At 37.1% G+C, this 72089-nt stretch overlaps 1 protein-coding gene and 3 pseudogenes across 1 annotated transcript; 1 reads left to right on the top strand and 3 right to left on the bottom strand.

The window, feature by feature from the left end:
- The window catches only part of LOC124959300 (olfactory receptor 4A5-like), a 17598-nt pseudogene extending 2772 nt beyond the window's left edge, over window positions 1-14826 (bottom strand).
- Window positions 14827-22313: 7487 nt separating this feature from the next.
- On the bottom strand, window positions 22314-26666 carry LOC124959298 (olfactory receptor 4A47-like). The gene is made up of 3 exons (XM_047517841.1): window positions 25750-26666; window positions 23420-23517; window positions 22314-22399 (listed from the first exon to the last, which is right to left on the bottom strand). The coding sequence occupies exons 1-3, from the start codon at window positions 26664-26666 to the stop codon at window positions 22314-22316; spliced, it is 1101 nt and encodes a 366-aa protein (XP_047373797.1).
- A 93-nt stretch (window positions 26667-26759) lies between these two features.
- LOC124959297 (leucine-rich repeat-containing protein 59-like) lies at window positions 26760-34231 on the top strand (annotated as a pseudogene).
- Window positions 34232-60844: 26613 nt separating this feature from the next.
- On the bottom strand, window positions 60845-61764 carry LOC124959296 (olfactory receptor 4A47-like; annotated as a pseudogene).
- Window positions 61765-72089: the final 10325 nt, after the last annotated feature.

Genomic DNA, 72089 nt, shown 5'->3' with positions numbered 1-72089 from the left:
AAGGGGTGCTGTATTTTATCAAATGCTTTTTCTGCATCTATTGAAATAATCATGTGATTCTTGACTTTAAGTCTATTGAAATGGTGAATGACATTTACTGATTTCCTGATGTTGAACCAACCTTGCATCCCTGGGATGAAACCCACTCGATCATGGTGCACTATCTTTTTAATATGTTTTTGTATGCGATTTGCTAAAATTTTGTTGAGAATTTTTGCGTTGATGTGCACTAAGGATATTGGTCTGAAATTTTCTTTCCTCAATGTGTCTCTGTCTGGTTTAGGTATCAGGGTAATATTGGCTTCATAGAATGAGTTTGGGAGGGTTCCCTCCTCTTCTATTTTATGGAATACTTTGAGAAGTATTGGAATGAGCTCTTCTTTAAAGGTTTTGTAGAACTCGGCTGAGAACCCATCTGGTCCTGGACTTTTCTTTGTTGGTAGGCTTTTGATGACTTCTTCTATTTCATTACTTGAAATTGGTCTATTTAAATTGTGTATGTCCTCCTCATTCAGTTTAGGCAATTCATATGTCTCTAGAAACCTGTCGATGTCTTCAAAATTTTCTATTTTGTTGGAGTATAGATTTTCAAAATAGCTTCTAATTATGTTTTGTATTTCAGTCGTGTCTGTTGTGTTATTTCTTTGTTCATTCCAAATTTTAGTGATTTGGGTTTTCTCTCGTCTTCTCTTTGTTAGTGTGGCTAAAAGTTTATCAATTTTGTTTATTCTTTCGAAGAACCAACTATTTATTTTGTCAATTTTTTGTATTGTTTCTTTTGTTTCAATTTCAGTTGATTTCAGCTCTGAGTTTAACTATTTCCTGTCTTCTACTACTTCTGGTGTTGGTCTCTTCTTCTTTTTCTAGGGCTTTGAGCTGTAGTGTTATTTGTTGAGTTTTACTTCTTTTATTAAATGCGCTCCATGAAATAAATTTTCCTCTAAGTACTGCTTTCATAGTGTCCCAGAGATTTTGATATGATGTTTCTTTGTTCTCATTTACCTCTAAGAATTTTTTAATTTCCTTCCTAATATCTTCTGTTATCCATTCATCATATAATAGCATATTGTTTCATCTCCAGGTGTTGGAGTAGTTTCTGTTTTTTACTCTTTCATTTATTTCTAACTTCAATCCATTATGATCTGATAGAATACAAGGAAGTGTCTCTATCTTCTTGTATTTGCTGACATTAGCTTTGTGGCATAATATGTGGTCTATTTTAGAGAAGGATCCATGTGCTGCTGAGAAGAAAGTGTATTCGCTCTTCGTTGGATGGTATATTCTATAAATGACTGTTAAGTCTAAATTATTGATTGTGTTATTGAGATCTATGGTTTCTTTGTTCAATTTTTGTTTGGAAGATCTATCCAGTGGTGAGAGAGGCATGTTAAAATCACCTAGTATTATTGTGTTACGGTCTATTTGGTTTCTAAAATTGAGAAGGATTGTTTGACATACATGGATGAGCCACTGTTTGGGGCATAGATGTTTATGATTGTTATATCTTGCTGATTTATGCTTCCCTTAAGCAGTATGAAATGTCCTTCTTTATCCCTTCTGACTAACTTTGGCCTTGAAGTCCACATTATCTGAAATGAGGATGGATACTCCAGCTTTTTTGCTGAGTCCATGTGCATGGTATGTTTTTCCCCATCCTTTCACCTTTAGTCTATGGGTATGTCTTTCTATGAGGTGAGTCTCTTGCAGGCATTGTATTGTTGGATCTTTCTTTTTAATCCAATCCACCAGTCTATGTCTTTTGATTGTTGAATTCAGGCCATTAACATTCAGGGTTATTATTCAGATATGATTTGTATTCCCGGTCACTTGGTTCATTTTTTAAATTTATTTATTTATTTATTTTTTTGACATACCTTGGTTCCTCTTTACCTGACAGTTCCTTTAGGATAATTCCTCCATTTGCTGATTTGCTTCTTTATTTTTTTATCTCTTCCTCATGGAATATTTTTTCTGAGAATGTTCTGTAATGCTGGCTTTCTTTTTTGTAAATTCTTTTAGCTTTTGTTTATCATGGAATGATTTTATTTCATTGTCAAATTTGAAGGTAAGTTTTGCTGAGTATAAGATTCTTGGTTGGCATCCATTTTCTTTCAGAGCTTGAAAAATATTATTCCAGGCCCTTCTAGCTTTTAGGGTCTGGATTGAAAAATCTGCTGATATCCGTATTGGTTTCCCCCTGAATGTAATTTCGATTCTTTTCTCTCACAGTCTTTAAAATTCTGTCTTTATTTTGTATGTTAGGTATTTTCATAATAATGTGCCTTGGTGTGGGTCTGTTGTAATTTTGTGTATTTGGAGTCCTATAAGCCTCTTGGACTTGATTTTCCATTTCATTCTTCAGATTTGGGAAATTTTCTGATATTATTTCATTGAATAGATTGTTCATTCCTTTGGTTTGTTTCTCTAAGCCTTCCTCAATCCCAATAATTCTCAAATTTGGCCTTTTCATGATATCCCATCATTCTTGAAGATTCTGTTCATGATATCTTACCATCTTCTCTATCGCGTCCCCTGCCCGCAGAGAAACACGAAACCGGATCAGGGCAAGTTCTTTATTTTCTGCAGTCTGCTTCTTCTGGCTGGCCAGCAGCGGCGGGACGCTCTTGCAAGCGCCTTACATTACATACAACAACCAATCAGCTTATAGATCACGAGGGGAAAGCATGGACAGTAATGGAGCACAATAGTGTGGATATAGCAATCATGCAGTGTCCACGAGGACCCATGACCAGTCACATTAACCTCCTCAAATAACGCCACTTGTTGGCAGAGAGTATTAGTCTGCTGGAGGTATCTGGTTTTGTTCTCAGCACTTCCTTGGCACCTTGCCAGGCGCCATCTTGGCCACGCCGAAGGGCTGGGGGTCCGCGGCACCCCGACAGCTCCCCCTTTTTTATTTATTAAAAGAATGCTGGCTTGGGATCGTGCCTGTCTTAGGCGGAGTGGTCAACCATCGTCCTTACCCGTCATCGGATAACTGCAGAGCATGCTACAGCTCCTGTCTTAGGTCGGTACGCGGTTATCTCCTTCCTTACCCGTCATTGACTACCGATCCAGCATGCTCAGCCAGACTTGAGGAGAGCTGCCAGCCTCTAAGGCCATCATGGCTTGATGGAAAATGATGCGATCTTGGCATGAACTTGGCGTATACGCATGATAAAGCGTGTGAGGAAGATAATTGCAATGATCATAAACACACACAATGCTCCCATTCCTGCCCATTGCTTTACAAAACTGAAGGAAGAAGATAACCAATTTTGCATTTCAGATATAGGGGCTACATTAACTCTAGTAGAATTAAGGCTAACAATTTGTGATCTAAGAATGGCAGTAAGATTATCAAATTTATAAGACCAATTGGCACGTAGCTGAGTAGATATGATTTTAGACAAATTTGCTGCATAACTAAGATTATGATAAGCTACAGGTGTAATGCACAGTCCCGGCAGATGATAAATACACCCCACACTTAACAGTTCTTGTAAAAGGTCCATTTGTTCTTGATGTAAGTCCACACGCTGGTTCACCAAAAGTAGTCCTGCTTTTAGGTGTTGATCCACTGTTTGTTGAGTAGACAGAGCAGTAGCTGTCTGCTGGACCACTTCATTAAGCTTAGTTGCTGACTGTACTGATGTCCTCAAGGCTACAGCTGCTGCGGCTGCTGCTGCTGCTGATGCAACTATGGTGGTAATGACTGCTACGGTGATTCCAAAGTCCCTCTTATTTCTGGAAAGCAATACTGGCAATTCATCATCTGTAACAGAGACTGGGACTGGTAGGAAGGTAGGAACACACATTAAGTCTGCCAGCAGGAACCTAGAAGCATTTTAACATTGAGAGATAGCACAAATCTGAAGTACAATTGAGAGAAGCAGTTGTTTTGTTACATAGTTGAACTGTTCCTCCTAAGAGACTAAAAAGAGGTTGTAAGTTAGTTTATTCCGTGGAAACACACAAACTGAGTCGCAGCTCCAGTAAAGCACCGGGTTACCCTTATTACCCACAGTTAAAAAAAAAAAACCCAAACAAAGAGACAAAGAGAAAGTTTATCTTTAGGGGACCTGAAGGTCTCCTCTATTCCCCCTTTTTGTTTATCATGGATAGAATCTTATACCCATTTGTCTATCCTGCCTCGGTTATCAGTTTGTTTAATCATTTGGTACTGTTGAGTAAGGACCATAGTTTGGATTGTTTAAAGGGAATAATACACACTTCTCCCGGCAGGGAGAAAGCTGATATTTTGAAAGTCCCGAGAAGTGAGCACACCCTACATCCCCTATAGGCAGGTAAATTTGGTAATCAATGGGCTCCGGAGATCCTTGACATTTGCAAAGGCAGATGGCTTCATGGCCTCATTTCCTCGAATTGACCCGATTCCCTATTTCTACACTAACTACCTGTCCTTAATTCTGGCTTCATTCTCCGCTTTAGCTATAGGAACTCCCAACTGCTTTAAGGAAAAGGGGGCGTCGGTCGTTCTGGCTGCTTCGAAGCTGAAAGGGGGCAGTGAGGGGCAAGCAGTTTGGAGTTCCTTTTTTAAAAATCGGGTCAATCGAGGGGTCCAAGGTAGAAGTCTGGTTGGGGAGGAGCAGGTTGTAAAGTCATCTGGGGGTGGGTGCTTCTATGATAGAAGAACAAAAAGACATGAGTACTGAAATGAAATTAGTACAAAGTAAATGTTGCAGCATCTGGAACATGCCACTGAGTATCATGAAAATGACAGAAGTCAATCTTTCACCAGGAGGTGGAAGAACTGAGAAATTGTTCCCATAACTAGACCTAGCAAAGGCTGGAAAGGACAAGGCCTTTATTTGGGAACTTTAACATTGTCCAGGTTATCAGGAATGTAAACACAACATTTAACTCTTAATGTCATAGATATCCCAAAAAATATAGTTAAGCTACTTAAGTCATCTGATTGTGTAAAATATCCCTTTATTGGTATAACCTGTGTTTAGTAGAGAGCTCTATATTTCTGTTACTTAGGGCTAGGTAATCATACGAGCAAACATAGATTAAGTCTACCTGTGTAGCATAGGAAGATCTGCAGGCCTTAAACTGACTAAAAACTTCTGACTCTGGCTGTTTCTCTTGATAGTTATCAGGCACATTTGTTGAAGAATCTTTCTTTTATTTGTAGCTTCTAATCTTCATACTAGTGGACTAACATAAGTGTACATCGTAAGTTACATTTAATTATTATTTTTCTTAAATGCCCAAGAATGGCTATATTTTGGTTTTTACTATTTTGCTGGGTGTCTAGGATCAAGCTGGTCAAATTGACCTGGTTCCTGTCTTGTAAAGGAGTCAGCTGAATTCCCACAGGGGCCACTTGTAGAGAACTGAAGAGCAGCTTCTTAGCTCCTCCAGTACCATTGGTTAGGCAGGGTCTCCTTGATGAGGTGACTTCTTTAGGAAGCATTAAGGGATGTCTCCCTTTTTTTTATGACCCTCCTCTGCAGCAGATGCACTGAGTGATTTTTCATCCTCTAGTCTCATAATTTCAATCTCTAAGTTTGATCTTAATCATCCAGCAAGCCAGTTTCACCAGTCATAAAGTGAGAGTACTGGGCTTTAACTTTAATGTTCATAACTTTACAGTTATTTACCCTTTTATCTAACTGGAGACTGTATTAGTTCTGGAAGTTACTACTATCTGTTCTATAGGTGATGGCTTATTATCATAAGTTACCTAGGTTGCGTGTTTTTGAAGCAGCTACTTCTGCAAAACATTAACAGGTAACAGTTTTACAAAATGAAATTAGCAAGAGTAAAAATATATTTTGTTTGTATAATAGCTATCTTGAATTTTGACTGAGAATCACATTATATTTCCTATTTGAGATCATAGTAATTTTACAACAAAAACCAATCTTTTGATTATAACTTTAAATAAGCTGAAGTCTTACTTATTTTGGAGTCACTCTAACATGTAGTAAGGTGGGAGGCAGAGCCTTATCTCAGGTAAGGCGTGACTCTTTATAGATCTTAAGTGTTCTAATTCTGATGTTGATCTTTGCTTCTTCCTTAAATATCATTAAGTAGTTTACATATACTGTTTCCTGAGTCTATACAAACTTTATAATTAACACAATTTAACATTGTATCTAAAACATGAATCAAAGAAAGGCTGAGAGAGCTTTTAACTTTCCTTTTGTGTGTCAAAGTGGCAAAATATTTTCATGTTTCACAAAATTAACCTTTAAACAAGTCAGGCTCTAATGTTTAGAAATACATTTACATTTGAAATTTTTTATCTCAATGTAAAGTATAACCAATTTTACATATATCCTATTGATAACAGGTCCTCTAATAGAACACTAAATGATAGAAATTAATCCCCAATGAAATTTACTCTTTATAAGCTTAAAATTACCATTACAGACAAGTTTATCTGGAGAATAGCAGCTTGATAAATTTCCTGCTTTAAAACTTGTATACCTGAAAAATATGAACACATTTAATATACAACTAGAAACCATTTCACAATTACCTTGACACCTTTTTTCTTACCAAATTTAGTTTTTAAAGAAAAATTTAGACTCTGTAACACAGTACAATACTTTAACAGTTGTTTAACCATAATTGTATATACCCCAATTTTTAAGACTAAATGTTCTAATGAATAAAACTTAAGAGACACAAAGTTAAGAGTAAATTAGTGTTTCTAAGAAATCCTTGCCATGTTACCATGTCATTTTACCATATAGATTAAACTTTGGCTTATATTAGAACATTAGTATTTTACCTTAGGAAAAACCTTAAATAGCTTTAGCTGTTTTACATACATACAACCAACTTAGTTATACACAGACTTGTTGAAACTTGCCCTTTACTTACACACAGACTTTCTTACCCAGAAACATTTTTTTTTTTATTTATTAAATACATTTTTAAACCCGGAACCTTTTATTTTTTCTTTCCTATCTGTTGACCCCTTTTTGTTCACATTCTGATACAACTCTTATGAAATTTTTGAATTTAGATAAATCACTCTATTTTAATAAGATTAAATATTTTGTTGTTTATAGTACTCTTAATTGAAACACAGGTGAAACTTTTGGGACCCTTTATATATAGAATTCCACTTGTTAGGACATAACTTCTAATAACCTTGTTTTTAGTTTAGTGATGACACAAAGCAAGTTTAAATCCTTTTTATTTACCAACCTATGAAAACACCAATAATGTTTAAGTATGATACCCCATGTAATTTAAAAAGTTAAAAATACTTGATGTTATTTAACAATTAGCATTTTAACTTTGTAAATTAACCAGACGTCTCTACAAACACATTTGAGTAATCCCATACATGTTAATCCCAATTTATTTATTTTATAAAAACCAAGATATCAGACAAGTGTCCTGAGCAGGATCCATTGCCTCTTTCCTGCTGAAGAAAAGTCCTAGAAGCAATTGATATTAGACATTGTTTAACATTAACATTTCATTAGTTTGACCACCTGGAGACTTGCAAGTTATTTTCAAAGATATTTTACTTTTATTAGTTTACCCAATTTAAATTGAACCTTTTTAAATCACGTGAATAAAAGTATTTGGATCCATTTTTAAATTTTAATTTTACGAGCGCTCAGTTTTGACAAAACATGACATTAGACAGCATGACATACAGATAACATAAAATCAAAGGCCTTGTGACTTTATAGGTAAATGTTCATTGCAATGAAACAGATGTTTAAAAACTTCAGTTGAATAAAAAATAGAACTGATCAAAAAGAAAAAAATCATTAACCTAGGTATGTAGGATCAAAATTATGAGCTCAAAAATACAGCATTAAAGAAAAACAAAACAAACAAAGAATCCTAGAAAATAAGTTAGTTAAGTTTAAAACGGACACCTTTTTTTTTTTCTTTTCTTCAGGTTACCCCTCCTCCTTCCCGCTGAGACTGCTGTAATTTATATTCCATTGTAGGCTTTGACAAGGCCAGGCAGGGGGGAGGGAGGATCACCCAGGACTTTTTAACCCTTTTTTTTACCTGGTTGAGAAATCAGATTAGGTTTGAATGCAGAAAATCATGAAACAATTATCTCCCAATACTTGTGGGGACTATGGCTACTATATTATGTTCCCACTCTTTCTGAAGTCTGAGAACATGATCGTTCCTCTTTAATTTCTTCTAAGATCTGACTTCCTTCTTCTAAAGGCCCCTTTAAATCCCTAAAAGGGTTTTTTGATTTACCTTGCTGCATCAAACAAGATTTAACAAGTGACCATATTGCCAGAGTTCCCATTGGCAAAGGCTCGCGTCTCTCCGCATCGCGCAAATCCTCTCCTAGCTGTTCCCACTGAGGAAGATTTAATAATCCCTCGTCTAAAAACCACGGAGAGACTTTCTCTACAGTATCTAGGAACTTGAAGGCCGTGTTTGCCTTCAATGGTGTTCCGTGATTTTTTAAAAGTTCTCTAAGAGGCCGCTGCATTCTAATCTTAGACAGATCCGTTCCCATGACTACGAGGTAGTTTACTAGTTTAAACACACAAACAAAAGACAGGCGCGCGCACGCACACATGCTCACTCACACACGCACACAGTTTGGTACCACTTGAATCGTCCCTCCCACGGGGAACCTTTTATGATGAATCGTCCCTCCTCTGGGGAACCTCTTATGATGAATTGTCCCTCCGCTGGGGAACCTCCTGTGATGAATTGTCCCTCTGCTGGGGAACCTCCTGTAATGAATTGTCCCTCTGCTGGGGAACCTCCTGTAATGAATTGTCCCTCTGCTGGGGAACCTCCTGTAATGAATTGTCCCTCTGCTGGGGAACCTCCTGTAATGAATTGTCCCTCTGCTGGGGAACCTCCTGTAATGAATTGTCCCTCTGCTGGGGAACCTCCTGTAATGAATTGTCCCTCTGCTGGGGAACCTCCTGTAATGAATTGTCGCTGCTCCGCGAACCTCGAGACGTCTCACCTTTTGAACTCTCAAACTAATTTTTCTTGATTTGAAAACTTATGTGAACTTACCCTTATATTTTTTCTCATTCCCGGGTGTTTCGGCACCATCTATCGCGTCCCCTGCCCGCAGAGAAACACGAAACCGGATCAGGGCAAGTTCTTTATTTTCTGCAGTCTGCTTCTTCTGGCTGGCCAGCAGCGGCGGGACGCTCTTGCAAGCGCCTTACATTACATACAACAACCAATCAGCTTATAGATCACGAGGGGAAAGCATGGACAGTAATGGAGCACAATAGTGTGGATATAGCAATCATTGTTCAACTTTGTTTTCAAGGCTAAATATTTTGTCTTCAATATCTGAGGTTCTGTCTTCCAGGTGTTCTATCCTATTGGTTATGCTTTCTATGGAGTTCTTAATTTGGTTTATTGTTTCCTTCATTTCAAGGATTTTTGTTTGGTTTTTTTTCAATATCTCTAACTCTTTATTGAAATGATCTTTTGCTTCCTGTATTTGCTCTGTTAACTGTCGATTGGTGCTATCATCCAATGCCTGCATTTGCTCTTTCATCTCATCTTTCAATGCCTGCATTTACTCTTTCATTTCATCATTTGCTTCCCTGATCGTTTTAATTATGTACATTCTGAACTCCCTTTCTGTCATTTCTTCTGCCATGCTGTCGTTGGATTTTGTTGTTGTAACATCTAGATTTGTTTGTGGCATTTTCTTCCCTTGTTTTCTCATATTGTTCAGGAATGAGTGGATCATTAAGATATTGCAGATTTCCTCTATTGACTTATAATGTCCCTGAAGATTGCTATTATATCCCCTCTTATCCTTCAGTAGCCTACAGTCTTGGAGGAAGTTGATAATGCGGTACTCCAAAAGGAAGCTGCCTCTCTAGGGTTGGTGACCCTCAGGTGGCGTATATTCCCTGCTAGTGGGCAGAGGTGCCTCCACTTGTTGACCAATGGTCATCCAATGGGGAACTAGGCTGCAGGCTGAGGCAAGGCCTGTTTGAGCCTGTGTCTCTGGCTTTACCGACCCTGTGGGAAAACCTCACCCGGCAGGGAATACTTACCCGGTGGGGATGTCTTGCTGGTCAGTTCCCCTCCTAGAGGTTCCCCTCAATCTACAACTACCACCTGGGCTGGGCTGTCTTCCTCTGCAATGTTCCTAGGGGTCCGGACCTACCTCCTGGGCCTGGGTGCCTTACCCTCTGCAGGCGAGTCTCCTTAGGCTGCCTCTCCCAGAGAATCTGCCCGTAGTCCTGGAAACTTCGCTCTGCCCCTAGGCATGTCTCTGTGTGGTGGTTCTTCCAGCCAGAAACCACCTAGCTCCTGGGACCCTGCTCTGCACCTAATCACCTGACTATGCAGCCCCTCCTCTGAGCCGCCACCTGGAGCCCCGTACAATAGCTCCGAGACCCAGAGATCCACCACACAGCTCCTCCTCCAGACAGCCTCCCAGTTTCCAACGCAGTCACTAGGAGTCCAAGCAACTCACTTTGCCTCTCCTCCTCCCGCCAACCGCCCGTAGCCCTAGGCAGTCACTCCGAGTCCAAGTGACCCGCTCCGTTCCTCCTCCTCGGGGTAGCCCCCCCAGGTGTTCAGGAGCAGTCTCTAGGAGACCAAGTGACCCACCGTCACTCCTCCAGGCAGGCCACCGGTGTTCAGGAGCGGTTGCTTTGAGTCCAAACAACTCACCACTCACCTCCTCCTCTGGCAACTGCCTGTAGCTCTGATGCAGTCACTCCTAGACCAAGCGACCCGCTGCGCTTCTCCTCTTCCTCCAGGCAACCCCACGGTGTTCAGAAGCAATCGCTTTGAGTCCAAACAGCTGGTCACGCAACAACTCCTCAGGCAGCTGCCCAGAGCCCCAGTGGTTGCTCCGAGTCCAAGCGCTGTGCTGAGCCGCCTCCTCTATGATGATCCCAGTTGTCCGTGTTTACTGCTCCAGTGGGGGGGAGGCGCATCTCGCCAGGCAACTCTACTTCACAAAGTTCCCTGCATTCTGGGGCTACCACCCCATTCGGGACGCCTCCCCAATGGGAGAGACGCACATGGCGGCTTTGAGTTGGTCCCAAGTCTCTCACTATCTCCTCTTTTGAATCTTGCATCCTGGAGCAACATGAAATTCAGCCACCCTGTAGTCCGCCATCTTGAAAACCCCTCTTCTACTCTTATTTACCCAAATGAATAAAAACTTATATTTAAGTGACAACCTATCCATCAGTATACATATTATTATATTTGAACAATTTAACTCATAATTTCAAATATGTGGAAACAATCCAAATAATTCTTTCTAATTGGGAAAAGAATATTGCCAGTATATATCTCTATATATGTATACATATGTAGGGAGATATAGATATAGATATATGAGAATGGCAAACTTAATCTGACTCAAACACATGAAAGTTTTAGAATACAATAAAACTTGGATTTCAAAACACTGAGAAAAATAATTATACACCTATAAAAATTTCCATCTAGAAAAAAATTACTGAAATTCAACACCTTAGTAAACTTCTAATATCAAAGTAAACTCCAAATGGATCCAACATTTAAATATAAAATATAAATCATAAAAATACTAAAAATATATGTCAAAAAAATGTGAAAGAATATTTTGGTAAATATAAAATAAGGAAAACCCTTCCTAACAAGATATAAGGACCAAAGAAAATATTGATCAAATTGACCATATAAGTAAACAACTGTATATTGCTACATAGTCAAATATTATGTGGCATAAAACATCAAAAGTGAATCACAACATGGAAAATAATAATTATATGTGTAATTTTAAAAAGCATAATTTTGCACATATACAATTAAATCATAAAAATTAGTCTGCAAATGAGTGTCAATTCCAGAAAATAGATAATAGTCATTAATAGGCAATTCATAGAAAAAATATGAATTATTTTAAATGTGTAAAACTATGTTCAAATTGGACTAAATTTAGCTAATTTAAATTAAAATACACAATTGAAATAATTCTTTAATCAAATTGTCATATAACTGTCTTTGAAGCACAGTTTTTTGAGAATATGGACAAACACGTATTCTCCTAGACTCTAGGCAGTAGTGTATCTCAGGTGACATTTTGGCAATAACTTTGAAGATCAACATTTTAAATATGTATGCCATCAGCAACAGTCCAACTCCTAGGAACTCACTTGATACATTAAAAAAAATTTTATTGTATAAATTTTTGGGAACAACCTGAAGAATACTGAACACGTCATTCCTTCATAAAGGAATATAACTCAGTAAAGGGAAAACTGAAAATAAAGTAGAAAAGTAAATCTGTGAACTAGATCTTCAAGAGGTTGAGAAGTAAATGAAAACTTTGTTTTTTTTTTTTTTTTTTTTTTTCTTTTGGTACATGAAATCGAACCCAGAGAGGCTGAATTGCTGAGCCACACCCCCAACGCTTTTTATTTTTTTATTTTGAGATAATGCCACAATTAATTGTTTAAGGCCTTGCTAAGTAGCTGGGGCTGGCTTTGAACTTGTGATCCTGCCTCAGTCTCCCAGGTCACTGGGATTACAGTCTGTGACACCACATCCAGTGCAACTTTCATACACAGGAAAAATATCACTCAGGTCTCTATATGCATATGCTCAAATTTGTTAAGAACAAATCCCTGAAGAATCTTAGAAACTCAGTTCAGTGTCTGTATCTGGGAGTAGAACTGGAAGGTTAGTGAGGGATGGGGAGGCTTATCCTGCAGTTTTCTCATTTCCTGTAAGTCCTGATTTTAATATTTTTAATGTTGATTGTTACCTATTGTACTTCCCTTTTATATTTTCAAAAGTAAAACTATTAATTTGAAATTTTCATATGTAATACACTTAACTCAAATAAAAAGGATAGTGTACATTACTTGTTAATTAGCATAACAAAAATAATTAAAATAAAATAATTTAAAAATAAAACAAGGAATGGCAAAGTGAGTCATGATGTGCAATCATCTATACAAGTGAATGTGTAAGTATCCTACTTAACACAATGTAATTTCTTTGAGGATGTCCATAGAAAGAGTACATGTGAAAGAAAAAGGAAGTCCAGGTATTAGAGAACCAAATGGGCTGCATCACTCACCACATGCTCACAGGGCATAACTCAGCAGGGAAATGATCAGAATAAAGCAACAAGCAGCAACAGGGTGAAATCTTAGAAAGTTACCATGGTACATGAAAAGAAAGTTGAGAAAACTGTGCTCTATATACAGCAATTTTAATAAATGAAAATTATAAGAAAATATAATTTTGTATTTTAATAAAATGTACATTTAAAGCTAAATGTTTTAATAACTGTAAAGGGATTCAAGAGGAATCAGTAGAGTTGAGGGAGGGAACTGACTGTAGGGAGTAGGGGATTGCTGGAGATTTAAATGGAGAAGGTTAGGTTCCATGCTTGTTTGATTGATTAAGTCAAGGTGTTTCTTGGTGTTGTGACATAACTAAAAAGGATAAAACACTTAAAATAATTTAAAAAATGATTAACAAAAAGTTTAGCATTTGATTTACTTCTAGGGAGAGAGGATGATATCAGGAATGTACACACAAGTAGTTTCAATGATGTCAATGATATTGGAGGTGAGAGTCTATGTGATCTACAAATAAATTGTATACATTATTGGAGCTATGTAAACTATAATATAGCATTCTAAGATGATAAACTAATATGATAGAACAAATGATTGATTAAAATGATGGAATAAAGAACAAACTTTAGATTTACCCGTACTTGTAATAGGATAAAACTTGTGTGTGTTTTCTTTTTTCAGGTTCCAGATATTCTCTATTAGTTTGACTCTAATCTGGTTTGGTAAAAATAAAGAGAAGCATATTTACAGCATCCACTGAGAGTTGACTAGATCACCCTTTACCAGAATTTACTGCCTGTTTGTTACTTTAGAATTGGTATCACATTAAGCAGGGGGCATTCTTAATCTATCTGTAATTAACTTTTTACACCACAGTTTTTTCATAGCATTTTTCATCTCTGCATTTCTTAAAGAATATATTAAAGGATTTAACATGGGAGTAATGACAGTATAAACTACAGTCATTGATTTATCAATGGGAAAGTTTGAAACAGGTCTAGCATACATGAAAATACATGGAACAAAAAAGAGGACAACCACCTGATGTGGGAGCTGCAGGTAGACAGGGCTTTGCGCCTCCCTTCCATGCTGTAGGATTTAAGGGAGTTTAGGATGAACCCATAGGAGATCAGGAGAAGGATAAAAATGACTGTACAGATTGCTCCACCATTGGCAACCACAGTGAGGCCTATAAAGTAGGTGTCAGTGCACGCAAGTTCTAGTAATGGGTACATGTCACAGATGAAGTGGTCGATGATATTAGGACCACAGAAGGGGAGATTGTACACAAAGGCAAGCTGAACCACAGAGTGTGCAAAACCACCTGTCCAGGCCACCACTAACACAAGGATGCAAACCCACCTATTCATGATGCTCAAGTAGTGCAGTGGCTTACAGATGGCCACATAGCAGTCACAGGCCATCACCACCAGGAGGAAGACCTCAGCACCCCCAAACAGGTGTTCTATGAAGAGCTGGCCCATGCATGCTGGGAAGGAAATTGTCTTTTTATCATAGAGAAAGTCTATAATCAGCTTAGGCGAGATGGTACTGGAATAAAGAGCATCCATGAGTGACAGGCAAGGAAGATGTACATGGGGGAGCCCAAGGAGGGGCTGGCAATGACAGTCACCACAATGAGCAGGTTGTCCACCATCGTCACAATGTAGATGAGTAAAAACAAGATAAATAATGCTTTTTGTCCATCAGGATCCTGGATGAGGCCCAGGAGGACGAATTCTGTGACATTGTTCTTCTGTCCCATTCACTCTCCCATGAGGCTTGTTTCAGAGGTGAGAGTTCAGAGAACAGCACCTGCCATGGAACTGAACAGGAAGTGAATCCCCTGTGTCATGGAGCACACCTTCATCTTTCTGTCTTCTGCAGTGGTGAACACACTGTGAACATTCAGTGAGCACCTGTTGAGGTCTTCTTCCAAGGAGCCCAATAGACCTTCCCTTCTCAATCGTTATTTCCTTTTGGATGATTTTATTAGACTTACAAGTAACAGGTCCTATCTTAAGATCTCAGTGGGTCTCTGTGGAGAAGGGTAGACAAAGGCACCACTGTCATTCATACATTTAATATTTATTTCAATCGTCTTCTTGGCACAGAAGTAAGCAAATAATGAACAGGAAAAGAGTATCTGCTTTTAAGATTCCTATTTGATAATGGTGGAATAAACCCTAAATATACAAAGTGATGTAAAGTCAGTCCTTTGAGTTGGTTATATTTATGGGGAATAACTTTACAAGATAATCTCTGTAGCACCAAAAATATCACCTCTTCTGGAGAATCTAGCTCAATACTCTGAGAGTGCACTACTCAACATTCACCGTGCATGTCTTAGTGACATTCAGTCTTCATACACCTCTCATTGTATTTTCACACTGGACCTGAACTGTGTCAAATAACCATAAAAATGAGAGATTACATTTCCCCCTGTACCAATTACTTCATGGGGTCCTGAATGTCAACATTTTCAGGAGCTATAATCCTCTCAATTTTATCCTTGCCTCTGAATAATTCTCAACACATTTACATACACTATCCTGATTTTCAACAAACATTTTTAATTTAACTGAACTAACTGTTCACTGTTACATCACCACCTACTGTGTCAGCTGCTAGGACATTGTTTTCAGAGCTCTCGGGGTGAGCTGGGGTAAGGAAGAAAGAAAGGGAAACTGAAAGGTAAGAGAACAGTGGGGACAAGGCTTTCTCTCTAATGTTTGAGTACAGAGAGTGCACACTGCATCATGGAGATTCCAAGAGGCAGCATACCTGAGGGAAAGTCCATACCTCGCATGAGAAGGCATGAGTTTTTATCATTTTCTAAATGCAATTACAAATATGTCTCCATTTTCACATTGGAAAATGAAGGGAATGAACTCCATGAAATCAGAATTTTTTCCTGTCCACCTACAACCTTATAAATGTTTTGAACTACCTTTCCCTATTCTTTTTACTTTTTCAACTTTAGGATTTGTATAATCAAATAAAATACCCAAGTTTATTATTGTTTAAAAGTTCTAGCTAGTGGTAAATAGATGTAATAACTACAGTGACTAAATAATGACTCTAAATTTCTCATTCAGTGGTCATCAACATAGGACCCAAGATATTCATGAATGGAAAATAGAGCACCTGGATGAATAATGTAGATTCTGGAGCAATCCCAGTTTCATCCACTTGCTATGCATGAGAGCATGGGCAACTGAATACACCTCCCTTTGCCTCTGTTTCAGCATTTTAAGCATAGTGATGCCCACAAATCTACCTCTTAGGAGTGTTTTTCTGACATGTAAGTACTCAGAATGAGTGCTGTTGAGCACCTGGTAAAATCTAAATGAATGGGAGCTATTATTAATATTCTTCAAAATTTCACTGTGACCATTTCATCAAAACAAATTAGAATCTGTATCAATCAATAAGAATTATTGATGGAGTCCAGGATTTAAAGAACAGTATTCCTATAACTTATGAACACATTTGGGGGTATAAGATAAAACTGCATGTCTAAGAATTATCTATTTCATTATATATAAGGACTAGCAATATTTACCTGTGCAGGAATATATTTAGACAGAAAGCAAGTGAGATGATGCTGTTCACATGGATTTGGTAGTGGGGAGAACATGTACAAGATGAGCTTTCTCTAGAGTCCGGCTGTGATGAAACTTCTACACATCTTGTTCACATTACTGCTTCTTTCTGATTCTGGAGTTCTGTGGATGTTAGCATTACAGACTGATAAAGGCACAGCTCTTAAAAACACAAGGGTATAAGGCAGTCCATGCCCAATTCTCTTTGTTTCACATCTTACTTCCTGAAGTGCTTAGTGTATTTACTGTCATTGATTGTCAATATAGGATTTCACCAGGATGAATATTTTATAGACCATACAGCAAAAGCAGAGTGCCCAAACTATACTATATACACTATGTAAATGTATAAAACTAAACTATATAAATTACATGAATGTATAGTTTAAGTTGTCAAAGATCTGATACTATAAACAGTGAAAAAATAATATTACTATATTTTCCACCAAAACAATGGAATTAACATTATACCATAAAAATAATTTGATATAGTTTTAAAGAAAAAGGCTCTTAAAATGATACTCTTATAATTTAAAATCACCATATATAATTCTTTATTATCATAATTTTAAAAATCCCAGTGACTATTGATGCGGTACTTCCCTGAGCATGGGTTTCTTTATGCACCTATCCCTGCCATGTTTACTGGGATAATTTCAAGACTGACACAGTAAAGACCCTGTGTGCTTCCAGGAAAGAACAGACATTCATTCCCTTACATTATCACATGCTTGGTATGATGTACAATTTTAAATTCACTAATCCAAATGTTCTAGAAGTAATTATACTTTTTGTTTACATATGTAAAATATACTATCTCATAAAGTAATAAATACATTGAATTATTTCTTGTACATGTAACATGTATCACTTGTCATTTGGCAAAATAAAAAATAAATATTAATCAGGCTGTAACATTAAATCAAATATACTTGGTACATTTTAATTAATTTCTGTATTGCCAAGTTAATTTTCCCATTTCAGATACCTCCTTTGAGAATACATGACCTTTAGGATATTTGCTGTATTTCAATAGATCACAGGACTTTTCAATGAGTCTTCAGTTGTTCCAAGAACTTACATCTTGGATCTTGTCCTTGCTCCAAAACTCAGTGCTTCATTCACTGAGGGTGCCTGCAATGCCTCATGTACCCATGATTCCTTCTAGAGAACATGATAATACATGACTAATCAGTAGATTCATGAAGAGTATCAAGTGGCTATAGCAAAAGTATTTTCAGAGATCTCCATTATCTCGATCTCTCAGAGAAGTGTAAATGTATCCAAGTGAATACCTTGAATATAAAAACATTTTAAAATGTCAGCACAAATGTGGTTGAATATTCTCACCTGCTGGGAAAATGTCTTCATAGAAAATAATATGCTATGCTTGCAAAACTATCTAAAAAACTGACCTAATTGCAATTCCAAGAAAACTAATGGAACTGGAGAGCATCAGGTTGAGTAAAATAAGCCAAATTCAAGTCAAGAGTCATATGTTCTCTCTCACATGTAGAAGCTAGAAAAAAAGACTATTTTTAAGAAAAGGGACCTCATGAAAATAAAAGGGAGACTAGTACAACTGAGGAAGATGGAGGAGGGCAGAGGGGAGGAAAAGGATGAAATGAAATGAAATTGATCAAATTATGTCATGCACATTCACAAATATGTCACAATGAATCTCACTCTTATGTAAAATCATAAAGCACAAAAATTGATCTCATTCATCAAGATTAACTTGGCTGAACCCATTATTTGATGGCACAATTAAACAAAAAGTCAAACAACTCTAAAATTACTTACATGATATTTTTGTTTGTTTTAGACAATTATTGTGAAGAAAACAAAAGTACTTGAGTTTGAGTGTTTATAAAGATTCATTGCTGATTTAATAAGCACTTTACCTACCAGAGCAAAGACTGAGATGTGACCTCATTATAAAGCTGATGATGGAGTTTTCTCATAGGGACACCCAGAACTCTTCAGTTCATTGCTGGAGATCAAAAGCTTCTTCCTAAGGCTCCTTCCTTCCTAATTCAAACAGGTCCCTATATCTGCACAATCTCATCCCAGAAAACTGAGACCTTCTGGAAACTTCTCTAAGCAGCCATGACTATAACAAGAAAATGGGACACAAAGGGCTAGATACTAACAGAAGATATATTCTAGCTTGAGGAGAATGTGAATTTTCAGAAATCTCTTGAATCATTCTAACAGAAAAATAATCCTTCCCCTTAAATGTGCAGATATCATCTATGACTTTTTTATATCATCTCTATTTCTAATAGATTAGCTTGTTAGCATATTTGGAATGAATTCAAATGAAGTAATCTCTCCTGAACAGGTTGCTTCCTTTGAACAATCCCTAGAGGAAGAGGACTTGGGTCTTGCCAAGAAAGAGTAGCTAACTGCCTAGTGTTATGAAGAAAACATCTAATTTGAAAAAAAAATGCAAATTCCAGGGTAAGGCCAATCTCATAGAATGAGTCTGAATAATTCTCTCAAAAGTTTTTGGAACATAATGTTATTCTTCTTTATGTCTGAATAGTATTCCATGGTGTATATATAACACAGAAATAAGCAAATCCCAAAAAACCAAAGGCCAAATGTTTTTCCTGATAAGTGGAAAATGATATAATTATATCATTATAATAGTTTAAGTTGGGGGTGGGGGTGTGGGGAATGAGAGAAGAACAGAGGAACTTTAGATTATGTAGAGAGAAAAGAGAGGGAGGAAGGGGCTAGGGTACAAACCATGGTGGAATGAGACAGACATCGTTACCCTATGTACATGTATGATTACACGAATGGTATAAATCTACATTGTGCACAACCACAGAAATGAAATAATGTACCCCATTTGTGTACAATGAATCAAAATACAGTCTGTAAAAAATTTTCAAAAAAAATAAATAATTTTTAAAAAGTTTTGAAACAGAGAGCAAGGGGCATTAGTTCTTCCTTAAAAGATTGGTAGAGCCAGGTGCAATGGTACATACTTATAATTCCAGTCGCTCAGGAAGCTGAGGGAGGAGGACTGCAAGTTCAAGGCCAGTCTCAGCATCTTTTAAGACTTTGTCTCAAAATTTATAAAAATATATAAAAGGCTGTGGAGGTAGTTCAGTGTTAAGTACCCCTGGGTTCAGTCCCTAGTACCTTCCCCTCCAAAAATGTTTGATAGAATTCAATCAAGTCAACCAGTCCTGGAATTTTATTTTCTTTCTTAGGTGACTTTTATTATTGATTGAGTTTTGTTACCAATATTTTTATTGGGTAACTTAGATTGTTTTACTTAGATCTGTTTTTTCACATTTCAATCTTAGTATTGTATGTGCACAGGAATTTATGTGTCTTCTATTTGTTGGCAATTTGTTGGTGTGTACTTTGTTTTTTTAAAATCACTTTGTTTTTTAAAATTTTGATATTTCAAATATCAAATAATGATCTTCCATATTTCTGTTGTGTCAGTTGCAATACATTCTTTATCATCTCAGTTATTGTTTATTTGGGTCTTTCTTGTTTTAACGTGGCTAGCTAAAATTTTGTTAATTGTTTTAACTTTTAAAGATAACTTTGATCGAACTTTTAAAAGCACTTATTATGTTTTGCATGCTGCGATTTTTATTATTCAAAATCGTTCAATTTTTTGGTGTAAACATTATTCATTCTGTTTTTATATTCAGGGCTGAGGATCTAACACATGCCAGGCAAGTGCTCTCACGCTAATCTGCCTCCCCAGCTCTCAACTTTCTTCTTAGTAATGACTTTTTTTCATCCTATAGGTTTATGAATGTTCTATGTCAATTTGAGGATTTTGAAAAGTTTTTTACTTCCCTTTTTCTATCTTCATTAATCCATTTGTTCTTTCAGAGCATTTGTTGTTTCATGCAACCAGAACATGGTTGATTAATTTCCATGTATTTGCACAACTTCCACAATTTCCTTTGGTATTGACTTCTTATTTTGTTATAGTCAGAGAAGACACAAGATGTAATTTTGATATTTCAAAAATCTGTGGAGATTTATTTTGTGGCCTAACATGTGATCTGTCCTGGAAAATGTTCTGTGTGCTAATAAAAATAACACATATTCTGCAGCTGTCGTATGAAATGTTCTGCAAATATCTGTTATGTCCATTTGGTTTACAGTGGAATTTAAGTCTGAGGTTTCTTGGTTGGTATTCTGTCTACATGATATGTCCCTTAATGATAGTGGGCAATATAAGTCCTCATTCTGTTCTTACACTAGAGTTTATCTCTACCTTCAGATCCAATATTTCTTTTGCATAGTTTAAGGTGGTCAGGTATTGGATGCATATGTCTTTACAATTGTAAATAGAAGCAGGGATACTACAACAGATCAATTTGTCTACCATCTCTCAATGTTTCCCGTAATTATTTTTTATTGTCAAATGTGTTCAAAAACCATTGTTTCTTTGTCTCTGGTTTATTAGCTTGTCATAGTAAATCTCTGTTTCTGCATGATGGTCAAAATTAACATTCCAAGGACAAGTATAATTGAATATTGGAAATTTTATTTATATTCATAAATAGGTCCAAAATAAAAATAATAAGTTAATTTTAATAGGTTCTTAAGCATAGTTAGTTAATACTATATCACTTTCTGAAAAATGCTTCCATATATATTTCTTAAAACAAAGTGAAGGAATGACTCTTAAACCCAGTCAGTACCATGCTTAATAGCAAAACTCTAAAACCACTGATTCTTTATCCAAGTCATGTTAAAAGAGAATATTCCTCCTCTTTATGTGAATCATGTCAAAACAAAAGTACATGGGACACAAATGGAATTCTAGTCATTTAGGATGCTCCTAATACCCTGAGAATAGGTGATAAGAAGATTGTGCATCCTGCACCACGTGAGTTGAGGGCACAGGACCTCATCATGTGTGTCTTCCAGCCTCCAGCTTCTCCCAATGTCACCAGCATCTCCCTCTGCAGATTTCAGTACCCACAACACACACTACCCAGAAGTTGCCCCTGCTACTGTTCCTGTTGGAGGAGACTCTTCAAAACCTTTGTGGGTAAACACCAGTAGAAACTAGATAGAATGTTAAAAATGTGGGCTTCTCAAATAGGGGTGGACTCTTATCCCTGAAAAATTCTTTATTCAGACTTTTAGAATAAACAGGGTTACATAAATTCACTATTCTCTCTTCTGTAGTGTAATATCCAAAAGCAAGAAGAAATTCTTGGTAACAAATGGAGAATCAACTGAACCAGGTAACAAATGGACACACCTGACATAATTTCCTAAAAAACAAATTACCTTTCTTTTTGGACCAAAGACTGAACTCGGGGGTGCTTAACCACTAAACCACACATCCTCAGACCTTTCTTATGTTTTTTAATTGAGACTGAGTCTTGCTATCTTGCTGAGGGCCTCACTAAGTTGCTGAGGCTAATTTTGGATTTGTGATCCCCCTGCCTCAGCCTCCTGAGCAACTGGGATTACAGATATGCAACACGGTACCTGGCTATTTCGTGGAAAACAAATTATCTATAAGTTGTTTTAAGTAAGTGCTTCCAGAGTCAACTAAAATTTGGCTCAAACTGGTTTTTCAAGAATAGGCATGCACAAAAAAAGATACACTAGCCTCATGAAATGTGGCATTGCAAGAAACCTTTCAGACAACAGTCACGGCCATAGGTATGACATCTAAGAGGAATTCAGGATCACATGCCAAACCTCCTGACAAAGACATGACCTGAACTGCAAACCAAAGAAACAGCACACAAGCCTAAACAGGAACACATAGGACTTTCCACCAGACAACTGTCAGGTACTCTGCAAGTCTCTGAAGAGTGAGAAGGGTGTTTTAGGGCTCTTTTGTGCAGGCCTGGATGGTCATCCTGCCTCTTCATAAGTACAATACTTTTCAAGGTGGGGGTTTTATCATGAGCCTTGTGAAGGATTATGAGCTTATAAACTAACACACACACACACACACACACACACACACACACAAATGTTTATAATATGGACAGGTGGTCTTCTGTTGCTTAAGTCCATTCTTGAAATGCTGGTTTCAAGGTTACCTTGAATGGACTGAAAAACAACTTAAGGACACTGGGATCCAGCAAAAAACGAAGGCTCAGGAACGTTTCACATGAAAGGAATCCATGCTTTACACATGACAGGAAAATGTAACGAGTGACCTTATATTGTCTTATGCCACAAAGAGGATATTATTGCAACAGTTGGTGAAGTGGCAATAGGCTGAGTGGATTGTATAATAGCACTATCTCAGTGACAACTCTTAGATTTTGTACTGTGCTCAATAGGTATCTTGAGTTTTGAAAGGCTTAGAGTTTTAAGACTAAAGAGGAATCATGTCTACAACTGATTCCTCAGTCTTTAAAAAATTATAAATAGGTATATACAAATAAATGACTAAGAGAAATAAAAAATAAAAATTATATTGACACATGTGTAGTGACATATATGCACATATAATGATATATACATATATATATGCACTCATATGTACTGAGAGACAAGAAAGTAACAAGCAAATGTGGAATAATTTTAATATATGGGAAGTCTGGGGAAAGGGTCTCCAGAATATCTGAACTTTTATTTGAGTTTGAAAATATGTCATATTTAAAATAACAAACAACTATGCATGATAAATATAGAACTAAAGCACCACGAAAAATAACAGAATCAATAGGTGCTTACTCAACATGTGCTGAAGGCCTTGTCATTACCAGGTAACCAAACCTGCCATACCTGTGTACAGGCAGGACTTCTTGGATTGAGTCTGGACACTCTCCAGGTCATAACCTTTCACAGGGTTTTCAACCTCCATGAGCCCTTCTTTGTGCAACCTGTAAAATGGCTCCAGTAAGAGTGCCTACCTCATGATGTTCCTTGAGGACTTAATCATTAGAATGTTACAAGAGGAAACCCACGTAACACGTGTAGAACAAGTCCTGAAAAGGATAAGCATTTTACAAATGCTGGGTACGATTGTTACTCACAAATCTTGAAAGAGACTATCAGTCCACTACTACTCAAGTTGTCTCAGGAAATAAATTATTCTTAATGATAAAGTAGTTCTATGAAGCACTCATTCAATGATGATTTACTGTGGCTATTACTATTACAGGTGCTGAGGATTGAGCAGTAGCTCATAGTTTAGAGAAAAAGAAGTAGCAAAAATTTTAAAGTAAAATATATAAAGAAGTGAGTCAACAGAGCTAATCTTAAATGTTGTAATGGAACATTAAGGGTGACAGGGATGAGAAATTTCAGAGTGGATTTTTGAAATATGATCAAAATGTTTCTCTGTAACATTTCAAAATAGTGATGCATATATGGATATCTATATACCCATATTATAAAAATCAATGCAGAAAAACTCTAAAAGGAACCATAAAAATCCTTTGATTTAAGGAAAAAATATAATGTAACCCTTCCAAAGTTTAGTTCACAAATGCCAAAATAGTTTAATACAATACAATCTCATGTAGTAGTTGATCACATTAGCATGCACAAGGGTAAAAATATTTAATTGCCTAAATAACTGCAAATGACACATTTAGAAAAAGCATATCATTTTAAATTTATCATTTCAATAAAATTGTGACATATCTCAGCTGTCATCACCATTATTTCACATTATTCTGGATGTGGTCATCAATCCAGCTCACCAAGGAAATCTATTATAGGTGTTAGAATTTGAAAAGAAAGAAATGCTTACAATTATGAAAACTACCAGAGAATATACCAGGAAAACCAAGAAATAATAAAGAGGTAACACTTAAATTTGAAAAGGATACATCAAATGAGTATAATCTTCATAAACGTGGTGACATAAAAACAAAGAGAAATGAACAATCTAATAAAGTTGAAACACAATAATTCAACTGTGAATCTTTACTAAAATAGAACTCGTAGGCAAAAAGAACTACAAAAACTAGAAAAACACATAGAGTAGCAATCATATTTTAGTAGTAATATAAGTATCATCCTGAGTTTCTTTAATTTTTCAGTTTGACTGATATCTGATTGACAATTAAGAAGCATACAGGTTTTGGGTGGACAATGTAATATTTTCATATATGTGTACATAGTGAAATGACAACTATAATTAGCATATCCATCATGTCACATGATTAGAATTTTATTTAATCATGTTGTGGTAGGGCACTTCACATCCACCCTCTTATTAGGAGCCTGGTATACAATACAGCAAAGTTAAAAATAGCTACCATGCTTTTGACTCCAGATTTAGTTACCTTCAATATGAAACTTGGTACTCCTGGACCAACATCTCCAGATTAACCACTCTCCAGCCATGACAAACATCATTCTTCTTTCTGCCTCTGTGAGTGTGAAGATTTTAGTGTTCACATATGAATCACATCATGGAGTATTTGTCTTCTGTATTCAGTTTATTTCATTTAGCATGATGCCCTCTGAGTCCACCCAAGTCACACAAATGATAAGCTTTCTTAATTTGGAGAAACTTGGAAAGACAGTGCCTACACCTGGGATTAGTACTGGGAGATGCTGGTGAGGAACTCATCATATACCTTGTACTAGATTTATCCTTTTGAAACGGTTCCATTGTAATATTCATAATTGTTATGCTTTCCAAATTTAATTCAAAAATAAAACTATTGTCCTAAAATTATAAAAGTAATGCTAGTAAAATCAAATAAAAAAGACATACATAGAACTTTACTATAATATAAATATAAACAAAAAATAAAATGAGAAATAACAACATAGTTACTAGAAATAAATATAAAAACTTAACTATATATCCTTGTAATAATATAAAAATTTTATTCATAAATAAATTGCATACTTTTATTGACTTCCTAGCATATGTGTGCCAAAAATTCCTAGGTCCCTTGATAAACCAATGAAGAATGAGCAATATACTGGGGAAATATGTTAATATCAAAACTTATAATCTATTCTTTAATTATGCTTAACAAAAATGCCTTAGCAAATTAGCATCAGTTCTAAGTCTAAAATAAATAGTCCTAAGGAGACAACTTCACAGTGAAATGGTTCTCTTCATAGTGGGAGACTCAATGATTTCCTACCTGATGTGGCTTATTGTCCAGAGTTTCTTCATAGCATTTGTCATCTCTGAGTTTCTCAGAGTGTAGATGAAGGGGTTCAGCATGGGGGTTATGACCATATAAAACACACTCAGTGACTTGTCAATGGGGAAAGTCTTAGCTGGTCTTGCATATATGAAAATACAGGGAACAAAGAAGAGAACAACCACAGTGATGTGGGAGCCACAGGTGGAGAGAGCTTTCCACCTCCCTTCCTGATTCAGGTTTTTCAGAGAGTGAAAGATGACAGCATAAGACATGAGTAAGAGTAGAAACAAAATAACGCACATCAGTCCCCCATTGGCAATCACTAAGAGGCCAATGACATAGGTGTCAGCACAGACAAGTTGCAATAAGGGGTACATGTCACAAGTAAAGTGGTCAATGACATTGGGGCCACAGAATGGGAGCCCATAAATAATGCCAATTTGAAATGCAGAGTGCACAAAACCTCCAGTCCAGGAAACTACCAGCAGCACAACACACACCCATGGCCTCATGATCACCAAATAATGCAAGGGCTTACAGATGGCCACATAGCGGTCAAAGGCCATCACCAACAGTAGAGTGACCTCTGCTCCAGCTAAAAGGTGTTCTGCAAAGAGCTGAAACATACAAAACTTGAAGGATATTAAAACTTTTCCTAAAAACAAGTTTGAAATCAAATGGGGGGAAATGACAGATGAATAAATAATGTCTATAAATGATAAATTAGCAAGAAAGAAGTACATTGGAGAGCCCAGGGTCTTACTGAAGGTTACAGTTATGACTATGAGCAGGTTTCCCAGCATGGTCAAAATGTAGAAGAGCAAGAACATAATAAAAAGTACTTTCTGCTCCTTTGGATTTTGTGTGAGGCCCAAGAGGACAAAGTAAGTTTCATTGTTCCTATATTCCATCTGTTCATTTATTGATGCTGATTTCAGACAGAAAAGCAGTTTACCTGTAAAACAATGAGAAACATTACAACCTCTTTTATTCATCTACCATATATGTTTGAAGTATCTACTGCTGTCACACTACCTTCAGAAGATATCTGGATCCAAGTAAGATAAGACAAGTTTTCCTGCCCTAACTGATTTGAAACATGACTATGTTGTCCAAAATTTAATGACCAATTGAGACACGTGTTGATAAATTTATTTCTTGAGCCATGCTATTGATTCACAGCATTGTAAACCCATTCTAAACCTGTTTAGATTTGGGAAATTTCTCAGAGAAAGTTACTCTTTAGATGAGTTTAAAGATATGAAATAACAAGAGAGGATGAAAGGGAAATCCATGTAAAGATGTACTACGTATAAAGTGACACAGAATAAAACTGAAGACTCACTTAAGATAATTTTCATATGAAGAGTGGATACAATCAATTATTAATGGAAGGCCACAGATCACAAGTCACTGTGTCAATAGTGGTGCTGAGTCTTTAGAAAATGATGCCCTTCCTCCACTTTCTTTGGCCCTCAGGCCCACTGGAAATGTCACCTCCAAGCATCTTAGCATTCTTATTTCCAGGAATATTGTGCTCACAGTGAGGTCTCCATTCTCCAAGACAGAGGCCATCTCCACTGCTCTCCTCTTTCCTTGCACCAGTATCACCTCTCAATGTTTCTACCCACCATCTCTTCAAAGCCATCTGGGCTCTTTCTATCATGATTACCAAACTCTCCCAACATGTATCCATTAATCAATCACAATGCTGGCTTCATATATTAGATATTTACTGCAGCACCACCTCACTTCTTGGTACCAAAAGCTGTCTTCATCTCCTAGAGCTACACTCTGTTTAGACACATATGTGTCTTCTCAGAGTCCTGCTGCTAGTCAATCAAAAATGAAGGTTTTGGTGGTGGTGGATCCCTCAGAAAACTGTGAGGGAAGAACTAGTTCCATCCTTGACTTGCTGATGACCAGTTTGTGTCCTTGAATTCCTGCATTCAAATTTTCTATTCCAATAGAATACAAGTGATAAGGAATTGGGACACATCCTAATACAATTTTATAACTGAACAACCTTCACAAAATCCCTATTTCCAAATAAAACTGTTTCCTGCGGTACTGCAGGTAGGACCTCAACATATTAATTATATGGGGTGGAAACAATCAAACCATAATAATTTCATGTGACAACTTGACAAACTAACAGTTACCACAGTCTCAGCTTACCACAAACCTGAAACCTCCTTCTAGAGACTTTGGTTGAATATCCTCATTATTTTAACCTGTAAATTCCTAAAGCACTCTGAATTACATATCTTCAACATTATCACACCCCTACTTTTTAACCTGGTATCTACAAGTATTTCATTGACATCTTCAAGTAGATATGATTTTAGTATTTAGAAGAGTAAATATTTTATTTTTCACAATAAATCCTGTTTCTTCCTAGGTTTTGTCTAACTAAAAGGTACTTCCTTCTGTCTTATCCTTCAAGTCAAATTCTGACAGTGTTCTCCCTTCCTTTATTTCTCTTATGTTGCTTATGTATACATTTGTTCAGTCTCCTTGTCTTTCTATTTATACTATCTTGCAAATGTGATCATTCTCATTTCATCCCCTTACACCCCTGTGAACAGCAGGAGCTTCTTGCCACATCAAACATCGACTTTTGGGGGGATGCTAATTTCAGAGACCAGAAACAGACATCACAAATTTGTAAGTGTTGGTGATTATTGTACAAGGTGTGTGGTAGTTCAATTCTTCCATTTAGTAAATCAAAAGTGTCCATAGAGCACCATATTGTGCCACACAGTTCACAGGAGGTGAGCTTCCAGGCATCAGTGTGTCCACTAGCACAGTATGGCTCAGGGTCTAACCTAGGGTCAGGTCATCAGAAAAGAGAAATCTCCATGCTAACTGAGGAATCAGTTTTTCACCTTGGAGCTTTGATTTTCCAGATGGAAGCAACAGTGTTGAGGATGTAGATGGTCCCTGACTTAAATTTTCAATTTGTGGAATATATTTGTGATGTCTTTCTTATGCTTTCTGAGCAGCCACTTTCTGCCTACTGAAGTTTATCAACATTTTCTTACCTTCTCAAGTGATATAATGTCCTGTGTTAAAAAACAGTTACACAAATTCAAAATCTGATCTTGGCTACTGACTATAAAATCCTACCTTTGGAAGCTTGTCTGCAGTTGAAGGAGGAAATTTGATCTCACTCAGAAATAGTGAGTTATCCCTCTTCCATCCAGTGTACTCACAGAAGAAAAAAATCTGTGCTGTTTTTTGAGAATATATTTAAAATCACACAACCATTTTTTTCCATTTTCTCTGGAGTCTACTAAATACCGGAAAAAATAATTAGTGATTGTCGTGGTATTCAAAGAAATTCTTGGTAAAAAGAAAAATTAACATTTCCATATTAAAACAATTAACTAAAAATGCAAACAAATAATTTCAACAAGGAATAGCACATCTAGCATTTTTTAGATAAGGAAAGTTTTCTAGGTTCTTTTTTCATAACTTTAATAAATACCATTCAGTTTTTTAACCTGTCTCCTCTTGTCCTCGTAAGGTAACCACTTATGCTTGGAATATAGATAGAGTACTCCTGTGCCTTTTCAAATACTTCTTTAAGAACAATAAACCATCTTTTAAAAACATCATAACTATTACTAACAGTGGAGAGCTTTTCCATGACAGGGACAAAAATCACTAAAGATTTTATACCATGAACACACGTTAATCATAGAGTCCTGCAACTGGAATGTGTCCAAGCCACTTCATGCTTAATTACACTCACTGGGACTCTCCATATACTTTTCAAAGAACATCTATGTGTCAAGACCCAATCCATCAAACTCATAAGTAGAGTCACATGGATGTAACAAGGAAAAATTCTTTCATAAATATTATGGGACAAATAAACAAGAATAAAATATCATCACCATTAATTTGTTCCAAAGAAGATGAGTTTATCACTTACTCATTTAATGGGTGAGAGCAATTTCATTTTCTGTTCATTTAATCTTCAATTTTCCCCTTATGAGTTTGAGATCAAATATATTTTTAAAGGTTTATGCAGCTGTAGTAACCAGTTATTTATGTATTTATTCTCTTTATTCCTTGTTTTACTAAAAACTTAATAGTAGTGCCGGCTGCAGTGGTGTAAGCCTGAATTTCAAAGACTCGAGACGCTGATGTAGGAGGAGCATGACTTCAAAGCCAGTCTCAGGAACAGAGCCATAATCTCTAATTGGAAAACAACAGGTTATTGTGACAGAAAAAGATAAGAGTAAGACACATTTGAATAAGGCAATTAAATAAGGCCTTTTTAAAGGTGAGGTTTAAGCTAAAGTCCAAAAATGAGAAGTCATTTACTCCTGTGGGTACACTGTCACAATGGGAAGATCCAATGTGGGATACAGCTGGGAAATTTCAAGATGGAGGTCATTGAACCTGAAGGGGAATAACAGGGAGATAATGGAACAATGGAAGGTGAAGACATGAGCAAGAACCAAGCCCTGCAGGGGTATCACAGATCTTACTAAGGAATCTGAACTACATTTAAAGTTCTTTTGAAATGAGAGTAAAAAGGACTTGCTGTTAGTTAAGCAAAAATGCTCAACAATTAGCAAACCAAATCCACCAAAATGGATCAAGATTTATACACCATGGCCAAGTGAGATTATCTCAGATGTAGAAGCATGGTTCAACATTCAAAAATCAATTAATGTATTTCATCACACCATAGGATAAGGAAGAAAAATCACAGGATTATATCAATATTTGCAGAAAAAATATTTAATAAATTTCAGCACCCCTTCATTGTAAGGACATTCTGTAACTATGAATAAGAGTTTCTAAGGTTATAAAAAAAAAAGAGTATTTTCAAAGCAATCAAAAACTGACATCTTTAATAGTGAGAGTCTAGAAGGTTTACATATGAGATCAGTTTTAGTCAGATATTGTGTCACTGAAACCATACATATTTCTTCCTGTCACACACTACCTACCTACAGTTATTGCTCAGTTAACCAGTATCAGTGGATTAGTCCACTCATTAGATGAAGACTCTCATGAGCTAATCATTTCACCTCCAAAGATTCTTGCACTACCTCACACAGGAGATTGTGCAGGACACCTCATATCTAAACCATAACAATCAGGAATGAGGGAAGGATGATCCCTCTCACCACTTTTCAACATTGTACTCAATAGTAACACAAGAAAAAGAAAGTTTAGAAGAAATAGAAGATATAAAACCATCCTTCTTTGCAGTTGACATCATCTATGAAGAAAATCACAAGTAATACTATAAAACTCTGGGACTAATAAATGATTAGTGTGAAACTGAAATACAAAAGGATAATGTGCAAAATCAATTATTTTCCTATATGCCAGCAATACCCAAGTCAAAGATTAAGTTAGAAACATAGTAGTACTTACTCTAGTATGCCTCAAAATAAAATACTTGAGTATTGCTTTAACAAAATATGTACAAGACCTCCAGGAGAGAAACTACAATGCTCTGATGAAAAAGGAAGTAAATGAAAACATACCCCTGCTCATGCACAGGAAGACTCAACATTATCAAGATCAGGTCTTCCCAGATCTATATTTTCTACAATCCAAATATTTATGACCTGATTTGATAGATGTTAACAAACTAATTACCAAGTTTACATTCTGAGGCAAAAACACAGGAGGGATAGCACCATGCCCAGGAGAGCATTTTTTGAAGAACAAAATTGGAAAATGAACACTACCCAACATGAACACTTGACACAAAACTGTGTAATCAAGACTTGTACTATTGGTGAAAGAATACAAGAGATCTCCAAAGAGAAAAATAATGCTGCCCATTTTAGAAGTTTCTCATGTACTAACATGCTCTTAACACAGAGTCAAGCAATTGGGTTCTGTATTAGTCAGGGTTCTCTAGAGGAACAGAATCAACAGGATGTATGATTATAAAAAAGGAATTTTTTAGATTGGCTTACACAACCAGAAGCCAGATAGCCCACCATGGCCATCTGGAGGCTGGAGAGCTTGAAGAACCAGTAGCTATGCAGTCCAAGAGGCAGAAGCCCCAGAACAAGAGGGATCAACAGTGCTACCCTAGTCCAACATCAAGGCTTCTGGAAACTGCTTATAGAAACACTGGCAGAGTCCACTTTGGAAGAATGAAGAATCAAGGGTCCAATATCATCAGATGATGTAAGCAGCGATCAAGAACCCTTTCAAGAAGAGTTGAGTTTGCATCTGCATCTGCTTACCTGTTCTTCCAATTTTTATTCCATCCAAGCCATCATTCTATTGGGTGATGCTGCCCATGCTTAGGGAGGGTCTCCACTTCAGTTCACTATCCCACATTCCAGTCATTCCTAGACAGGTCCTCACTGACACACCCAGAAGCCTCTTAATCATTGACATCTCTTAATCCAATCCAGTTGACAATTTAAATTAACCACTATAGTGGATGAATGATAAATGATGGACCATTACACAATAAAATATTATTGGTTACTAAAAAAAATTGAGATACTGAAACAAGGAAATACATAGAGGAAACTCAAAAGTATATTACCAAGGGAACAAGCCAGTACAAAAAGTTGTGTGGTTGCAATCATATGACTTTCCAGAAAAGTCAAAAATTGTAGGAAAAGTAAAAATTTCAGTATTTATGAAGCAGACAGGATTTTTAATTCAGTTCATCTCTTCTGTATGATACTATGAGGATGAACACATCATTACATTTCCTTCCAAAACTAAAGAAAGTGCAATTCCAAATGCCAGAAAGAGAACCATATGTAAACTAGGAACTCTGAATGATGTCATTGTTGATTAATGAATTATAAAAGGAAATATTGTGGTGTGTGAGGTGGATAGTGTGAGCTGCAGCTTAAATGTGTCCCCTAAATATCATGTGGTAGAAACAATGCCCCAGTGTTGAGAGGTGAGACCCTCAAGAGTGGGTTACACAATGGAATATTCCCCCACCTCAAAAAAGAATGGAATTATGACCTTTGCAGGTAAAAGGATGGAGTTGGAGAATATCATGTAAGTGAGATAAACCAAACCCCACCAAAAAAAAGGACAAATATTTTCTCTGATATGTGGATAGTGGTCTATATTGGGGCAAGGTGATGCAGCCGGGAGGGAAGGATGAAGGATTTTGGATTGGGCAGAGGGGAGTGAGGGCAGTGGATATGGTATGGAAATGGGAAAATGTTGGAATGAGATGGACATTATTACTCTATGTACATGTATCATTGCATGAATGGTGTATCTCTACATTATATACTATCAGAGAAATGAAAAGTTGTGCTCCTTTTGTGTACAATGAGTCAAAATGCATCCTGCTGTCATATATAACTAAATAGAACAAATAAAACAAACAAACAAATAAATAAATAGGATTCATTGACTGCACTGGTGTGAACAGTCCTGGATCTGGGAGTGCTTCTGCCTGGGATACCTGTGGTGGTATCCCAGAGACAATGATGGTGGAGGGCTCAGGGGATGGCCATTGGTGCACATCTGCTGAGTGACATGCTTTCAGCCACTCTCACTGGTTGGACAAACTCCCAGAGCTGGGGCCAGTTCAATCAGCATCACCATGACCAAGGAGAAGGCCAGCAGGAAGGAAAGGAACCTTTGAAACAAACCGATGGCAAGGAGCTGGACCTGAGCTCAGCAACCTGAATGAGGCCCTGGTCAACAGCTGGCTGTATTTCCAAAGGCCACTGCACTGGATCTGTCCTACCATGAAATGAGTAGTAGCCTCACACACCTGGTGAAGCTGGATCACAGTGAGAACAAGCTGCAACTGCTGAATGGCTTTGGCCATCTGGTGCAACTCCAGCACCTGATGTGCTCAACAGCAGGCTGGTCACACTGCCTGTTGAAGTTGCTCAGCTCAAGAACCTGAAGTGGCCGGAACTGAAGGACAACCTCTTGGACCCTGTCCTGGCCACAATGGCCAATGATTGTTGGATGAGAAGCAGTGTGAGCAGTGTGTAAACAAGGTTCACAGCACATGAAGGCTGTGCAGGAGGATCAGGAACCAGAGAGGCAGAGGCAGCTGGAAGGGCAACCAGAGGCAGAGAAGAGGCGGGAGGCCAAACAGAGAGCTAAGGAAGCTCAGGAGCCTGAAGTGCAGAAGCAGGAAAAGTCACCACAGAAGGAGCATCAGGGAAAGGAGTATGATGCCCTCAAAGCTTCCATGTGGGAGCAGGAGAAGGAGCCCAAGAAGGAAGCACGTCAGGCCCCCAAATCCAAGTTTGACTCCCATCCCGGCAAGTCACCTGTGGAAACACACTAGGTCTTGAGCTGTGCTGAAGCTGCTCCTACTGCTCTTACTGCTGTGTGTGGCCAGAGGGCTGGTTGCCTGTAGAGGAACCACAGTGCTGCATCAACCCATCCACCCCAGTGTGAACGCCATCCATGCCAATGCTGCCCAGGGTCTGTGCCACCACAAGATCCTCCATGGGTCCTGCACACCAACTCCCAGCAGTGAGCTTGTCCTCTGCACCTGCTGCCCCCAGGTCATGCAGCTCACATTCCTGTGGAATTGGCTTCTGCTGGACAAGCCTTAAGGACCAGACTTACCAGCCATCTTGAAATGGCTACCAGCTGGTACTTGAGACCTCTGCTTTCTAGGACTACTTGTTCTTTACTCAGGGTTCCCTCGTGGAATGAGAAGAAATGGAAGGTGGGAAGGGATAGTCACCTGCATGCCTTAAGGAGTTGGCCTGGGGGTAGGGAAGGAGAAAATAGCCTTTTCTAGTTATTATACTAAGTTGTGTAAAGGCAAGGCTCCTGTGTACTAAATGGTTGGCTGTCACTACATTTATAATTTTGTGTGTCATAAACCCTTACTTTCATTACTCTCTGGGTAGCCCAGGCAGATCAGGAGGCAATGAGTTACTGGGAACAAGGGGACCACGACACTCAGGAAATTCAGTCAAAATTGGGGAAGGGGTTACCTATTTCCTAAAATACCTCCAAGACAATCAATCATTTTATGGACCATAGAAAATCTCTGACTGTGAAATGAACTCAAACCACCAACCAAATACAACACCTGTAGGCAAAGTAACTGAGGCCTTCCATAAGTCACCCAACAGTCTCCCAGATAGTTTAAAGAAGAACCAGACTCCCACTCTGGTGTTCTTTCTTTCCTTAACATCATTTGATCTCCTTTCTAATGTTCAGAGAGAACAGAACTCACACCAGAATTATGTCTCTGCCAAAGTATAGGAAGTTTCCCTGTAGACAGTCATGACTCGCAACAGAGATCTCACGCCATCAAGGTCTTGGGCAGCTCCTGTGGAGTATGACCCAGCTTAAATGGCTTACACAAAATGGCAGCAGGCACAGCTCCTTGCCTCAGGTTCAGAGCAATAACTCTCTGACTGCCAGGAAATGAGGAGGTGGATCTCTACAAAGCTGCATTGTCTGTGGCAGCTCCATCAGCACTAGGTGTGACTAAATACCTCAGAGGCAACCTGAACATTCAGCTTCATAGATACAGAGAGTTAGAAATGTTGGATTCTAGACCTATGATCAAAGGGAAGGAATGAAAGGAATCTAGGAAATGAAGGGAAATAAGAAGCAACATTCAGCTGAAAAGTGGTGTATAAAACTAAAGTCTAGCACTAGCAAGGGCAGCACTGTCCATTCTCTTGGCTGCTAGATTGAGCATTTTCTTGCCTCTGCCTCATCTTTTCACAACAGCTGGATGAAGGCATCAGAAGGACTTTGTCTCGGTGCTCATTCTCTGAAAACTCCCAATTGCAAGCTCCTGCCTCTCCCCATGGGGAGCAAGAACTTGTCATAGTTTAGAGACAGAGAGCAGGGTCCTGCTTTTTAGCCCTGGTGGTCCTTCTGGGTAGTTCTGCCACTCATGACTGTTCTGATACTGGAAGAAAGACTTTACTCTCTCCTCTGCTCCCATGGATAGCTGTGCCACACAGGTCCACAGCTTACTCAGAATCACTAGGCATTCCTTAGTCTTCCCCCAAACTGCAGAGCCTTCAGTCTAAATACTTTATTGAAACTAAACACATGATACATAATGATGAGATTATGAAAATAGGGAAGTCAGCCTAGACATCAAAGTTCCTTTGGCTGGTTGAGACAGCTCAGTGCCTGAGCCAACCTGCTGGCTAGAGTTCACTCTGACTTGGAGATTTGATGCTGATTCTTTTGGATTTCTACAATTATTAAATCCATGTCTGAGGGAATCAAAAAAAAAAAAAAAAGAGGGGGTTAATCCACTGAATTAATGTTGTGATCCTGGAGTGGGTTGGTTATCATAGGGTTGATATGCTGATAAAAGTCAGCTCAGCCCTTCCCTCCTGCCTCATCCTTCCCTTCTTCTACATTTCCCCCTTTACCAAGGGACGGCACAGCCCCCAAACTCTCTCCAGTTGTCAGTGCCATGTTCTTGGGCTTCCCAGATTCCAGAACCATGACAAAATTATTCTCCTTTTTATTTTTTTAATTCAGCAGTCTCACTTATTCTGTTGGAGCAGCAGAAAATGAACCAAGCGGGAAATTGTGGGGAAAAGAGATTTCATAAAACTCTGTCATTTCTGCTAATATTGCAGTGAACCTAAAACTGCTTTAAAAAATACAACTTCTTATTTTACAAAAGCAAGCTAGATGACGCAGGGTCTTCCTGATGGAGTTGAGATCCAAACAGATAAAGATACAAGGTGAGATGCAATGGTCAAAACATTTTCAAAGTAACCTATTGTGGATTTTAAGCAAGATTACACATAACTCACAGAGAGGTGACTAGGGTTAGGCTTCTTCTTTATGATTTTGTAACTTCAAGGAAGTTATTTTAAACATACAGAAGCCTCATTTTTTTCTTTGCAATAGGGGATAATATATAAATCTAGAAGTTTTGATAATACAAAATAATGTTTACACTACTCACACAACTTCTATCAGATACATAGTAGTGTACAATATAATTTTTACTTTGATTTTATAATAAGAGAATTAACCATGCCTGACTGCTTTTTAATAAATCTAGAAATGAATGAGATGACTGGTAGAAACCAATCATGACTTTCTAATTACTATGACTCAAAGTCCTATTTTTAAAAGTTCTTTGGTAAAAGAATAGTACAAATTAAAACCCAAAATATGTAACATGATTCAAATGAAAATACTATTGCAGACAATGGGTTATGAACTCAGTGCTCTGAGGAAAACTTAACATCTGTAGAGTTTGTATTTATGTGGTAACTTTATATTACATAGGAGGAAATGAAAGGGAGTGGGGGTATGAAAAATCTGGAATGAGACAGACATCATTACCCTATGTACATGTATGGATACATAAATGGTATGAATCTACATCCTGCACAATAGAAATGAAATGATGCATCTCATTAGTGTAAAATGAATCAAAATGCAGTCTGTAAAAAATAAAAAATAAATAAATAAAAGATTAAATTTTATTTCAACTAAAAATATGTTAGAAAACAACAAAGTTATCCAAAGCAAAAGTTGGTTAGAAGAACATAATGAAAATAAAAGCAGTTTCTCTGTTAGAAAAAATAATTAGAGCTATTATATGTGTGTTAGTCTGTTTTCCATTACTGTAACAAATACCTGAGTTACACCAATTTAATAAGAGAAAAATTTTATTATGGCTCACAGTTTTGAGGTTTCAGGCCATGACTAAGTGGTCTCTTTGCTTTGAACCTGTGGTGAGGCAGCATATTATGGTGGAGACCATGTGTTGGAGCAAACTGTTTTCATCTCAAGAAAATAAAAGGAGAGAAAGTAAGAGATCAGCTTCCACAAGTCCTCTTCTAGAACCTGCCTCCCCATGACATGAAAACTCCCACTCAGATACACCTCTAAAAGTTTCAACCACCTTCCATTAGCACTCTGCTGAGGACTGAGTTTTTAATAAATGAGCATGTGGGGAACACTCTATATTCAAATATCTAAGGTCTAGCTGGTTGGATATAAAATAAGAAAATATGAGTAATGAGTAATCAATATGTATTCTAATCACAAAAATTAATGAATGAGATACAGATTTCAAAAGCATAAATGATACAAAGAATACAAAGAAAGTTTTAAAACACACTTGGAAGTTTTACAACTCTAAAAAGCACTGGAATCTAGATTAAGTAAAATAAATTATCATCTGGATTCAATGAATGATTCTCTAGGAAACTGTAAACTACCAAAATTTTAAATTTTTAAATTTTAAATTTTAAATTTTGTATATAAGTCAGTCATAGTTTTCTTTCAGTGTCTGTGATCTCTGCATTTTAAGGAAATATTTAGACCATTTACATTGATGCAACAATTGGTATAGTTAATTTTAAACATATTATTTCTTAAGAGTTCTTTATGTTGTTTATTCTTTTCCATTTTTATACTTCCTTTGGATTATTTATGTCTCTGATCCTTTTTATTTTATTTGTTTGCTTATTAAAAATAATTATTTATTCTAGTTGTATGGATAGTGTTAAAAGTTCACAATATGATTTTATTACTATTATTTTAATAAATATATGTTAAAGATATTTAAAGAGGAAACTCATATGTTTGTTCATGTACTTGTTATTTCTGGTAACCTCTTTTCTGTTCACAAACTTGTATTTCCACAAGGTATCATTTTCCATCATCTGAATTACTTCCTTTAATATTTTTTAATGTCTTCATTAGTGCATTATAGTTATGTGATATATGTTTGTGATGAGAACACTTATCTACCATCTTATCAAATGTCAAGCATATAATAGAGTATTACATATAGCTACCATGCTATAGTTATCATGCATGATAGCAATAGTTAATAACAGAGAAGAAATAACATAGATAACAGGAGACATTTTCCAGTGTAATGAACATTGCACTTTTTGAAAAAAACAACCCTGTCCCCTCACTTTCCAGCCTGTGCTCTCTGCCTCAGGACTGTGGCTATTTTGTATTCTATAAATAAATGATATCATGCAGTACTTGTCTTTCTGTGACCAGCATTTATCTCTTTACATAATGCCTACCAGTTTCACCCAGGTGGTCACAAGTGATAAGACGCCTTATTTGAAGAAAGAGAAAAACAGTTTGCTACCTGCATCTCAGATCAGCAATGAGAGATTCTGGGGATTCTGATGAGGGAGAGGTAGATTTCTACAATTTACCATGTTGTGTGGGTTCTACTTTTAATGTTACTACTGTTAAGTATTCCATTTTTACATTATCAAGTACAATTTTTATACTAAAATTTACATAGGAAATGAAAATCAAATGAAGGTATTTATATAGCATTAAACTTTTTAAACATGATAAATATGTTCAACATAAAAATAAGATGAAGGACAGCACAGCAAGAAATAAGAATAAAAGCAAAAATTAAATAAAATCAGTGCAATGATTCCAAAACTTTATTCATTAATTTAGTACCTATTTAGATGAACACTCTACTACATGTGCATGAGAACTTTCTGGTAGTGATAGACAAGACATTATAGAGTTTACATTAAAATAGGGAACCTATTAGAAGTACAATCACATATTTGATTCTTTAATTGTATTTACCAGAAATACATTGGAGGGAAAGGAAGTTAGCATCAGTTTCACAAATGTTATGCTTCCTAAGAAGAAACTTTTATGGTAAGACGACTCTCCCCGTAGAGGGAAACACTCATTTCCTACCTGATGTGATTTATGCTCCCCAGAGTTTCTTCATAGCATTTGTCATCTCTGATTTTCTCAGAGTGTAGATGACCGGGTTTAGCATGTGGGTTATGACCATATAAAACACACTCAATGACTTGTCAATGGGAAAAGTCTTTACTGTTCTTGCATACATGAAAATACAGGGAACAAAGAAGAAGACAACCACAGTGGTGTGGGAGCCCCAGGTGGAGAGAGCTTTCTGCCTCCCTTCCTGACTCAGGTTCATCAAAGAGTGAAAGATGGCAGTATAAGACATGAGTAAGAGCAGAAACACAGGTGTGCAGATGAGTCCCCCATTAGCCAGCACCAAGAGGCCAATGACATAAGTGTCAATACAGACAAGTTTCAATAACGGGTATGTCACATATGAAATGGTCAATGATATTGGGGCCACAGAATGGGGGATCATATAGTGCCAAATTGAATTACTGAGTGCAAAAAACCTCCAACCCAGGAACTACCGGTAGCAAATAACACACCAATGGCCTCATGATAAACAAATAATTCAAGGGCTTACATGGCCACAGAGTGGTCCATAGCCCATCACCAACAGAGGAAAGACCTCTGACCCACCAAAAAGTGTCCTGTAAATAGCTGAGTCATAGAAAACTCAAAGGATATATTTTCCTTTAAGAACAAGTTAGAAATCATTTTGAGATAAATGATGGTAGAATAAGTAGCATCCATAAATGATAAGTTAACAAGAAAGAAGTATATTGTTGAGCCCAGGATTTTACTGAAGCTTATGGTCACAAGGATGAGAAGATTTCCCACCATTGTCAAGATGTAGAAGAGCAAGAACATGACAAAAAGAACTTTCTGCTCCTTCAGATTCTGTGTGAAGCCCAAGAGGACAAATTAAGTTACATTGTTCCTCTGATCCATCTCATCTTTTACTGTTGCTGATTTCACATAGTAAAGCAGTTCACCTACAAATTCATGAAAAATCCTTAGGACTATTATCCCAATCTTAATTCATTCATCTTCTGAAATATGTTTAAGAAGCATCAACTTGTCTCCAGTTGTCTAATGCATGTGTCAGTAATAATGAAATTAGACAAAATTTCCTACCCTAAGTGTAGTGATGGAATCAGGATTTAAATAACAAAATGATCATGCTCATAATAAGTGTCTTATTTGTATCATGCTATCAATTCACAGTGCTGGAATTTATAAATCAATTGGGTTATGGGTAGACCTCTTACAGGAACCTATAATTATGTGATCAAAGGAGATGTGAACTAACAAGCAATGATAATTGAATTTCATGAGAAAATGAATTTTCACGCATTTTCTTGCATTTCATGAGAAAATGTGTTTCATGATAAACACGTGGTGTCAAAAAGGTGTAATACCAAAGATTCACTTAAGGTCATTTTCATATTAATAATGGCTAAATTAACATGTAAAACTCTAGAACAAAAGTCAGTATATTCATTACTGGTTCTATGACTATAAATCAATAACAATGGCAGCTTTTCATACAATTTCCACTCATCTCTCTTATCCCCTGGACACCTCAACCAGAAGCACCTTACCTTTCATATATCTAGGTGTATTCTGCTCTGATGATGTGCATGTCCTCCAGCACATGAGAGAACTTCTGAGCAGTTCTCCTTTTCTCTTTCACAGCCCTCAGCAGCATCACCTTCTGATGTTCATAATTGCACCCACAGTCTCTTTGAGACAATATAGGCTTTTGCTATCTTGAATCACAGCTCTCCCCGAACCATCTATCCATTACCCACTCCCAGAGCTACATCCACAGTTTTAGGTATTATTTTGTAGCTACACCTCAACCTCACTTTCCAGTAGCAAAATTCATGTTATTTGTGACCATGGCTGTAACAAAGTATCCTAAACTGCTTAAGGACAGAAATCCATTGTTCAAGAGTTTGGTACACTAGAGATTCAGAATCACCATCTGTGCTGTATTGATTTCTTCAGAACTTTGAGGAAAAGCAGAGTCTCAGGCCTTTCTCCTTGGCTTACAGATACCAGTTTTGTGTCATGTGTCACTCTCCCTACATCCAAATCTCCCTTCTAACAGGACATCAGTCTTATTGGAAAAAGGACCACTCTAATGAGATTATTTTAATTTGTTGACTTCTGCAAAGACCCTACATACAAAAAATTCACATTATGTGGTAGTGGAGCTTTGAAACTCAACATAAATTTGAGGAAGATGTGGGAGGAAAAGAACAAAATAACAGTAATTGTTTCATGTATTCAATGTATGACCAATAGCTATCACACTTTCAAATATCCTCCCAAGTTGCTGAACCCTTCTTTTAGGGTCTTTCCTTGGTCATTCCTCCTTTTTAACTGCAAATGCTGAGAAAACAATGAAAATTTCTGTCTTCGCCACTGTCTCTCCTTGAATTTAAAAGGGTATCTGTGGAGCCCACCTGCTCCTACACTGAGTTCGGAAGACATTGCTGAGCCCACCCCCACACACCTAGGAAGGACACAGTCGCTGACACCCCCACATTGAGGATGGAGGCCAGTAGCCGAGCCTGTCCCCCTACTGCTGAGGAACACTGCGCCTGCCTCAGTGCTGACTCATCACACCCTCACTGGGGCTCCCTAGGTTCTTTGGAGGCTGGTGCAGGCATTTTGAATTATTCCTGAGGGCATGACCATCATCTTTGGAAGGGCGGCTCCCTTTCTGAGACACCTACAGGAGACTGGAAGCCCGTTGACAGGTACCTCTATTTACTCATTTACATCCTACACCCTTCCCCATCCTCTTGCTCACAATTAGAAATATTGTAAATAGTAATCTAACTCATCCTGTTCATTATAATAATGTTAAAGTCTTTATAGGGGTTATCTGGTTCAGTGATGCATTTTCTCTGTATTGGGTGAGATTGTATTGATCTCCCCTTCAAAGGAGAGGTAGTGGAAAATTGCAGTGTCATAATAAGCCTGCAAGGGGGGAACTTCAGTATCTCGAATCTTCACTGAGAGAGGGGAATATATAGAAACAATATGAAAAAACAGGGGAAGAAAGTGTCCCTAACAAACCAAGATGCTATTGTGATAGAATCTAATGACAGCATGGCAGTAGAAATGAAAGAAAAAGAGTTTAGAATCTGAGTACTTAAAATGCTCTGTGATGAAGCAAAAGATGAGATAAAAGACCAGATGCAGGCAATGCATGACCATTCCAGTAAACAGTTAAAAGAGAAAATTGCAGGAAGCAAAAGAACTCTTCAATAAGAGAGATTCTGAAAAAAAAAAAAAAAGAAATACTTTAAATGAAAGAAACAATAAACCAAATTAAAAACTCAATAGAAAGCATCACCAACAGAATCTGGTGGAAGAGAGAATCTCAGACAATGAATACAAAATATTTAATCTTGAAATAAAGTTGAACTAACTTGCAAGAAGTCATAAACAGAACCTCCAAGAATTATGGGATATCATGAAAACACCGAATTTAAGAATTATTGGGATTGAGGAAGGCACAGAGATACAAACCAAAGGCATGAGCAACCTGTTCAACAAAATAATATCAGAAAATTTCCCAAACCTGAAAAATAAAATGGAAAATCAAATACAAGAGGCTTACAGAACACCAGTTGTACAAAACTACAACAGATCCAAACCAATACACAATATAATGAAAATGTATCATGTACAAAATAAATACAGGATTTTAATGGCTACAAGAGAAAAGAGTTAGATTACATATCAGGGGAAAACAATACAAATATCAGCAGATTTCTCAGCACAGACTCTAAAAGCAAGAAGGGCATGGAACAATATATTTCAAGCTCTGAAAGAACATGGATGTCAACCAAGAATCCTATACCCAGCAAAATTAACCTTCAGATTTGATGATGAAATAAAATCTTTGCACAATAAACAAAAGTTAATAGAATTTACAAATAGAAAGCCTGTCCTACAGAACACACTCAGCAAAATATTTTGTGAGTAGGAAGTGAAAAGCAACAATACAACTCAGCAAAGGGAGGAAATACCCTAAAGGAAAAGTCAATCAAAGGAGTAACCAAGTCAAATTTAAAACCAAAACTAAGCCAAAATGACCAGGAATACAAATCATATCACAGTAATAACCCTCAATGTCAATGGCCTAAACTCAATAATCAAAAAACATAGAGTGGCAGATTGGATTAAAAAGAAGGACCCAAGAATATGCTGCCTTCAAGAGACTCATCTCATAGAAAAAGACATCCATGAACTAAAGATGAAAGGATGGGGAAAAACATACCATCCACATGGACCCAGTTAAAAAGCAGGGGTCTCCATCCTCATAGCAGATAGAGTGAACTTGAAATCTAAGTTAGTCGGAAGGGATAAAGAAGGACATTTCATATAAAACACTTCAAGTATGATAATCAAACATAATAATACACTCTGCATTCTTTAATTATATTTAAAAAGACCATAGAGGGCTTTAACTCTTAACAGTGATTACTTTTGAGCTGAAGGACAGGACGGGTGACTGGAGCATGTATGAAGATATGGTCATGTGAATTTCCTGATCCTCCTGGTGCTTACATACAAGCAATGGATTTATTAAAATTATTAACAGGTAAACTAATGATTTGTACATTTTCCTCTATGTAAGTTACCTTTCATTAAAATTTTTTTTAAAAAAAGAAAAAATAAAAGGATATCTGCAAGTATCTAATTTGCAACACAAACTAGATATCTATATGTATTATAAAAGTGAAGTTTCAATTTTTTATGATACATCCATTCCTTCTCAGGTTTCCTTGATATAATGAAATAGAATTTCCTTCCACACAAATTTATAGTACTGGTTCTGATATTCTGACACATAATGGACATCCATCCATTATTCCTTTCATGTTACTTATTCAACAATTAATAAATTCTATTGACCTATCCTAGGACACTCCCTTTCTCATATATTGCAAATTTTTCACTGCAAAGTCTACATCCCTGATACTTCATGAGACACTTGCCAGTTCTACCTACTTTCCTCTTAGATTCCAACCAGCCTATTTCCTGAAGCAACACAATTTATCTCTTCAATCTTATTCAGATCATATCACTCCTTGCTCAAAATCCTACAGTAGATTTTTAACACACCCTCAACATGTATTCATGGCTTCCCGGACTTTCCTGCTGCCTGAAATCATCTCTTGGAATTCTCCATGCTCATCTGCTCAAATTTTTTCCTAATGCTCAAACATTCAAAATGATTTCCCATCACTCTATTTCCATCTGTTCTTTAATAGACACTAACTTCCGAGATCATAAATGGGGACCACAACCTCTAAAGTAAAGATGAATGTGGTAGAAGTTGTGTTCTATGTTCAATCTTTTATTTATTGATTCAACCAACTAGTGTGTACATAGAACCTACCTTCTATCATATCAGCCTAATAAGGAAAACTTCCAGGCATCACAGTGTGTCACAAACTCATTAAAGTTCAGTCTGCACCAAGATTATGTAGCTAGTGGATGGAATCTCAGTGCTGACTCAGCAATCACCTTGTCACCTCTATTGTTACCAATGAAGCACAAATCCTAGGGATAGAAAATGGTTGCAGAATTTATTCTTTTAATTTTTAAATGTATTCATGATAACTCTCATAATAAAAGAGACCAGCCATTATCTGTCCACAGAAGTTTTGCCCAACATTTGAATTATTGCAAATTCAAGGGATACAATTTCCTATGCAATGAAAAATTCACATAATCGAATATTCTAGTTTTTGCTATCAATTGTTAATGTCTAACATTGTGCGAGAGATTAGGAGACAGCATTATCCTTCTTCTTGTAGACAATGCTTTAAGCCTACTGAAGCATCTGTTCAAACAAATATATCAAGCCCTTAAGGACAGCATTCCATAACAAAGATGTAGTTCATTGAAGCCTTTATACCAAGAAATCACATTAACAGGCAAGTCCTAAAACTGGAATGTATCCAAGACTGATTTTTCCTTAATCACTTTCACTGGGAATTCTCACATGTTTATACCTCTATGCCAATAGATGCCAATAGATCAGTCACATTATTATGATCCAGAAGATACAACAATAGAGAAACATAGGAAAATAGTCAAAATGATAATTGTCAAAAATAATATATCAGTTCATTTAGTTTGTTCCACTGAAGATGAATTTATCACTTATTTCCATACTGCCAGATCAAATGTTTGTTGTTTTTTCCATTTAACTAAAACTCAATTTTCTCTATTTCTATATGACTGAAAAATATTTTTTAAAGATTTATGTAGTTATAGTAACCTGATGTTTATCTATTTATTCATTAGTGTTTTAAACAATCTTAGAACATCTATTTACTTCATATTTATGCTAGTAAATGGAGATATGAGTTATTGAAACAAAATCAGATCATAGATAGACTTCATCTGATTTATGTCTTCTAACACAGTCACAAAATTATAATGGGAACAACTAAACACAGTAGATAGAACAAACCGAAGTCTAGCACATGACTAGAACAAACCCTCAGGGCATTACAGTTCTTACTCAGGGATTTGAAATTATTAAGGTTTTTTTTTTTTTTCCTTTTGAATAAGAGTAAAGAGGACTTCCAATTTCTGGTTCCATGAACATTCTCAACAAACTTTTAGCAAATTCAATCTGACAAAGTATAAAACAATCATGCACCATGACCAACTGAGATGTATCCTATATACATAAAGCTGATTTAAAATTCACATATCAATTACTTCAAAGAATTAAGCCAAAGAATGATGAAAATTCCCAAGATTATATCAAGAGTTGCAGTTAAAGTATTTAAAAAATGTGTCAATCACCCAATACTGAGGGGAAAAATTAAAATGGACAATATACAATGCCTAAGTATGAGAGAGTATAACCTATATAATCAAGACAGTGAGGAATTGATGAAAAGAGTGGACAAATAGATCAAAGGATAGACAGAGATGTCAGTCACTTTGGAAAACTGGCAGTTCCTTATGAATCTAAGCAAATTCACCATACAACAAAGTAAGTGGGCACCTTGGAATTTATACAAATGAGTCAAAAGTGTAGCCCTTACAGAGAGAGGCATTCAAATGTTTCTACAATCTTTGTTCATAACTGACAAAACAAAGAATCAACCAAGATGCATTTCAGCACATGAATGGATAAATACACCGAGGTCCATCCACACAATGAAATATAATTCATTTCTTAAGTAGAAATGAGCTACTGAGCCATGAAAGATGTACAGGAAACTTCATGATATTAAACACATGAAAGAGCCAGTCTGAAATGGTTACATGTTTTATGGCCCCAATCACGTGACATTCCAGAATGTGCAACATCTTAGGGAAAGTAAAATCATCACAAGAGGGCCTACAGGGAGGGACAGGACTGGGTGGATCACAGAGGATATTTTCTCTAGTGAAACTCTTCTGTGATACCATAATAGAGATGCATGTCTTATATATTTTTCCAAGTCCACAGAGGGGATGACACCAAGAGTCATGAGTGCACCCTGATGTAAAAAAGGAACTTTGACTGATACCATCCTGTCATTATTGATTAAGAAATTGTAAAATGTGCCACCATGGTGTAGGAAGTTAATAGTGTCTTTACGTCTTAAATAATTCCTGAGATTTCATGAGCTAGAAACCATGCAACACTGTTGAGAGGTGGGACCCTCAAGAGGAGATTAATCCACTGGATTGATGTTGTTATCATGGGAGTGGGTTGATTATCACAGGAGTGGGGTCCTGATAAAGGTAAGGTTGACCCTCCCTTGCTGTCTCATTCTTGCCCTCTCCTGCCCTTCAAACTTCACTATGGGATGACTTGGACCATTTCCAGATGCTGGGATCATGCTCTTGGCCTTCACAGTCTGAGGACTATGGACATATTAATCTCTGTTCTATATGAATTGATCAGCCTCAGTTATTACATTACAGCAGCAGAAAATGGACTAAGACAGTGGGGGATGCTGGGTCACTGGAGACAGAGGTAACATAGGAGGTTTAGGGAATTTGTGCTCAAATTTCTTTGACTCTGAAAAAAAAAATTTCTTTGACTCTGAAACTGCTTTAAAAATAGAGTTCATTAAGTTTAAACATTAAATTCCTGAGAATGAATCAGGTTCAGGAAGCACCCAAACACCGGAAGATGAACTAGCTGACCCAGGGACCTAAATTTGGACTTGGAGTTCAGTCCGAACAAAATATGAAAAAAGATGAAACAATCATACCATTTTGAACATAGACTATTATAGATTTTAAACAGGACTGCAAAAAGGTTGAGAGAATTGATTATGGTTAACTATCTTTCCTATTGTGATGGGCTGACAGATCTGACTCCATGAGAATGTTATAGGCCAGACTGTAAGGGGAATGACTAAACAGACTCCATTTTGCTCTGAGACTCCATGTTATGTAGGAAATAAGCTTCTCCCATGGGAACATCCCACCTCTGTGCCCATCATCAGTTACTCAGTGTGACATGTTTAATAATATACAATGGCAACTCCTATGTAGTACAGAATTGCTCTCTTTTGATTCCTATTGCTCCTAAACAATGTACCATGTGAACGGTAATTGTGTGGATGTTAGCAAACATCTTTAGTTTGTACCTAGGTAAGGGTCATTTTGACCCACTTCCCCCTCTGTCAATGATCTCATGATGTTAGTTTGTAATTTTGAATCATAGCAACAGACACTTATGATTAATGTGATTTTTGGTATAAGAATCCCTACAACCCTGTGGTTGGGGCTGTTCTCCCAATAGCCATTTTTTGGGGCATTATGTGAGACAGTCAGCAGGCCAGCTTAATAAAGACTCTCAAATTTGGACTTCTCAGTGGTGATGGGTCTGTTCTTAAGTTGTGCCCCATAACACTATGAGTTTATAACTTTGAGAAACTTATTTTCAAAATGAAAGCATCATTTTTTCTGTAAAATGAAAGGAATTATTACATTTGAAGTTTTGATAATACAGAAAAATCTGTGTAGGCTGGTCATACAATGTCTCAATACACAGAAGTATGTAATACACTTTTATTTTCTTAAATGAGAATATTAAACAAGTCTGACTTCACCTTTTGAAATAAATCTAGAAATTAAGGAGAAAGTGAATAGAAGCCAACTGTGATGTTTCAGTTGTTAGAACCAACAGTCCTATCTTTAAAATCTCTTTTGTGGAAGAGGAAATTAAAATCAAAATTCTAGAACACATAAAATTCTTCACAGGAAATCACTCTCTGAAAAAATGAGATATTGCTATCAGTACTCAGAGAAAAAATTAGTCTTAAGTGTTTGCATTATTTAAAAAGTAAGGAAGAGATCAAGAAATTTTTAAACCAAAAATGTTAGGAAAAAAGCATATACTTAGTCTAAATTAAATAGGTAGAAGAACAAGATGAAGATAAAAATGACTTCCTTCATTAGAAAAACCTTAGTGCTATCATATCTGTTTGTGTTTGTTTTCCATTTCTGTAACAAACAATTGAGCTAAATCAACTTAGTAACACAATAGGTTTATTTGGCTCACCATTTCAGATGTTTTGATCCATCACCATTTAGCCTCTTTGCTTTGGGTTTTTGGTGAAGCAACACATCATGCTGGGGAGCAAGTTGCTGAAAAATTGTTCACCACATTTATGGGACATGATAATGAAAGGGAGAAAGGGATCAGAGTCCCACAACCCTTTTCAAGACCATCCCCTTCAAAGACCTAAAACCTCCCACTAGACCTCACCTCCACACATGTTAGCCATCTTCCAGTAGCCATGGAACCAACTTCTGTGGGCCCTTGAGGGACATTCCAGACACAAATGATACCAATCTACTTGGTAATTTGATCACAAATTGATGAAAATGAGAAATTGAATAAATCACTCTCTATCCTAATCTCATTAGTGAAAGAAGTACAAATCTCAAATTTAGAACTTATACAAAGAGATCAAAGAAAGTTTCAAAAATGTGAGTAGATTTTTATCACTTGTAATAAGACAATAAATAACTGAGCCAGAATCAAATAAAATAAATTTTAATCCAGATTAAATCAGTGATTTCACAGGAAATTATGAACCACCAAAATTTTGAATATATTCATTATTTTATATTTAAGATGTATTTCTCATAGGCAGAATATAAATGAGTCTTGTTATTCTTTATGGGGTCTGCAATCTTTGTAATTTATCATGGTATTTAGAACATTTACATTTTATGTAATTGTTGATAAAGTTCATTTTTAAAATACCATCTTGCTATTTTTCTATGTGCTTCACAGGTTTCATGTTCTTTTTCCATTCTGATGCTTTATTTTGGATTTTTTATCTTCTTTGGTCTCTTATTGACCTAACTCTTACATGGATGGCTTATAAATTGCAATTTCAGTTATTCACATTCTAACATCAGGTGATATTTGAAAACTTGATGCATTTTATAAAAACTTCACATAGTAAACGTATTGTTTCCCTTTTGAGCCATTATGGCATTATTGTCAAACTATATGTGTTTAAACCCCCATATCATGATGTTATTCCTGGGTCTTAATCAAGCATATTTTAAAGAAATTTAAGTAATATGAAAAATCTTAAATATTTTCTCATGCAGTTACCACTTTGGTGATCTTCATCTGGTAGTACAAACTGATATTCTCATCTAAGATCACTTTTCATGAGTCTCACTTCCTTGAACATCTTGGAATTAAAGCCACTGATAGCACATTTATCTTACTCTACTTTAAGATTTTCTCTGTGTTATGGACTGAGTAACTTGTTTAGGATGTGCTTTGTATAATTTTCTTTATGCTTCATATGCCTGCCTTCATGAAGCATCATGAGTCAGTATTTATGAAGCCTATCAACTTAAAAATATTTCTTGCATTATTTCTTTAAATATTTTTCTATCCTCTGTCACTGTTTTCCTTGAACATCTCAAATTATGTATTTATTAAGTCACTTGTAGTATTCAGCAACTCCCTGCTGAGTGTTCCTATTTTATTTTTTGATATATTTTATTCTGATTAGTTTTAAGGTATCTTTTGTAATCTGTTGCAATGTCTAATGTGCTATTAATTCCACATTCTATTTTTTGTTTTGCTGCAAATAGTGTAAGTTTTGCCTCTTTAGCAAATTCAGATTTTCTCTTCTATATTTCCAATTCTTGAACATACAGAATATAATTTCTTTCAATACCATTTATGCTACTGCTAATACATGTGTCAGTTTTGAGTAGCATTCCACTGATTTATTTATTCTCCTAAGGGCATGATTTAGTACTTCTTTACATGCCTTATATTTTTGCATTGGATCTCAGAATTTATAGTTTACCATGTTTAGTATTAGATATTATTACATTTATAAATACTCTTGAGAATTGTTGTGCATTACAATTAAGTTGTTTGGAAATATTGTGATTTCTGTATGTTTCTCTCTTTATCATTTTGAAATATTCTTCTGATTACATTTTCCCAAGCTAGAGAAATGCCCACTGTAAATCTAATAACATCCACTACTGAGCAAAGATCTAAGTACTCAACCCAAGACTTGCCCCCTGTGCTGTCAGGATTCCAGTCAAGCTGGTGAAGTAGACACTGTTCTCAGCCCAGCAAGTGCCAGGCACTCTTCTCTCTGGCTAGGTCTTTTGCTGCTGCAGGTAGTTTCCTCAAACACATGCACTGTGCTGAATAATTCAGGAAAAACCCTGTAATTCTCCACAGCCCTCCTTATCTTGCTCCAGCTCTTGCTTCCTCTCTTTCTCACACACACACATGTACTTTCAGGCTCTACCTCTGCCTTCTTCTGCCCTTCAGCCTTCAACCTCAATGGCCTTGATCTCTTCAACTCACTCTTCCTCTCCTCAAATCAAGGCATGTCCCAGCATGGGCACAGCATGGACACAACATGGGCACAACATGGAATCAAGGCATGGGCTCAGCATGGAAGATTTCCAAAGGAAACAAGCAGGGACTGTTCTACAGATCAACTTGTTTCTCTCCCCTTACTCAATGTTTCCCATCAATGCTTCCTATTGTCAAATGTGTTCAAAAAGCATCTACATATGATAAATATAGAACTAAAACACCACTAAAAATGACAGAATCAATGGATGCTTTCTCATTATATGCAAATAGGTCTGAAGGCCTTGTCATTACCAGGTAACCAAACCTGCCATACCTGTGCACAGGCAGGACTTCTTGGATTGGATCTGGACACTCTCCAGGTCATAACCTTTCACAGGGTTTTCAACCTCCATGAGCCCTTGTTTGTGCAACTGTAAAATGGTTCTGGTAAGAGTGCCTACCTCATGATGTTCCTGGAGGACTTAATCATTGGAATGTTACAAGAAGAAACCCACATAACATGTGAAGAACAAGTTCTGAAAAGGGAAAGTATTTTATAAATGTTGGGTGTGATTGTTACTCACAAATCTTCACAGAGAATATCAGCCTAGTACTATTCGAGTTGTTTCAGAAAATATATTATTCTTAATGATAAAAATATTTCTACAAGGCACTCATTCAACAATGATTTACTGTGGCCATCACTCTTACAGGTGCTGAGGATTGAGCAGTAGCTCATAGTCTAGAGAAAATCAAATACCAAAAATTTATAGGAAAATTATATACAGAAGTGAGTCAACAGAACTAAACTTAAATGTTGTAATGGAACATTAAGTGTGACAGGGATGAGAAATATTGGGGTGGATTTTTGAAATAAAATCAAAATGTTTGTAATATTCCAAAATAGTGATGAATATATGAATATCTATACTCTCATATTATAAAAATCAATGCAAAAAACCTTTCAAAAGAACTATGAGAATTCTTTGATACAAGGAAACAATATAATGTAACTCTATCATACTTTAGTCCACAAATGCCAAAATAGTTTAATACAATAAAATCCTATGTAGTAATTGATCACCTTAGCATATATAGGGGTAAAATTTTAATCAAATAAATAATTACAAATGACATGTTTAGAAAAAGCATACCATTTTAATTTTATAATTTCAATAAAATTTGACATATATCAGCTGACTTCACCATTATTTCACATTATCCTGGATGTAACCATCAATCCAGCTTGCAAAGAGAAATCTATTACAAGTGTCAGCTGCTGAAAAGAAAGAAATGGAATCCACTCCACCACCAGGCGGAAGTCAGACGCCATTACTGAGTGACCCCGCCTGACCACCACACTGAGTTTGGTACGCCATGGAGGAGCAAGCTGGCAGATGAGCCAGCCCCCTTGCATCGCAGAACCAGCCAGAGGGTGAACCAGTCCACCTGACCCCCACATAGAGGTCAGGCGCCATTGCTAAGCATGCCTGACTGCCCCCCTACTGCTGAGGGACACTGCAATTGCCTCTGTGCTGACTCAGTGCACCCTCACTGGGGCTGCCCAGCTTCTTTATAGACTGGTGCAGGCCTTTTGAATTACTCCTGAGGGTGTGACCATCATCATTGGAAGGGCAGCTCCCTTCCTAAGACACCTACAGGAGACTAGAGGACCTTTGACAGTACCCAGGAGTCAAGAAGAGGAGGTATTGAGAGACTGGGGACCAATTCAGAGCCACTGGGTGAGTCTCTCCCACTGGGCAGGCTCCATGGATGGGGAAGTAGTCCAGAAACACAGGGAACTTCGTGGAGTAGAGTGGCCCAGTGAGACTCCCCCACTGGAGCCATAAACCCAGTCAACCGGGAGCATTGCAGAGGAGGGCCGCACAGCGAGAGGCGTCAACCCAGAGTGAGGGTCTGAGGCAGGGCAGTAGCTCCAGTCCCCAAGGGACATAGCAGAGGAGGGCCACTCAGCAAGGGAGTCCCTCATAGGGTCAGGCTCCCCAGCCCAGGTGGTAGGTCAGGACCCCTGTAAACATCACAGAGGAGGGCTGCCCAGTCCAGGTGGTAGTTCTGGATTGAAGGGAACTTCTCAGAGGAGAGCTGCCCAGGGAAGCTTCCCCACCAGGTGAGTCTTCTCCACTGGGCAGGGTTTTCCCACCAGGGCAGTAGAACCAGAGACACAAGCCCAGATCAGACATGCCCCAGTCTGCAGTCTAGTCCCCCTTTGGCTGACCATCAGTCAACAAGTGGAGGCGTCACTGCCCACTGACAGGAAATATACCCCATCTAAACGCCACCACACCTAGAGGGGCAGCTTCCTTGCGGAGCACCCCATTATCAAGTTCCTCTAAGACTGACGGCTAAGAGGTGAGTTAATGGAAATCTACAGAGACAATATTAGTCAATAGAGGAAATCTACAATATCTCAGAGTTTCCCTACTAGAGGAGTAGATACCTGAGCAATATGAGAAAACAAGGGAAGAAAATGTCCCAAACAAACCTAGATGGTACCGGAATAATATCCAATGACAGCATGGCAGAAGAAATGTCAGAAAGGGAGTTCAGAATGTACACAATTAAAATGATCAGAGAAGCTAACTATGAGATGAAAGAGCAAATGCAGGCTTTGAATGATCACACCACTCAACAGTTAAAGGAGCAAATGTGGGAAGCAAAAGATCATTTCAATAAAGAGTTAGAGATACTGAAAAAAGAAAAAAAAACAGACAGAAATCCTTGAAATTAAGGAAACAATAAACCAAATTAAAAATTCCATAAAAAGCATAACCAATAGGATAGAACACCTGGAAGACAGAACCTCAGACATTGAAGACAAACAGAGAAGATGGTAGGAAATCATGAACAGAATCTACAAGAATTATGGATATCATGAAAAGGCCAAATTTAAGAATTCTTAGGATAAAGGAAGGCACAGAGAAACAAACCAAAGGAATGAACAATCTATTAAATGAAATAATATCAGAAAATTTCCCAAACCTGAAGAATGAAATGGAAAATAAAATACAAGAGGCTTATAGGACTCCAAATATACAAAATTACAATAGACCCACACCAAGGCACATTATAATGAAAATACCTAACATACAAAATAAAGACGGAATGTTAAAGACTGCGAGATAAAGAATCAAATTACATTCATGGGGAAAACAATACGAATATCAGCAGATTTTCAACCTAGACCCTAAAAGCTAGAAGGGACTGAAACATTTTTCAAGCCCTGAAAGAAAACGGATGCCAACCAAGAATCTTATACCCAGCAAAACTTACCTTCAGATTTGATGATGAAATAAAATCCTTCCATGATAAACTAAAGCTAAAAGAATTTACAAAAAGAAAGCCAGTGCTAGAGAACATTCTCAGCAAAATATTCCAAGAGGAAGAGAGATGGAAAAAACCATGTAAATCAGCAAAAGGTGAACTACCCTAAAGAAACAGCCAAATAAAGAGAAACCAAGTCATGTCAAAAAAAAAAAATGAGCCAAATTACCGGGAATACAAATCATATCTCAATAATAACCCTGAATGTTAATGACCTGAACTCATCAATCAAAAGACATAGACTGGTTGAATGGATTAAAAAGATAGATCCAACAATTTGCTGCCTGCAAGAGATTCAACTCATAGAAAGAGATACCCACAGACTAAAGGTGAAAGGATGGGAAAAAACATACCACACACATGGACTCAGCAAAAAAGCCGGAGTATCCATCCTCATATCAGATTATGTGGACTTCAGGCCAAAGTTAGTCAGAAGGGATAAAGAAGGACATTTCATACTGCTTAAGGGAAGCATAAATCAACAAGACATAACAATCATAAATATCTATGCCCCAAACAGTGGCTCGTCCATATTCATCAAACAAATCCTTCTCAATTCCAGTAATCGAATAGACCACAATACAATAATACTAGGTGATTTTAATACACCTAACACAGTGGTGATTTCTCACCACTGGACAGACCCTCCAAACAAAAATTGAACAAAGAAACCATAGATCTCAATAAAACAATAATTGTTGCCACCCACGGCAACAATTGCATGGGTATTTATCAAAGGTGGACTGGAAACTGAGCCTCTTCAATCTCTGAGCTGCTTCCTTCCTTGCTTGTTTGTTTATAGAGGATAGAGGAAATGAGGCTTACTTACTTTGAGAGGAGAGAGAGAGGCTTTGCATAAGCGAGAGAGACTTTGCTTAAGAGAGAGAGACTACACTTTCAGAGATCTATATCTTCTTAGTTCTGCTGCTTCTTAAAGGTGCATCCTGCATCCTGTGAACTAAGGGTGCGTCTATCTGAGGTGCTTCTTAGTGATGCGTCCCGCGTACTGTGATCTGCCTTCCACCGCTGCCTGCTGCTTCTCTCTGCTAGCTGCTTCTCTCTGCTTGCTGCCTTTTCTTCTTCCTTTCTGCTAGTGGCTTCTCTACGCTTCTTTCTGCTAGCTGCTGCTCTCTGCCTTCTACCTACTGCCCGTTTATAATCCCTCCAGAAGGCGGAGGGTAGGGCCATGCCTCTTATGCAAGGATTAGGCAAGAAGCTAGATGTTTGAGCAGGCACGATTAGGAGTGCTCGAGAACACATGCACATGCATTGAGTGCGTGGACGATAAATCACCTGAGGGTGTTTATGCCAATTAACCTCTTCGCTGCCAACAACCTCTGGCTGACTGCCAAGCGCCATCCCGGCACCTTCTTCATGGCACAGCCCCCAACAAATAATTTAGACTTAACAGACATATATAAAATATACCATCCAACAAAGAATGAATACACTTTCTTCTCAGCAGCACATGGATCCTTCTCTAAAATAGACCATATTTTATGCCACAAAGCTAATGTTAGCAAATACAAGAAGATAGAGATACTACCTTGTATTCTATCAGATCATAATGGATTGAAGTTAGAAATAAATAAAAGATTAAAAAACAGAAACTACTCCAAAACCTGGAGATTAAATAATACACTATTGTACGATGAATGGATAACCAGAAGACATCAGGAGGGAAATTAAAAAATTCTTAGAGGTAAACAAGAACAAAGATAAATCATATCAAGATCTCTGAGACACTATGAAAGAAGAACTTAGAGGAAAATTTATCTCATGGAGTGCATTCAATAAAAGAAGAAGAAACCAACAAATAAATGACCTAACACTACAGCTCAAAGCCCTAGAAAAAGAAGAACAGAGCAACACCAAAAGTAGTAGAAGACAGGAAATAGTTAAAATCAGAGCTGAAATCAATGAAATTGAAACAAAAGAAACAATACAAAAAATTGACAAAATAAATAGTTGGTTCTTTGAAAAAATAAACAAAATTGATAAACCCTTAGCCACACTAACAAAGAGAAGGAGAGGGAAAACTCAAATTACTAAAATTTGGAATGAACAAGGAAATAACCACAAAAGACACGAATGAAATACAAAACATAATTAGAAGCTATTTTGAAAAATCTATACTCCAACAAAATAGAAAATCTCAAAGACATCAACAGGTTTCTAGAGACATATGAATTACCTAAACTGAACCAGGAGGACATACACAATTTAAATAGATCAATTTCAAGTAATGAAATAGAAGAAATCACCAAAAGCCTACCAACAAAGAAAAGTCTGGGACCAGATGGGTTCTAAGCCTAGTTCTACAAAACCTTTAAAGAAGAGCTCATTCCAATACTTTTCAAAGTATTCCATGAAACAGAAGGGAACCCTCCCAAACTCATTCTATGAAGCCAATATCACCCTGATACCTAAACCAGACAGAGACACATCGAGGAAAGAAAATTTCAGACCAATATCCTTAATGAACATTGATGCAAAAATTCTCAACAAAATCTTATCAAATCGCATACAAAAATATATTAAAAAGATAGTGCACCACGATCAAGTGGGTTTTATCCCAGGGATGCAAGATTGGTTCAACATTCAGAAATCAATAAATGTAATTCACCATATCAACAGACTTAAAGTCAAGAAACACATGATTATTGTAATAGATGCAGAAAAAGCATTTCAAAAAATACAGCATCCCTTCATGCACAAAACACTAGAAAAAATAGGGATAGTGGGAACATTCCTTACCATTGTAAAGGCCATCTATGCTAAGCCCATGGCCAATATCATTCTAAATGGTGAAAAACTGAAAGCATTCCCCCTAAAAACTGAAACAAGGCAGGGATGTCCTCTTTCACCAATTCTATTCAACATTGTCATCAAAACTCTAGCCAGAGCAATTAGACAGACCACGGAAATTAAAGAGATATGAATAGGAAAAGAAGAACTCAAACTATATCTATTTGCTGATGACATCATTATATATTAAGAGGAACCAGGAAATTCCACCAGAAAACTTTTTAGAACTCATAAGTGAACTCACTAAAGTAGCAGGATATAAGATCAATGCATTTTTATACATAAGTGATGAATCTTCAGAAAGAGAAGTTAGGAAAACTACCTCATTCACAATAGCTTCAAAAAAAAATAAAATACTTGGGAATCAATCTCACAAAAGAGGTGAAAGACCTCTACAATGAGAACTACAGAACACTAATGAAAGAATTTAAAGAAAATCTTAGAATATGGAAAGATTTTCCATATTCTTGGATAGGCAGAATTAATATTGTCAAAATGGCCATACTACCAAAAATGCTATACAGAATCAATGCAATTCCAATTAAAATTCCAATGACGTACCTCACAGAAATAGAGCAAGCAATCATGAAATTCATCTGGAAGAATAAGAAACCCAGGATACTAAAGCAATCCTTAGCAGGAAAAGTGAAGCAGGGGGTATCGCAATATCAGAACTTCAACTATACTACAAAGCAATAGTAACAAAAAAAAGCATGATATTGGCACCAAACTAGACAGGTAGGTCAGTGGTACAGAATAGAGGACATTGATACAAACCCAAAATAAATACAATTTTCTCATACTAGACAAAGGTGCCAAAAACATGCAATAAAGAAAAGAAAGCCTCTTCAACAAATGGTGCTGGGAAAACTGGAAATCCATATGCAACAGAATGAAACTAAACCCCTATCTCCCACCCTGCACAATACTCAACTCAAAATGGATCAAGGACCTCGGAATCAGACTGGAGACCCTTCATCTTATAGAAGAAAAAGTAGGTCCAAAACTTCAACATGTCAGCTTAGGATCAGACTTCCTTAACAGGACTCCCATAGCACAAGAAGTAAAAGCAAGAATCAATAACAGGGATAGATTCAAACTAAAAAGCTTTCTCTCAACAAAGGAAACTATCAGCAATCGGAAGAGAGAACCTACAGAGTGGGAGAAAATCTTTGCCACTCATACTTCAGATAGAGCACTAATTTCCAGAATATATAAAGAACTCAAAAAACTCTACACCAAGAATGAAAATAATACAATCAACAAATGGGCTAAGGAAGTGAACAGACACTTCACAAAAGAACTACAAGCAATCAACAGATATATGAAAAAATGTTCAACATCTCTAGTAATAAGAGAAATGCAAATCAAAACTACACTAAGATTCCATCTCACCCCAATTAGAATGGCAATTATCAAGAATACAAGCAGCAACAGGTGATGATGAAGATGTGGAGGAAAAGGTACACTCATACATTGCTGGTGGGGCTGCAAATTAGTGCAACCACTCTGGAAAGCAGTATGGAGATTCCTTGGAAAACTTGGAATGGAAACATCATTTGACCCAGTTATCCCACTCCTTGGCCTATATCCAAAGGACTTAAAATCAGCATACTACAGAGATACAGCCAAATTAATGTTCATAGCTGCTCAATTCACAATAGCTAGATTGTGGAACCAACCTAGATGCCCTTCAATTGATGAATGGATAAAGAAACTGTGCTATATATAAACAATGGAATATTACTCAGCCATAAAAAATAATAAAATTATTACATTTGCAGGCAAATGGATGAAATTGGAGAATATCATGCTAAGTGAGATAAGCCAATCTCAAAAATCCAAAGGTCAAATGAGCTCGCTGATAAGTGGATGATGACACATAATGAGGGGTGGGAGGGGGTCAAGAATGGAGGAAGGGGGGACTGTATAGAGGGAAAAGAGGGGTGGGAGGGATGAGGAGGAAGAAAAAAATAACAGAATTAATCAAAAACTATTACCCTATGTAAATGTATGATTACACAAATGGTATGCCTCTACTTCATGTACAGAGAAACAAGATGTATCCCATTTGTTTACAATAAAAATAAATTAAAAAAAAGAAAAGAAAGAAATGCTTACAATTATTAAAATGACCAGAGACTACAGGAGGAAAAACACGAAAGAATAAAGTGACACTTAAATTTGAAAAGGAAACACCAAATGAGTATAATCTTCATAAAGTTGCTGACAGAAAAACAAAGAAAAATGGACAATGTAATCAGGTTGAAACACAATAATTCAACTGTAAATCTCTACTAATACAGAACTCATAGGGAAAAAGAACTACAAAAACTAGGAAAACACATAGAAAAGCAATTATCTTTTAGTAGTAATAGAAGTATCATCTTGAGATTCTTTATTTTTTCAGTTCACTGATGATATTAGATTAACAAACAAGAAGCATACAGGTTTTGGGTGGACAATGTGATATTTTGATATATGTGTACATCATCAATTGACAACTATAATTAGCATATCCAACATGTTTTCCTTAATCTTTTTGTGATAGGGCACTTCACATCTACCCTCTTATTAGAAGTCCTGTATACAATATAGCAAAATTAACAATAGCTACCATGCTTTTGACTCCAGAATTAGTTAGCTTCTATATGAAACTTGGTCCTCCTGGACCAACATCTCCAGTTTTCCCACTCTCCAGTCATGACAACCATCATTCTTCTTTCTGCTTCTGTGAGTGTGAAGAGTTTAGTGTTCACATATGAATCATATCATGCACTATTTGTCTTCTGTGTTCAGCTTATGTCATTTAGCATAATGTCCTATGAGTCCACCCAGGTCACACAAATGATAAGCTTTCTTAACTTGGAGAACCTTGGAAACACAGTGCCTGTACCCAGGATCACTACTGGGAGATGCTGGTGAGGGACTCATCATATACCATTTTTCAAATTTATCCTTTTGCAAGGGTTCCATTGCAATATTCATACTTGTTATGATTTCCAAATTTAATTAAAAAATAAAACTATTCTCCTAAAATTATAAATGTAATGCTAGTAAAATCAAATAAAAAAGACATATATAACACTTTACTATAATAGAACGATGAACAAAACAGTAAATATAAAATGAGAAATGACAACATAGGTACTAGATATGAATGTAAAAAACTTAAATCCACATCCTTGTAATAATATAAAAAGTTTATTCATAAACAGATTGCAAAATTTTATTGACTTCCTAGCATATGTGTACCAAAACATCCTAGATCCCTTGAAAAACCAGACAATGAAGAATGAGCAATACACTGGGGAAATATGTTTATATCAAAACCTATAATCTATTCTTTAATTATGCTTAACAAAAATGCCTTAGCAAATTAGCATCAGTTTTAAGGGTAAAATAAATAGTTCTAAGGAGACAGCTTCACAGTGAAATGTTTCTCTTCATAGTGGGAGACTCAATGATTTCCTACCTGATGTGGCTTATTGTCCAGAGTTTCTTCATAGCATTTGTCATCTCTGAGTTTCTCAGAGTGTAGATGAAGGGGTTTAGCATGGGGGTTATGACCATATAAAACACACTCAGTGACTTGTCAATGGGGAAAGTCTTAGCTGGTCTTGCATATATGAAAATACTGGGAACAAAGAAGAGAACAACCACAGTGATGTGGGAGCCACAAGTGGAGAGAGCTTTCCATCTCCCTTTCAGACTCAGGTTTTTCAGAGACAGAAAGATGACCACGTAAGACATGAGTAAGAGCAAAAACATAATAACACACATCATTCCCCCATTGGCAATCACTAAGAGGCCGGTGACATAGGTGTCACCACAGACAAGTTGCAATAAGGGGTACATGTCACAAGTAAAGTGGTCAATGACATTGGGACCACAGAATGGGAGCCCATAAATAGTGCCAATTTGAAATGTAGAGTGCACAAAACCTCCAGCCCAGGAAACTACCAGCAGCACAACACACACCCATGGCCTCATAATAACCAAATAATGCAAGGGCTTACAGATGGCCACATAGCGGTCAACGGCCATCACCAACAGAAGAGTGACCTCCGTTCCACCTAAAAGGTGTTCCACAAAGAGCTGAAACATACAAAACTTGAAGGATATGATAACTTTTCCTAAGAACAAGTTTGCAATCAAATGGGGAGAAATGACAGATGAATAAATAATGTCTATAAATGATAAATTAGCAAGAAAGAAGTACATTGGAGAGCCCAGGGTCTTACTGAAGGTTACAGTTATGACAATGAGCAGGTTCCCCAGCATGGTCAAAATGTAGAAGAGCAAGAACATAATAAAAGTACTTTCTGCTCCTTTGGATTTTGTGTGAGGCCCAAGAGGACAAAGTAAGTTTCATTGTTCCTGTGTTCCATCTACTCACTTATTGATGCCAATTTCTGAGAGAAAAGCATTTTACCTGTAAAACAATGAAAAAATTCTTAGAAATATTATAACCACTTTTATTCATCTGCCAATATGTTTGAAGCATCTTCTGGTGGCATACTGCCCACTGTAGATATCTGGATCCAAATAAGATAAGACAAGTTTTCCTGCCCTAAGTGATTTGATATATAACTATGTAGTCTAAAATTTAATGACCAACATGAGACAAGTGTTAATAAATATATTTCATGGATCCATGCTATTGATTCACGGCATTCTAAACACATTCTAAACCTGTTGAGATTTGGGAAGTTTCTCAGAGAAAGTTATTCTTTAGATGATTTTAAAGATACAAAATAAACAAGAGAGAATGAAAGGGAAATCCTTGTAAAGATGTACTATGTAGAAAGTTACACCGAATAAAACTGAAGACTCACTTAAGATAATTTCAATATGAAGAGTGGATACAATCAATTATTAATGGAAGGCTAGAGACCACAAGTCACTGTATCAATAGTGGTGCTGAGTCTTTAGAAATTGATGCCCTTCCTCCACTTTCTTTAGCCCTCGGGTCCACTGAAAATGTCACCTCCAAGCATCTTAGCATTCTTGTTTCCAGGAACATTGTGCTCACAATGATGTCTCCATTCTCCAAGACAGAGACCATCTCCACTGCTCTCCTCTTTTCTTGCACCAGTATCACCTCTCATTGTTCACATTTCTACCCGCCATCTCTCCAAAGCCATCTGGGCTCTTTCTATCATGATTACCAAACTCTCCCAACATGTATCCATTAATCAATCACAAAGCTGGCTTCACATATTAGACATTTATTGCAGCAGCAGCTCCTCCCTTCCTGGTACCAAAAGCTGTCTTTTCTGTAAGAGATATACTCCTTTTTAACACTGATGTTTTGTCTCAGAAGCCCTGCATCTAGACACTGAAAAGGAACAAAAAATCAACATTTTCTTACATTCTCAAGTGATATAAAGTCCTATGTTATGAAACAGTTATACCACTTCAAAATGTGTTTTCTGCTACTGACTAAAAAATCCTACCTTTGGAAGCTTGTCTGCAGTAGAAAGAGGAATTTGATCTCACTCAGAAATACTGAGTAATCCCTGTGCTATTCTTAATATATTTAAAATCACACAGCAATTTTTTTTTTCCATTTTCTCTGGAGTCTACTAAATACTGGAAAAAATAATTAGTGATTGTCATGGTATTCAAAGGAAATTCCTGGTAAAAATGGAAAAATTAATATTTTCCATATTAATTAAGTAAAAATGCAAACAAATTATTTCAACAGGGAATAGCACATCTAACATTTTTTTAAAAAATAAAGTTTTCTAGGTTTGTATTTCATAACTTTAATAAATATCATTTAGCTTTTTAACCTGTCTCCTCTTTTTCTGGTAAGGTAACCACTTGTGTTTGGAATATGGATAGAGTACTCCTGTCCCTTCTCAAATCCTTCTTTAAGAATAATAAACCATCTTTTAAACACATCATAACTATTACTAACAGAGGAGGGCTTTTCCCTGACAGGGACAAAAATCACTAAAGATTTTATACCATGAACACTCATTAATCATGGAGCCTCGAAACTGGAATGTGTCCAAGGTGATTCTTGCCTAATTACACTCCCTGGGACTCTCCATATACTTTTCAAGGAACATCTATGTGCCAAGACACAATCCATCAAACTCATAAGTAGAATCACAAGGATGTAACAAGGAAAATTTTTTTCATAAATATTATGGGACAAATAAACAAGAATAAAATATCAGTCCCATTAATGTGTTCCAATGAAGATGAGTTTATCACTTACTCCTTTTATGGGTCAGAGCAATTTCATTTTCTGTTTATTTAGTCTTCAATTTTTCCCCTTATGGGCTTGAGATCAATTATATTTTAAAATTTTATGTAGCTGTAGTAACTACTTATTTATGTATTTATTCTCTTTATTCCTTGTTTTTCTAAAAACTAAATAATGCCGGCTACAGTGGTGTAAGCCTGAATCTCAAAGACTTGAGAGGCTAATGCAGGAGGACCATGACTTCAAAGCCAGCCTCAAGAACAGATCTGTAATCTCTGATTGGACAACAACAGGTTATTGTGACAGAAAAGATAAGAGTAAGACACTTTTTAATAAGGCAATTAAATAAAGCCTTTTTTATTTGAAATATTCTGTACTGAAATTAAGAAAATAATAATTATATAACTTGAAGATACATGGATTTTATTTACACAGCATTAACTGATTGTCATGCATAAATTGGAAGTTTCTCCTATAAACTATCCAACATAACTGTCTTCTTCTAGAAAATTTAAACTGTTTTGTTTGTTCTTACTTGACTAGTGAATCACTCAGAAAATACTTTCTTGAGGACTTTCCCTCAAAGTACATTTGACATTTCACATACATTATTAGCATAATCGATGTCAGGATGAGTGCCTTGAAAGAAGTTATACAAAATATAGGCAATCATTAATAGAGTTCTGTATCATTTTAGCTCAGCAAATGCTTTATTTTCTACATAATATCCATGACAAGTTTTACCAACTTATACCAATTAGGCAGTTGGGAAAAATTCTACCCTTTTCCCTTTCTTCTCAATGTTTGTCCTGATTTTTTTTTCCCATGATGCTTCATTTGACTTCACATCTGTCATCAAGTAAATATATTTTCTTTTTCATGAAAATAATTACTATCCTTTATTTTTACTAATCTTCAGAGTGAGCAAACTCTTTGTATTGTTTTGTTTTGTTTCAATTATTGATTTTTTAAAATTTTTTACACACTGCATTTTGATTCATTGTACACAAATGGGGTACATCATTTTGTTTCTATGGTTGTACATGATGTAGATTCATATCATTCGTGTAATCATACATATACGTAGGGCAATGATGTCTGTCTCATTCCACCATTTCTTTATACCCCACCTCCCTCATGTTTCCTTCTACATAAACTAATGTTTCCCCATTCTTCTCTCCCCACCCCCCCCACCCACATTATATATCATTCTCCACTTATCAGGGAAAACATTTGACCTTTGTTTTTTGGGATTGACTTTTCACTTAGCATGATATTCTCCAATTCCATCCATTTATTTGAAAATGCCATAAAATTATTCTTCTTTATGGATGAATAATATTCTACTGTGTATATGTACCAGTTTCTTTATCCATTCATCTGTTAAAGGGCATCTAGGTTGGCTCCACCATCTAGCTATTGTGAACTGAGCTGCTATAAACATTGATGTGGCTGTGTTACTCTACTGTGCTGATTTTAAGTGCTTTGGGTATAAACTGAGGAGTGAAATAACTAGGTCAAAAAGTAGGGCCATTCCAAGTCTTCTGAGGATTCTCCACACTGCTTTCCAGAGTGGCTGCACCAATTTGCAACTCCACCAACAACACAAAAGTGTACCTTTATTCCCACATCCATGCCAACATCTATTAATGTTTGTGTTCTTGATAATAGCCATTCTAATTGGAGTAAGATAAAATCTTAGAGTTGTTTTAGTTCACATTTCTATAATTACTAGAGATGTTGAACACTTTTTCATATATTTATTAATTGCATGTATGTCTTCTTCTGTAACGTGTCTGTCCAGTTCCTTGATCCATTTATTAATAGGGTTCTTTGTATTTTTGGTGTAAAGTTGAGGTTTAAGCTAAAGTCCACAAAGGAGAAATTATTTTTTCTGGTGGATAAGCTGTCAAATATGGGAAGATCCAATGTGGAAAACAGTTGGTCTATTTCAAGATGGAGGTCATTGAACATGAAGGGGAATAACACAGGGAAAGAATGGAACAATGGAAGTTGAAGACATGAGCAAGAACCAAGCCCTGCAGGGGTATCACAGATCTTACTAAGGAATTTGAACTACATTTAAAGCTCTTCTGAGGATTTGCTGTTAGTTCAGCAAATATTCTCAACAATTGCAAACCAGATCCACCAAAGTGGATCAAGAGTTACACACCATGGCCAAGTGAGATTGTCTCAGATGTAGAAGCCTGGTTCTTCCTTCAAAAACCAGTTAATGTAATTCATCACACCATAGGATAAGGAAGAAAAATCACAGGATTATATCAATATTTGCAGAAAAAGTATTTAATAAAATTCCACTCACGTTCACTATATGAACATTCTATAAACTATGACTAAAAGTTCCTAAGGTTAAAAAAAAAAGTATTTTCAGAGCAATCAAAAACTGACATCATATTTAATAGTGAGAGTCTAGAAGTTTTACTGATAAGATCAGGTTTAGTCAGCTTTTGTGTCACTGAATCCAAACCTATCTCTTCCTGTCACATACTACCTACTACAGTTATTGCTCAGTTAACCAGTATCAGTGGATTAGTCCACTCATTAGATGAAGACTCTCATGAGCTGATCATTTCACCTCCAAAGATTCTTGCACTACCTCACACAGGAGATTGTGCAGGACACCTCATATCTAAACCATAACAACCAGCAACAAGGGAAGGATGTTCCCTCTCACCACTTTTCAACATTGTACTCAATAGTAAGACAAGACAAAGAAAGTGTATACAAATAGGAAGAAATAAAACTGTCCTTTATCCCCAAACCTACCTGACATCTTCAAATGGCTGCCAGTTTGTACTTGAGACTACCGCTTTCTAGGACTTCTTGTTCTGTGTTGAGGGCTGTCTTGGACAAGATGGTACCTGGCTATGAGCCAAAGGGCACTGGGTACCAAAATAAGGAAGTACCCATAAAGGTTGCTTGCCTACTAGTTCCTTGGAGACTTATGACGTGTTGATGCCAGGCTCTAGGATTGGCTATCTAATATCATGCCACGTGTGGACAGCTCGTGATTCATATAGTGCTATGCTGACATTCCTCTGCATGCTCTCCTGTGTGAGAGAAAGATTTGCTATAATTGGCTGATAAGCTAGGAGCCTGGGGGAGGAGAGAGGGAGAAGGTAGAAGAAGGGAGAGAGGGAGAAGGTAGAAGAAGGGAGAGAGTAGAAGAACAAAGGAGGCAGAAAAACAGGGAGGACACAATAAATCTGGTCAACTAAAGATTGGTGGTGTCTCCTTTCTCCGCACCGGTTCCACTGGATGGAACAAGTGGTGGCCCGTATGGGGAGCTTCTTCCTCCTTCTGCGTCCTCCCACGTAAGTAACTTAAGGTAAGCTATAGGAAAACTAAGTAACGTTAGGTAAGTTATAGGAAAACTGTAGCATAACCCCGGTAAAGGGAGGCCACATAACCCCGGTGAAGGGAGTCTGCATAACCCTGGTAAAGGGAGGTCACATAACCCCGGTGAAGGGAGTCTGCATAGCCCTGGTAAAGGGAGGTCTCGTAACTCCAGGATGGGGTCACGAGTGTCTAGAAATCAAATGATAGGAATCATACAAGATGTACTTAAGGCTAATGGAAATGCCGTAAAAGGATCTACTGTAATAGCATATGTAACTACACTGGCCAAGCTTAGTCCTTGGTTTTTGGAGGAGGGAGTCCTAAATATTCCACAATGGGAACATGATAAAGAGGATCTTATTAAAGCAGAAAAGCAATCCCCATTACCTAGAGGTGCTTTTCCCATGTGGCAGCTCATTAAGGAATGTCTAACATCTAAAAAAGGTAAAATAATAACTTTAGTAAAAAAAGGAAATATGTGTTTGGGAAATGGCGACTCTTGCAAGATCTGAGAGCCATAAATTCCAGTATGCAGATTATGGGCCCGGTGTAACTGGGTCTCCCCTCATTAACTGCTATTCTAAAACATTATCATGTGTTCATTCTAAGAGTTCTAAGTGATATTAACATTACTAATAACAATGATAATGATACTGAGGTCCTTAACTGTGTTATGTGTTAAGAGTGTTATGTGTTATGTGTTAAGAGTGTTATGTGTCTAGTTGTTGGGATGCTTCACTATTTCCTCTGGCTGTGATTGCCAGGATTCCAAAATTCATTCCAGTCCCAGTGACCTTAATTCATAGTGAGTGGAATTTCCTACCCGTGAAAGCAAAAAGAGATTTTGGTATCTCAGCTATTATAGCCATCGCTGTTGCTGCGGCGGCTGCTGTGGGTGCTGCCACTGCTGCTGGACTTGCCCTAGGAACTGCTATTCCTACTGCTCACACACTCAACAATCTGTCACAAGCCACTGCCGAAGCATTGACAGCCCAGGAAAACATCAATGTGCATCTCACCACGGGAATCCTGATTCTAAACCAAAGAGTGGACTTACTACAAGAATAAGTGGACATGTTGACTGTTACCACACAGACAGGCTGTCTAGTGCACGCCCAAGCACTATGCATTACCCCAATACCCTGTTCTAATATTACTGCTGCTGCCAATCTGTCCAAACGGCTTGGTAGCATGCTTAATGGGACATGGACTAAAGAGTTTACTAATATGACTACCCCATTAAGAAATTTTATATTTGTAGTATATAGTACTCAGGTCAAGGTCCCGGGTATGCCAGAAGCCATTAGTTTCTTACAGTCAGTGTTACAATTTGGTAAACAATGGATGGCAAGTTTTGCTATGATGGGATTGTTGTTCTTGCTGTTATTATTGCTGCTCAGATATCTGTTGTCTCTAAGGAGTCATCAAAGACGGCAAGCCTTAGTGGTGTGGCAAGCCCTTATGGCCATGGACCAAGGCTCTGATCCTCAGATTTGACTCTCCCAATTACAGGACTGGTAGTCAATGATGGGTAAGCACAGGGTGGACTTTATACCAACCTAAGACAGGGATCAAAGCATGCCAACAGCTCTTTGACTCCCAATGACGGGTAAGGATAAAGTCTGACTCTGGCATCTAAGACAGGCACAGTCACTGTCCTTTTCTTTTTATAACAAAAAGGGGGAGCCTGTTGAGGGCCGTCTTGGACAAGATGGTGCCTGGCTATGAGCCAAAGGGCACTGGGTACCAAAATAAGGAAGTACCCATAAAGGTTGCTTGCCTACTAGTTCCTTGGAGACTTATGACGTGTTGACGCCAGGCTCTAGGATTGGCTGTCTAATATCATGCCACGCGTGGACAGCTTGTGATTCATATAGTGCTATGCTGACATTCCTCTGCATGCTCTCCTGTGTGAGAGAAAGCTTTGCTATAATTGGCTGATAAGCTAGGAGCCTGGGGGAGGAGAGAGGGAGAGGGTAGAAGAAGGGAGAGAGTAGAAGAACAAAGGAGGCAGAAAAACAGGGAGGACGCAATAAATTTGGTCAACTAAAGATTGGTAGTGCCTCCTTTCTCCACGCCGGTTCCACTGGACAGAACAGTTCTGTATTCACAGTTCCCTGGTGGAATGAGAAGAAATGGAAGGTGGGGAGGGATAGTCACCTGCATGCCTAAAGGAGTCATGTAGGGGTGGGGAGAAAGAAAACATCCTTTTTTTTGTTTTTATACTAAGCTGTGTAAAGGTACTACTAAATGGTCAGCTATGACCACATTTATACGTTTGTGTCACAAACCCTTTCTTTAATTGCTCCCTGGGTAGCCTAGGCTGATCAGGAGGCAGTGTGGTGCTGGGACAAGGGGACCACCATGCTCAGGAAATCCAGTCAAAATCAGGAATGGGATTATCTATTTCCTAAAGGACCTCTAAGACATTCAAGCATTTTAGGGACTGTACAAAATCTCTGACTGTGAAAGGAACTTCACAACCATCAGCTCAATGTAACTCCTGTAGGCAGAGTAACTGAGGCCTTCCATAAGTCACCTGAAGTCTCCCAGATAGTCTAGGAAGAATCAGAATCCCACTCTGGTCTTCTTTCTCTTTTTAACATAATTTGGCCTCCTTTCTAATGTTCAGAGAGAACAGAACTCACACCAGAAATATGTCTCAAAGTACAGAAACTTTCCCAGTAGACAGAGTCATGACTCACAATAAAGATCTCATGCCATCAAGGTCTTGGGCAACTCCTGTGGAGTATGTCCCAGCTTAAATGGCTTCCACAAAATAGCAGCAGGCACAGCTCCTTGCCTCAGGTTCAGAGCATTAACTCCCTGATTGCCAGGAAGTGAGGAGGTGGATCTCTGCAAAGCTGAATTGTCTGTGGCAGCTCCATCAGCATAGGTGTGACTAAATACCTCAGAGGCAACCTGAACACTCAGCTTCATAGACACTGAAGTTCAGAACTGTTGGATTCTAGAACTATGACAGAAAGGAAGGAATGAATGGAAACTAGGAAATGAAGGGAAATAAGAAGCAACATTCAGCTGAAAAATGGTGAATAAAACTAAAGTCTAGCACAAGCAAGGACAGCACTGTCCATTCTCCATTCTCTTGGCTGCTAGATTGAGCATTTTCTTGTCTCTGCCTCATCTTTTCACAACAGCTGGATGAAGACATCAGAAGGACTTTGTCTCAGTGCTCATTCTCTGAAAACTCCCAATTGCAAGCTCCTACCTCTCCCCATGGGGAGCAAGAACTTGTCATAGTTTAGAGACAGAGGGCAGGGTCCTGCTTTTTAGCCCTGGTGGCCCTTTCGGGTAGTTCTGTTACTCATGACAGTCCTGATATAGGAAGAAAGGACTTTGCTCTCTCTGCTCCCATGGATACCTGTGCCACACAGGTCCTTACTCAGAATCACTATGCATTCTTTAGTCTTCCCCAAGCTGCAGAGCCTTAGTCTAAAAGCTTTATTGAAACTAAACACATGATACATAATGATGAGATTATGAAAATAGGGAAGTCAACCTAGACATCAAAGTTCTTTGACCGTTTGAGGCAGCTCAGTGACTGAGCCAACCTGCTGGCTAGAGTTCACTCTGACTTGGAGATTTGATGCTGATTCTTATGGATTTCTACAATTATTAAATCCATGTCTGAGGGAGTTAAAAAAAAAAAAAAAAGAGGGAATTAATCCACTGGACTAATGTTGTGGTCCTGCAGTGGGTTGGTTATCATAGGGGTGGGATGCTGACAAAGTTCAGCTGGGTCCCCCCTTGCTGCCTCATCCTTCCCCTATTCTGCACTTCCCCCTTTACCAAGGGATGGCACAGCCTCCAGCTCCCTCCAGATATCAGTGTAATGTTCTTGGGCTTCCCAGATTCCAAACCATGAGAAAATTATTCTCCATTCTTTATGGACTCAGCAGTCTCACTTGTTCTGCTTGAGCAGCAGAAAATGGACCAAGCAGGAAACTGTGAGGAGAAGAGATTTCATAAAATTCTGTGTGATTTTTGCTAAAATTGCAGTGGACCTAAAAATGCTTTTAAAAAAATACATTTTCTTATTTTACAAAAACAAGCTAGATGACCCAGGGCCTTCTTGATGGAACTGAGGTCCAATCAGATGAAGGTACAAGGTGAGATGCAATGGTCAAAACATATTCAAAGTAGTCTAATGTGGATTTTAAGCAAGATTGCACATAACTCACAGAAAGGTGATTAGGGATAGACTTCTTTATGATGCTATAACTTGGAGAAAGTTATTTTAAACATACAAAAGCTTCATTTTTTCTCTGCAATGAGGGGGATAATATATAAATCAAGAAGATTTGATAACACAACATAATGTTAAACTCCTCACACCACATCTATCAGATACATAGTACTGTACAATATGATTTTCACTTTGGTTTTATAATGAGAGTATTAATCATGCCTGACTGCTTTTCAATAAATCTAGAAATGAATGGGATTATAATCACAAAAATGAGAGATTACACTCCATTTATGTGTGTTCTATCAAAATGTATAAATACAGTCTACTCTCATGTACAACTAATTAGAACAAGTAAAAATAAAATTACTGTCAAAAAGGAATGAGATTGCTGGTAGAAACCAATTATGACTTTATAATTGATAAAGCTCAAAGTCGTATTTTTAAATGTTCTTTGGTGAAATAGTGTTAGAAATTAAAACCCAAAATATGTAATATGATTCAAATGAAAATACTATTTCAAACAATGGGGTGTGAGCTGAGTGCTCTCAGGATAACTTAACATCTGTAGAGTTTGTATTGTTTAAAAAGAAATAAAAGATCAAATATCCTTTCAACAAAAAACATGTTAGAAAACTACACAATTAAAAAAAACAAAAGTATTTTATGAGTACAAAATGAAATAAAAGAGGTTTCACTGTTAGAAAAATTAATTAGAGGTATTACATGTTTTACATTACTGTTAACAAATACCTGAGTCACACCAACTTAATAAGAGAAAAATTTTATTTTGGCTCACAGTTTTGAGGTTTCAGGCCATGACTAAGAAGTGGCCAGTTTGCTTGGGACCTGTGGTAAGGCAGCATATCATGGTGGGGAGCATGTTCTGGAGCAAACTGTTTTCATCTCAAGAAAATAAAAGGAGAGAA

This window comes from Sciurus carolinensis, chromosome 11, assembly GCF_902686445.1.
Source record: "Sciurus carolinensis chromosome 11, mSciCar1.2, whole genome shotgun sequence".
Classification (NCBI taxonomy): Eukaryota; Metazoa; Chordata; class Mammalia; order Rodentia; family Sciuridae; genus Sciurus; species Sciurus carolinensis.
The sequence above is the reverse complement of the archived record's forward strand: the minus strand, read 5'-3'. Positions and strand labels throughout refer to the sequence as shown.

Coding starts and splice junctions, on each gene's coding strand:
- LOC124959298 (XM_047517841.1), bottom strand. CDS start 26,666: ATGGAATATAGGAACAATGAAACTTACTTTGTCCTCTTGGGCCTCACA. Junction 23,518..25,749: donor TGGACAATAAGCCACATCAG/GTAGGAAATCAT, acceptor GCCATTTTACAG/GTTGCACAAAGAAGGGCTCA. Junction 22,400..23,419: donor GAAGTCCTGCCTGTACACAG/GTATGGCAGGTT, acceptor TTTGGTTTGCAG/TTCAGGTCATGTCTTTGTCA.